The sequence below is a fragment of the Gorilla gorilla genome, chromosome 9, assembly GCF_029281585.2.
Source record: "Gorilla gorilla gorilla isolate KB3781 chromosome 9, NHGRI_mGorGor1-v2.1_pri, whole genome shotgun sequence".
Classification (NCBI taxonomy): Eukaryota; Metazoa; Chordata; class Mammalia; order Primates; family Hominidae; genus Gorilla; species Gorilla gorilla.
The window spans coordinates 121,583,562-121,650,096 of NC_073233.2; the positions used below are offsets into that span (position 1 = coordinate 121,583,562).

Consider the following 66,535-nt stretch of genomic DNA (forward strand, 5'->3'; position numbering starts at 1 on the left):
CTTCTTCTGGGACTCACATAAGCTATGTTGGTAACTTGATGATTTCCTGCAAGTCTAAGCTCTGAGTTGGCTATAATAAAGACAAGCATTGAGAATGGATCTTCTCCAGGGATCTGCCAGGCAGGTCAAATAGTGACCCTTTTCTGGGTATGAGGCTTTCTGAAGAGCTCCAGACTCATGCTGTTTTCTTCAGTGGCCACTAGGCTGCTGGTTTTCTTTTTTTTTTTTTTTTTTTTTTTTTTTTTTCTTTTTTTTTTTTTAATTATACTTTAAGTTTTAGGGTACATGTGCACATTGTGCAGGTTAGTTACATATGTATACATGTGCCATGCTGGTGGTATATCTCCCAATGCTATCCCTCCCCCCTCCCCCCACCCCACAACAGTCCCCAGAGTGTGATATTCCCCTTCCTGTGTCCATGTGATCTCATTGTTCAATTCCCACCTATGAGTGAGAATATGCGGTGTTTGGTTTTTTGTTCTTGCGATAGTTTACTGAGAATGATGGTTTCCAATTTCATCCATGTCCCTACAAAGGACATGAACTCATCATTTTTTATGGCTGCATAGTATTCCATGGTGTATATGTGCCACATTTTCTTAATCCAGTCTATCATTGTTGGACATTTGGGTTGGTTCCAAGTCTTTGCTATTGTGAATAATGCCGCAATAAACATACGTGTGCATGTGTCTTTATAGCTGCATGATTTATAGTCCTTTGGGTATATACCCAGTAATGGGATGGCTGGGTCAAATGGTATTTCTAGTTCTAGATCCCTGAGGAATCGCCACACTGACTTCCACAATGGTTGAACTAGTTTACAGTCCCACCAACAGTGTAAAAGTGTTCCTATTTCTCCACATCCTCTCCAGCACCTGTTGTTTCCTGACTTTTTAATGATTGCCATTCTAACTGGTGTGAGATGATATCTCATAGTGGTTTTGATTTGCATTTCTCTGATGGCCAGTGATGATGAGCATTTTTTCATGTGTTTTTTGGCTGCATAAATGTCTTCTTTTGAGAAGTGTCTGTTCATGTCCTTCGCCCACTTTTTGATGGGGTTGTTTGTTTTTTTCTTGTAAATTTGTTTGAGTTCATTGTAGATTCTGGATATTAGCCCTTTGTCAGATGAGTAGGTTGCGAAAATTTTCTCCCATGTTGTAGGTTGCCTGTTCACTCTGATGGTAGTTTCTTTTGCTGTGCAGAAGCTCTTTAGTTTAATTAGATCCCATTTGTCAATTTTGGCTTTTGTTGCCATTGCTTTTGGTGTTTTGGACATGAAGTCCTTGCCCACGCCTATGTCCTGAATGGTAATGCCTAGGTTTTCTTCTAGGGTTTTTATGGTTTTAGGTCTAAGGTTCCATCTTGAATTGATTTTTGTATAAGGTGTAAGGAAGGGATCCAGTTTCAGCTTTCTACATATGGCTAGCCAGTTTTCCCAGCACCATTTATTAAATAGGGAATCCTTTCCCCATTGCTTGTTTTTCTCAGGTTTGTCAAAGATCAGATAGTTGTAGGTATGCGGCGTTATTTCTGAGGGCTCTGTTCTGAAGGCTGCTGGTTTTCATAGCACAGTTCTGAGGCTAGCTGGTTTCCAAGATTACTGAGTAGCTCGTAAGAAGGATAGGATAAGTTTAAATGCTACAAAAATGTGCTATTCTTACTAACATTTAGTCATTTCTTAAATAAAACATTTTCAAATTATTGCAAGTTTTTGGTTAATTTCCAGAATTTTGAAAAATTAATTTTGACTATTTTTTTCCAGAGTTCCTGTTGCTTTTATGAAGGCAAAGATTTTAAGAGGTTCTCACCTGATCATTCCAGAGTGCTTTAAATTGTTTATGTAAACAGGGCCCTAAACCCTTAGTGGTGGCTCTATCTGAAAGAATGTCAGTGAGATAAAACTTAAGCCTTGGCAGCCAAAGTTATAAGGAAACAGAAATGATAAATAAGATGAGGAAGAGTAAGCGGAAGCTATAAAGTCAACAAAAATAGAGTACTGGGGAAGTATAAGGTATTTGTAGAGAACCAAGTTAGGAGCAGATACACAGAGCTGCTGATTCACTTAATGGTCAAACAATAGAAGAAAGACACACAAACAGATGGCTTTGTGGTGCAATGAATAGCACATTGGACTTCCAGTGATGAAAGAAAGACACGCAAATTTCTTCTGCTCCTCTTGCCCATTCTGCCACCTTGAAATCAGAACCATGTACTTGTTCTTGCTCTTCCTGAGATCTGTTCAGCTTCTTTGGGGATCTTTAAAATGAAATGAAGTACAGTTGACCTCCTTGAACAACACAGTTTGAACTTCACAAGTCCACTTATACACAGATATTTTTCAACCAAACAGGGATCGAAAATACAGTATTCATGAAATACAAAACCTGTGTATATTTCGGGCTGACTTCTCGTATACACGGGTCTCACAGAGTTGACTGTGGGACTTGAGTATGCACAAATTTTGGTATCCATGGGGCGTCCTGGAACCAATCCACCCATGTCTACCAAGGGATGACTGTAATTTGAGTGAGTGCCTATGCCTTCTAACCAAAAGAGACAAATAAAATAGCCAGACAGAGAAAGGGAAAGGGCATTCCAGGCACAGCCAAGTCATAAAACAGCCTGGAATTTATGAAAAGATGAAAACTTCAATCCAGAATAGAAGAAAAGGCTGAGAACTAAGAGAAAGGAAAACAGTCAATAAGACTAAAAATAGGTTGCTTAAGTGGTTTCTGTGAAGAAGGAACAAAGTACACAGCTTTATATCCTGCATTGCCAGAAATATGCCCAGGGTTTGGTTCCCTAAATTGGGTTAATACTCAGAGAATCCAGACTGAAAGGATCTTGTTTCTTTAAAGCAGAAATTCTCAAAGCGTGGTCCCCAGACGAGCAGCATCAGCACCACCTGGGAACTTGTGAACAATGAGATCACATGGACACAGGAAGGGGAATATCACACTCTGGGGACTGTGGTGGGGTGGGGGGAGGGGGGAGGAATAGCATTGGGAGATATACCTAATGCTAGATGACGAGTTAGTGGGTGCAGCGCACCAGCATGGCACATGTATACATATGTCACTAACCTGCACAATGTGCACATGTACCCTAAAACTTAAAGTATAATAAAAAATAAATAAATAAATAAAATTAAGGAGAAAGAGAAAAAAAAAAAAAAGAAATGCAAATTCATAGCCTGGCGAGATAGCTCATGCCTATAATCCCAGCACTATGGGAGGCCAAGGAGGGCGGATCACTTGAGGTCAGGAGTACGAGACCAGCCTGGCCAACATGGTGAAACCCCCGTCTCTACTAAAAATACAAAAATAAGCCAGAAATTGCTTGAACCCAGGAGGCAGAGGTTGCAGCAAACTGAGATTGTGCCACTGAACTCCAGCCTGGGTGACAGAGGGAGACTCCATCTCAAAAAAAAAAAAAAAAAGAAATGCAATTTCACAGGCCCCACTCCAGATCTACAGAATCAGAAACTTTGGTGGAGGGTCCCAGCAGTTGGTGTTTTGATGATCTCTCCAGGTGATTCTGATGTATGCTGAAGAACAACAGCTCTGTTAGCTGAGAAAGCCGGCCTTTGCTTGGACTTAGCAGGGAGAAGCCCAGGCACAATTAGGGGCAACATATGCACGGAGCTGGGCAAGGTGAGATTATTCACCCTCTATGGAGCCCACCTGCATGTGGCTAGTAGTGAAAAAGCCTCACTCTAGGTCGCGGAAGTCTCCTGCATCCCCACCACTGGCTAAGTGTAGAAGAGTGCGAAAGGAGACAAGAGGGGGAGCACTGTGTGTAGTGAAAGCAGAGACCTCTACTCACCCTAATGAGAGGAGGGATCCAGAATATCCTAGATCCAGACTGATATTCACATTATTGTAAGTTCAAACCTCCACTTGAGTTTTACAGCTGCTTGGAACTGAACTGTGCTGATTTAAACCTAAACTCAAAATTATAAATGCAGAACAAGTCCTCCTTCAGGATATGCCTCTTATTTTCTTAATTGGTTATTGGAATGTTCCATCTGCCTGTGTCTAAAGGGTTAGAGTGCCCTGGTCAATCCAGAGACTGTTCTACCTTGTGACAGGCCATATCTCACTCTTGGCTGATCAGGCAGGCCTCTGTAACAGCTGTTTCAGCACTGACTGAGTGGTTAAATATTAAAAGCTGAAGGAGTCCCCTTATACAAAGGCTAGAATGTAACAAAAGCCCACCAAGAGTTTTGCCTAGGCCTTTCCTGGGCCTTGAAGCATGACAAGATAATGAAAGAATTCTTAACAGGACCCGTTTAGGATTAAACAAATTTTTATTGGAGGTCTGAAGAGACTCTCCAGACCTCCACAAACAAGTTTATTGGAGGTCTGAAGGTTTGGAGGTCTGAACTCCCCAAACCTCCATGATTTAGCAGGAGACAAGATAAGGGTAATCACCCCAGCACTGGGATCCATGTAGAATAAGTAAATTTACTGAGGTTCCAGAGGAATGTCTTCAGGACTCAGACCTTAGTTATAGATTAGAAGAAGTTAATCACTTATATCTTTAGATGCCTGCACACTTACACATAGACATATAGCTTAGAAGGTATATAAGCTCTGGAAAACTTTGTAATTTTGAGTTGGTCTGGCGATTTTTTCCAGGTCTTCTCCCTGTACTCGGTTACAAAAATAACTCTCTTCTTTCCCAGTTCATCTGCATCTCCATATTGGGCTGCAAGAATAAGCAGCCTGACCCTCAGTTTGGTCTGGGAACAATGTCTCCTCCAACCTCAATGGCAGGCTGTTGTGCAAGACCCTTATTCTCTAGCCTTCAGCAGCTTCGAGTTCACATAGTTTATTGATCCTCAACAGTAGAATCAACAGGGCAGCTTAAAAGGAAATTTTAAGTCCAAGCCACATCCCAGAGCAGTTAAATCAGAGTTTGTAGAAGTGGTTCAATCATTGCTATTTTCAGAAAGCCACCAAGGTAATTCTAACATGCAGCCAGGGTTGAGAACTGCTGAGGATTAAAGTTTTTGTGTGAATCCCATCTTCCTTCTGTCTGGTCTCTAATGCTTAAGAAAGGAGGGTCCCCTATGATAATGAGACCTGGACTCTTGGATAAGGAAGTTCATGAGACTTAATTATTCCAAGGCTATGACATGGCAAAAGTGTCCAACAACTAATATGTATAATTAAAATTTATGATATATTTTGTGAGTCAATCGTTCAACAAATATCTATGGCATGCTTATTACATGTCAGACATTCAGGATATAATAAATAGACAAAAATTCCTGCCTTCATGAAACTTACATCCTAGTGGGGGAATAACAAATTAGTAAAATATATGCTATGTTAAATGGTGACAAGTACTATGGGAAAAAATAAAGCAGAGAATAGGACCAGGAATTGCCCAGGACTAGGGAGGGTTTGCTCTTTTTAGAATGGCAGAGACTTAAGTCAGAGAGAGGAAGTAGCCCTGCAGACATTTGAAGAAAGAACAATCCAGGCAGTGGAGGATTACCCTATGGTAGGAGTATGCCTACCATGTGCTAAGCTCCTTGCAGACATCATTGTATTTTATTCTCACACAACCCTTTAAGGGAGGTATTATCCCCATTTTCCAGTGTTCAGAAAGGATCAGCAGGCTGGGTGCAGTGGTTCACGCCTGTAATCCCAGCACTTTGGGAGGCCAAGGCAGGTGGATCACCTGAGGTCAGAAGTTCGAGACCAGCCTGGCCAAAAAGGTGAAACCCCATCTCTACTAAAACTACAAAAATTTGCCGGGCATGGTGGTGCATTCCTGTATTATCAGCTACTCAGGAGGCTGAAGTAGGAGAATTGCTTGAACCTGGGAGGCAGAGGTTGCAGTGAGCAGAGATCACACCACTGCACTCCAGCCTGAGTGACAGAGCAACAGGTGCTGGAGAGGATGTGGAGAAATAGGAACACTTTTACACTGTTGGTGGGACTGTAAACTAGTTCAACCATTGTGGAAGTCAGTGTGGCAATTCCTCACGGATCTAGAACTAGAAATACCATTTGACCCAGCCATCCCATTACTGGGTATATACCCAAAGGATTATAAATCATGCTGCTATAAAGACACATGCACACGTATGTTTATTGCGGCACTATTCACAATAGCAAAGACCTGGAACCAACCCAAATGTCCATCAATGATAGACTGGATTAAGAAAATGTGGCACATATACACCATAGAATACTATGCAGCCATAAAAAATGATGAGTTCATGTCCTTTGTAGGGACATGGATGAAGCTGGAAACCATCATTCTCAGCAAACTATCACAAGGACAAAAAACCAAACACCACATGTTGTCACTCACAGGTGGGAATTGAACAATGAGAACACATGGACACAGGAAGGGGAACATCACACTCTGGGGCCTGTTGTGGGGTCGGGGGAGGGGGGAGGGATAGCATTAGGAGATATACCTAACGTTAAATGACGAGTTAATGGGTGCAGCACACCAACATGGCACATGTATACATATGTAACAAACCTGCAAGTTGTACATATGTACCCTAAAACTTAAAGTATAATAATAAAAAAAAAAAACACCACAGAAGGGATCAGTAGCTCATCCAAGGGCAAAGTAAAAGTTGACGCTGAAATTCCAGGCCTGTGCAACCTCAAAGGTCCTGCTCTTAACCCCTACTCTACTGCCCCTGTCAGCATCACGTCTCACCCCTGCCACAGAGATGTCACAGGCAAGCAATGTCTGGGGAATGATGAGTGTCCCAAGCAGTAAGAGTGCTTGCGTGCCCCATAACCCACCTTGCCTCCCCACTACCACCAGTGCCAAAGCCTGGCTCCCATGCCAGGTGTTGATGCTGTCCCTCCACGCTTCTCTCCTCCTAAAGACCTCCAATACACATACACATACACACACACACACACACACACAAGCACATCTTTATCAAACAGGCCCAATCCTGTTTCCTGTTCTTTCTGCTTCTTTCACTGATCTGTTCCCCACGGGGCGATCTCAGATCAGATCACTCACTGTTTCAGAGCCGTCAAGCTGACATAACAGAATCCTAGTATCTCAGAGTTTCTGTTTGGTGGTTAAGACCATCCTTCAGGGGCTTCCTCGGCCCCTAGGTACCTCTCTCAGCCCTAAGAGTGGTGTTCTAGGGGCAAACACTCAGATTACTCTTTTACTCTGACCTGAAGTCATCTCAAGGCATTCTCTTCCTCATCAGTAACTACAGAGTTGTTTTGTTTTGTTCTCTTTTGTTTCTAATAAGAGTGGCCCAGAGTGTGAGTACCCTGTGAGAGCCCAATAAAAGAGGTAGTTGGGGGTATGAGCTTTGGATTGGTTGGTTTGCATTTGAAAGGCACACTTGCAAGTGAGTCCTTTCTATATCCAGGAATTGACTAAGCCCTAGGAGGGGTAGTCCCTCCAGAATCAGCCAGGCCCCAGATGTCAAAACATCAAAAAATACAGAAAATAAAAAGACATGATGAAGTCAGTGCTGATTTATTTATCCATCTCCTCCTGCCTGCAGCACAGTGCCTGGCCATAGCAGATGGTTCAGTGGTTGCTCACAGAAAAGACTAAGAAGAGCAGCACAGAAAAACCAGTTATGTCTCGGGAGACACACAAGGGTCGGAGTGGGAGGTGTTGATCACACTGTTTTCCATCCCTGACAGGCAGCAGACAACAAGATTGGAGGGACAGGTAGCAGGAAGGGGAGTTCTGATGTAGGATGAAGGAAGTACTTTGAGAGAGAGGCAATCTCAGTAGGACCCCACCACGAGCAGGCAAGTGGGACAGCTGGAGATCAGGAGGGCTCCAGATGTCACAAGGGCTCCTCCTTATACCACTGAGCCCAGGTGAGCCACAGTCCTTCCCAGGGTCTACACAGACATCACCTCCTGCATTTGCCATCACTATCCCCTCCCCAGTCTAACTCTTGAAAGTCCTGAAATGCCTGTGACTCTGGCTGGAGCTGCCGTCCTCATCCCAGGTAATGGACTCATCACCTGCCCTCCCCTCTTGCCTGGTGCCTGGGCAGCTTCCATTGTTCTCTGGAGCTTGGCTGGCTGCCAGGCCTTAAATCCAAAAGTTACTTTCTTTCCTATGGTGGCACAAAAGGAAGTTTTGCCCCTTAGATGGATTTTTTTTCACCATTCTTCCCCACAATGACCAGACTCTGAAAGGAATAGCAAATGACTTTTTCCTCTTGGCAGAGTAGTGAGATCTTGATCAGTCCAAGCCCAGAATGTTTGTGGATCAACATTCACTCAGCAAACCTCGATGAATCGTGATGTGGGACGAAGAGGGTAAACTCACAGCATTTAACAAGGGTTATTCTACAATCAAATGCATGCTTGACAGTGGCAAAGTGCTTCCGCACATTTGCTTTTATCTTAGATCCATCACAGCTCTGCAAAGAGGTGAGGGAGTATATTATTCCTATTTTATCCATGTTGGAAACTGAAACTCAGAAAGGTCAAATAACTCGCCCAAAGGTCACGGCAAGAACTAAGAGCTTCTAACTCCCCTATGGAATATTCTGGTCTCATCCCTGCTGGGAGACACTGCTTCTAGACTTCAGGGCAAAGAGGGGGAGCTTCTTGTCTTCTGTTCAGGAGGCAGGAATAGTAGAAGAGCACAGATTTTGGAGCCAGAAAATGTAGACTTGAATCCGTTCCTACCCCTCACCAGCTGTGTGACCTTAAGTGTGTTACTTAATATCTCTGAGGCTCCATCTCCTCTTACGCAGAGAAGAACAGGCTACCCCCTCACAGGGATTTTGTAAAGACTCAGTGAATCAACTCTAATAACACACCTGGCTTAGTGCATGACACAAAGTAGCTGTGCAAAAAGTGCTGGTTCTCTCTGTTCTTCTGTGCTGGGGCAACAGTTTAGCCACATGCAAAGGGGCCACATACTCATTCTCAGAGTCCTGAGCTGGACAGGAGCCCCAGGGGCTGACAGTTTGAGGTTTGTGGGCTATGACTAAGGGGTGTGAGATTTTCCAGCATGAGGCTCACACAAAACCCCTAATGTGAGGTTGGGGGTGAGTACAGCATGCTGGCGCCTGAGCAGAAACCCTCAAGAGACACTTGGAAATCATGACTTAAGAACACTTGGGTGTGCAGTGGCATCAGAGGGGTCAAGGGAAGCATGCTGAACTTCACAGTGGCTCTCCCACGCACTTGGGCACATTCTTTGGGCCTCCCTGATTTTCCTTAATAAGTCCTTTCTGTCTTCACTCTCCAAGAACTCATCAAATCCTTTCTTGATGCTATTTTCATTCTGTGGTTCGAACATCAGAGTAAGGAGTGCCATAAAATTGTCCCCAGCAGGAGATTTCTTTCGTGAATCCTGAAATAAATTTTGTCCAGCTTTAAGGAGTGGTGGCCACTCCGAGACTCAGCAAACATGTCAGCTTCGACCCTGACCGTGACTTGATTTTACAGCATGTTGCTCCTGCCAATCAGTGCGTCCCTGATGGACATGTCTTCATTTATTCAGTCAGCTTGGCTTAGTGTTCATTCTTGAGAAAATCCAGCCTGGTCCCTTAGGACCTTCCATTAATAGACTGGTTTTGTTGCAGTCGCTACCCCGACCCCGCTGTTTCCTCTCAGTTTAATTGCTTTGCCAATTCACTTTCACTCCAGCCTTCTCTTACACTTTTCAGCCTCCTGTCACAATGGAGGCTTAAATGGGCCAGCTTCTCTTTACTTGGAAGGACGAATGCCAGATAAGGGTGGGTTTGAGAAGGATTCAGGGGCCAGGACCACACCTTACCCAGAGCCTGAGCATTACCCTTGCTGTTCTGGTCTGTTCCATCCTTTTTGTACCTTAGATCCTGCAATTAAAAGAGAAAGCAGAGACTGCCTAGCTCACAGACCCCGAGGATAATTTACTGACTTCATGGCACCTGAGAGTGTCATGAATGCCTGGCTCAAGCCCAGCTCCAGAGAGTACATTTCAAAAAATGTCAAATAGATGTAAAGTACCCCCTCCCCACTAGTATTGCATATTGCATGATTTCACTGAAACCCCATCCTGAACATCGCCATAAGAACATCATCATAGAACCCACATTCTCTGACTAGCACTGGGGGAATGATTAGGGACAATTAAAGCACAAATGCGTGTTCATTCCCAATTAAAAGAGATTTGACTTCAAAGGTCCAATACGAATTCTTTCCTTAAAGAAGCACACTAGAGCATGGTAATTAGAGATTCGGGTTCTAGTGCCAAACTACTGGATTCAAATCCAAGCTCTGCCACTTGCTAGCTGTGTGACTTGGGCAAGATGTTTAACCTCTTCTGTGCCTCAATTTCCTCATTTGTAAAATAGAAATAATAATAGCAATCAACTTGTAGGGATGCTGTGAAGAATAAAAGTGTCGGTACATATAAAGCGCATAAAACAGCACCCAGCAGATAGCAAGTGCTCAGTAAAAGGAGCACTCGCCAGTCTCCTCTTGATGGACTTTTATACTGCATGGAGCTCCCTGGGAGTACACAGACAGGAGTTTCCAGATGGATGTGGGGTCTTTCAAAATCCTGACATCAGCAACATTTTGTGTGAGTTCCCCAATGTCCACAGTCATGGTTCAGACAATGACCAAGATTACGCACATTTCACACACTGTCTATAAGAAAGATGAGCCCAGTGTAGTCATCCCACCCCCGCTTTCCAATATTTTTGAGAGAAGCTCCTCAACTGCCACAGTAAAGAAGTCTTTATCAATGCAACCCCAACAGTCCAGCGTCAGCCATGGTGAAGGCCAATTGTGGTCTCCCAGTGAATGACGGACACAAATAAGTCACAAAATACCCTTCACTCTCAAGGTAGGAATAATTTCATATATCTTCAGTTCTCATATATGGCTAGGGGGGTTCTCAAACATTTTATTTAAATCTCATTTAAAATTTATTTTAACCATCTAAACAAACCATAATGACAATGTGGTATATACCCAATTTTCATACATAGAGGCCACCAGCCCATTAGCTTAGGATGCCAAATTAACTTATTTTTATGCAGGCCTCTGAATGAAGTTTTATCGTTTTAATTAAAAATTACCCCGAGACTAAAAGTCAAGCTGTGAAAAGGCTATTGCTGTTTGCAACTACTCAACTGTATAAATCGGGATTTCTTGGTGCTATGCAACCCAAACCAAAACCTAGAGAGAAACTGGTTGCCAAGACTGATACAACTCTGTAATTTGATGCATAGGCCCTGATTTCAATTTCCTGTGCTCATCAAAACAACATCATTCACATCGATACAGAGTAGGTATCACCAATTACAAAATATATGCATGCTCATAAAATACTGCTCTCATCTCTTATGTGTTTAAGGGTTCCAAATAAATATTTTATTATTGAAAGAAGTCTGAAATCCCACTATAATTGTTATAATGTATGCCAGTGTCCCTCAAAACCCTCCTCCACGCCTCTCCCAGAGCAATGCAATCTCTCCATTATACGCCTATGATTGTGACTCTCTCCTACTTGAAAACTTTCAGCGGCTCCTCCCATTCCCCATAAGACAAAGTGAGGACTCCTCGGCTTGGCAGACAAGGGCATAGCAATCTCATTCCCACACACTGTTCACTGGCATCTCTTGTTCCCTGGCATCAGTCCCTGCTCCAGCTGCACAGAACTACTTGGTATTTCCTAGGAAATGTCAGGTATTTTCATGCTATTCCCTTGGCCCCAAATGCCCTTATCTCTCTCCCGCTCCCAGCCACCTCCCCTCACTCCAACTCAGTTCTGAAATTCATCCGTCAGGACCCAACTCAAGCAGCATCTCCTTAAGCAGCCCATGGCTCATTGGTGCCCCTGTAGTGCCTTATGCCTGGCTCTATAGTGAAATCATCAGCGTGCATCTCCACGTTCCCCACCTGATTGAGAGCTTCTGCTGATGTAGTGATGTATTTGTCTTTATATTCTGGCACACACAGGTGTTTAATAACGTAGAAGGAAGAGAGGGAGGAGAAAGAGGGAAGAGGACAGAAGGGGAGGAAGTGACAGCCAAGCCTCTCATGCCATGCCTGCCCACCTCCCAGGATCACAGAAATAGCCCTTCCAGATTAAGCTGTGTTCCTGGACTACCTGCATGACTACTCTTTTCCCTGCTCTTTCAAGATAATAATACCTTTGATTCCATTTCAGCGTGGTGACACTGAATAACGTTTGTGAAGCAGCATTACTCCTATTACAGAGATGAGGTAACTGAGACCAGAGACATAAGGTGATGGGCCAGAATTCTGCCAAGGACCTGGTCTAATTCCTCTAAGGGCCCAGTTTACCATCACTGTGTGTTCAGTTCATATGCATGTGTGTGTAAGTATGCACACTTTAGTGGGGCACTGTGGTGGGAGGGACATGGCTTAGTCTTTTCTATTAAAGAGATGATTCAGCCAAAGCTACCATTTCGTGAATTAGAAGCAGCATTTTGCCTTGGGCTTTTTATTCTGTGCAAATAGGTTGGTATGGAAACCATGCTTCTGAGGTTGCAATCAAAACACCATTTACCTCTATTGGTGTTCTTAAAATGCTACATGCTGATAGTAGATGAGAAATTTTTACATTTACCACATCAATTCTTTCTTGTCAACAAGCATCTATCTATAAATGGTTGTAAAGTAATTGTAGCAAACTCTTTCAAAATATTCCATATTTGTGCTCTAACAGCAAACAATAAATATAGCTACCTTTCAGCATCTGTCTCCAACTAGATGGTAAGCTCCGTGAAGGTAGTGATATTTCATTCATCTCTGGGTGCTCAAGGATTAGATAGGGAATGGCACCAAGGAGACATTCAGTAAATGGGGTTTGATTGGATAAACAAGACAACTGGCAGATTTGCCAACACAGGTTAACCACAACCTTTTACACTGTCCTAGCCCTACACAACCTTCAAAGCCTTCTTGCTACTTTACTTGGTCTTCCCACCTTTTCCGCAAGTTAAACAGGCGACATATTATTAGTTCCACTATGCAAAGGAGAAAATAGAAACTCAGCAAAGTCCAGTGACTTAGCTGGGCTGGTCAACAAGCACCGGAATCCAGGTTAGAACCCAGACTTGCCAGTTCATGGGCCAACACCCTCCCCTCCTCCTCACGCAGCCTCCCGCCCTGCCCCACTCCACCGAATGCCTCCACACATTGAACAGCCAGTACCTGCTCAACAGGCTCCAGAACACCCGCAACTGACTCCCATACCTTCTCCGCTGTTTCATGAGCATCCTCTATGTGATTTAGTTTAATGCAGACCTCTCCAAAATGCATCTGGACTCACAGCCCAGCTCCTCTTCCACAGCTTTTCCTTGACCCTGCACATCCCTTTTTTCCTAATTAGCTTTGGCTTACGTTAGTTTTCACTGAAGTCTGCCCTGCGAGAGTTCTGGAGTACGGTGTATTTGTACACTAGAGGTTTTTTTTGGTGTTTATCGACGTTAATTTCTAGGAGGCTATGTGAGTGGGGATGATAATGAATCACTCTGGGTACTTTTCCACAGAGAATGAGCCCAGGGACCACCATGGGGGCTGGGCTGATGCGGACGTGGAGCTCCCTGAAATGTAATCAGGGGATGCTTTACAGTGCTTTAGGGAAGTGGGGACTCACAGGAGAGAGGTCTATTTCTGTCATCTTGCCTTTTTGTCTCACTCCAACGGTTAGGAGTAACCATCAATACCCATGGAGACCAGATGGGAGAAGCCCTTCCTGCTCCGGGCTGCTCACTTTAGAGTACCTGCCCCCTGCAGGGCCAAGACCAGAGTGAGGCAGGAGCCAGCCTGCCTTTGTATGACCCTGAGAGTGATGCCTCCTTCAATTTTGCACTGAGGCACGTCACCTGCCTTGCCCTAGTCCCAGCCCTGCTGTCCTGGCCCTTCTTTGACCAGACCCACGGTAAGGGGAGAATTTGCAATGTTGACGTCCTGTGCCTACCCAGACCTGCGTCTCTCTCTCTAGATCCTGAAATTCCCAAGATCCCTGAGCCCGCTTCCAGAGGCTGCACAGGTACCCCTGCTGAGCATACCCCTAAGCAGGATGGAGTGTCTGCACGGCTGTGCAGACAGCCCTTAGCTGAGGGCGTGGGAAGAAAAGGTGGCCAGAAGCCTACTCTCTTCATCAACCAAGCTCCAGGACAGAATCCAAAAATTCAAGGATTCAAAATTTGGATCTGACCTTCCATATTTTTATATGGTCTATTTTTTATGGTAGGAAGATAGAACATTTTTAGTTTAACAATGTGTTAGGGTGACGTATTACTCTGAACTATTTAGACATGTGGTATATGGGCCTCTATCCACACTCTTGTCTGGACCCCATAAATGTGAGCCTGGAGGAGTCTTGAGAGAGGATGACCTAAACTTCAGAAGACTCTGTGGAGAAATGACCCCTACACACACACCTACTACTATAGGTCTCTATTTCTTGTATAGGACCATTGCAATTAATTCTTTGCTGGATTTATGATCCTGCCTGCCAGGTAAAGTGTCCAGGTGGTATGTAAGCATGTGTATGAGGGGATAGGCTTAACATGGTCACTCACGAAGGATGAGCCATTTTTGCTGAGGATGAAGCATGGTCATTTGCAAGAGAATTTCCCTGACATTGTCCATTGAAGGAGGCAGCTAAACATGGTGGGGCCCTGCACATGGAAAGTGGCTAGAATCAGATCTGTCACTCTCACAATTAGGGGAGCAGCTCTGCAGAGTCTCACCTCAGCGTCCTTACACTTCCTCCCTTCAGTCAAGCACAGTGACACATCTATAATCCCAGCACATTGGGAGGCCGAGGCAAGCGGATCATTTTAGGTCAGAAGTTCGAGTCCCTCCCCTTCTCCGCTTCCTTCAGGCCCTTCAAGCTTCCCACAAAATCAACATACACGCGTGCACATGGATCCTGTGATCTCTCAGAGCATCCCAAGCCCCCCAGGCTTTCCACTCTCCTGCTACCTTCCACCACCAGTTTTGACCCATTAGGATTGACATCATGCAAATTGAGGCCCATCTTTTGGTGGCCCCAGGGACAGTACAATGTCACCAAAACATGGGCTGTACAGCCTTAGACACACATGCAGGGGTAACATACCTGCAAGGTCATCTTCAGCTGCAAGGTTCCAAGTCTCAGCCACCACCCAGGCCCACCCAGGCAGGCTAGGCCGTGATGAAAGTTATTTCTGGATTGCGCCCATTATCAGGAGCAGGAGTGACAGACGAGCTCAGCTGGAGCCCTTTCTTCTGGGATCCTCACTGGTAACACACCCTGTCAGGCCCACCACATGCCGCTGGGTTTGGAGATTCTTGGACCCCAGCTGCCTGCCGATGGTTCTGCTAGCCCAAAACTTTGTTCACTGTCCCACCTCATGTGGGAAAAGGCTGGTGGCTGGTGGGGACACTCTGGCCCCAGATGGTTGGGGAGGAGTTGGTCTAAATCCACTCCTCCCAGCCTCACCTTCACCCTCCACCGCCCACCTGGGTCCCTCCAGAAAACCTTGCAAGGTCTGACTTTCTGCCTGGGCCTCAGCAGTCCTCTCAACTGTTCCAGCCCCCTCCTTGATCCACTATACAAATACAGGCTCACTGCCAAGAAGTGGAACAATAAATCTTCCCTCATTCTTTTATTCATGTCCTCACCTCTGCAGGGAGTGCTGAGGAAAAACAAAACCCACAAAATCCCTGTGGGCTCTGGCAGTCTGGCAGTCTCTTCTTTGCTCCTCTCTGATGATCTTTGGAAGGCAGAGGCCAGGAGAAGCCCATCCAGCTCCCGTAGGGGCGGCAGGCCCTTCTCTTCCTCCTCCTGAGTGGGCTCAACCACTCGAAGCCAGCACCTGTAACATGCTGAGTCCGCACCGGGCTCTGGGAACCAGAAATCAGAGTGACCTGGGGAAACTGGGACATCGATATGCATGGCTTACCGGAGTAACACTGCACCTGACTCATCTTCCTAGCCTCCCGCAAATTGCCAGAGAAGTTCTGGGCCTGGGAGGGCCAGGCTGTTTGCGCAAAACATTAGGTAAGGTGAGGGAGGGCTGCCCTGGCTGCAGGCTCAGAAGCTACCACAGGGAAGTGGCAACCAGGGCAGCTGCAGGCCCTGAGGAAGGAGGGGCTCTCTCCTTAAGGGCCTCGAGGGCAAGGCAGCATCTGCTGGTGTCACAGCCTTTGCAAAACAGTTCAGACCTTGAGAATTCCCAGGACCTTCCTCCTCCAACTCTGTGCACCAGGGAGTGCTTCCATTAAGCTCAAACTGAGGAAGGATAGTAGGATTCAGGGGTGCACTGAATTTTGCAGAACTCCACTTATACAGAAGACATGCATTAGACTTAGGGTGAGCCACTGTCCTAGTTTGTTCAGGACTGAAAAGTTTCCCAGGACATAAGCTTTTCAGTGCTAAAACCAGGACAGTCCTGGGCCAACTTGAAAGATGGGTCACCCTAACAGAGGGGCTGTGGGAAAACCGATCCTCCCTCCCTGAGCCTGGCATGTGGCTGGGTCCAGAGCAGGGTTTGGATCCCAGATGTTTTCTAGCGGTTCTGCTAACCCACAATTTTCCTCACTATTCTAGGCATGAAGAAAGGCTGGAGGAAGGAGTGGGTCCTCATGGCCAGCTTAGGAGCTGTCAAGGAAAACAGAAAGAACGAAAGCGTTCACGGTCTTTGTGGTAGAGAGGAAATTCCTTTGGCTGCCTTTGTGGAGCTGGGGCCCATGAGGCTTCAGACAGAGCCTGGGGTATCAGAAAGTGAGCTGGAGAGCACCTAAAAAACTGCCAGATTGAGGGGCTCAACCTTTCCTTGAATCCTTGCCCAGGGTACAAATTCTAGGTACAGCAACATGGCGAAAGCTGCCTTCCAAGTCTTTTGCCCAGTTTCTATTGCTCCCATGGACCCAGAGGGCTCCCAGGGACGGCAGCCTTGCAGTGCTGTGAAGCTATAGCAAGCTGACTTCTGTAGATCTGTCCCAGGGAACAGGCTGCTCCTAAAGGTTATCCAAACTGGAAGTGGTGGGCAGACATCTCAAGAGGCAAAAGAAGTTTGAGTTAAAGCTGGTCTGACAAGGCAGATCCCATGGAGATCATCTTGCCCAGACTTCTAAGTTGACAGATGAGAGACCAAAATCCAAGGAGACTGAGTCACCTGCTCGAGCAGCACATTCCCACGTGGGACGTGATGGGACTCTGCATCTAGAACCATTGTTTCCTACTATCAGATGTCACAGCCAGAGGTTCCTTGGAAGGGAGAAAGCTCCGAGATGATGCCAGCCTTTTGCAAGTCTCTGCCTTCCTGGAGCCCACATGCTGTTCCGGGAGACGCTAAGTAGCAAGGACTCTGTGCCTCTGCAGCCACTATTTCTCTCTCCATTCTGTTTGATTCCCCAGCTTGGTTCCCTCCAGCACCACCTCCAGGTGAAAGCCTCCACAGATCCCCCTGGAGTGCTCCACCCTGGGGAGACTCCAAGCAGGCTGGCCTGCTTGGCCTCTCTCTTTCCCAGCCTTGAATGTATGAGAGAGACCAGCCTCAGCCCTCAGGAGTAGGAAGCTGCTGCCTACCTACTTCCTTACGAACCTGCCTAGAGGTGGAGGGATTTAACACACAGTTGAAAAAGTCATTAACAACACCTGGCTCTGATTAGTTTAGTAGGAAACAGTCCTGAGGGTGGGGCACACCCTGAGTGTTCACTGCAGCATGTCTGCTAGGGAGGTAGAGACGGGGCTCAGGCCCAGGATGCTGGACTGGAAAGTGGGGGCAGGTGAAGGTAGGTGTTCCTTTGAGTAGCTGTGGAGCAGCAAGAGGGTCCTGAGAGCATGGCCAGGAGACGGCAGAGGAGAGAGGAGAGAAGAAGCATCAGAGGGACTTGGGAAAACATCTGACAGCTACCAAACCAGCTCTAAGCATTTATAGCATTTCCAGTTTTGTCCTATTGTGGGTGAGCCAAGCACCTCCAAAAAGAAAATATAAGAAAGAGCCTGAGAAATGTTCCTGAGGAATGGCAGGGCCGCCCCTTGTTCCCAGAAACCCTTTTAGGAAAAGCACGACTCCACAGAAGGTGTCAGGAGGGGAGAACCTGAATCTGATGCTAGAGGGATGCTGAACCCTCTAGCATCCTTGAGACCCCACAAGCACACAGAAGAAGAGGGAAGGGATCTGCACCCATCATGGCAGCCAGGAATGACCCTCTTGGAACATCTCAGGAGGCTCGAAAGCTCTGCCCAAGCAGGTGGGATGCTGAATCCTACCGGAGGAAGGCAGAGGTTTCCCACATACAGAATTGCTCTGACTTCTGTAACAACAGGCTCTTGGAACTCCCTGAGCAATTACTACCTCCCCACTCAGCTCTATGCCTGGCTGGCTACTAGTAATTTATTGCAAATAAGTCTCATTTCTCCAATAAGACAGTCGGTTTTTCTACCTCTGAATTACCTACAGAGCTTAAGATAGCTGGGAACCCAGCTGGTCCTCATTAAGGCCCTTCTGAACCCGAATCTTCCCAACCTTCCAGGCCCCACCTCCACCCCTTCATTCCAAGAGCAGGCTCAGGGCAACAGAGCTGGCCAGGCCACTCACTTCCCTTCCCTTTCCAAAGAGCTGGACTGGCAGATGCTAACAAGGAAAGTGAGAGATTCTGCATCTGCAGATCTGACTGGTAGCCTGGCCAAAGAGAACAGGAACTTCTGTATAGGTAAGCAAGGAATCTTTATTAGCAAATTCTCTAACTAGGGTACCCTTTATAGCTCTCCTATAGGAGATATTCATTTGTAAATTTTAGTCAAGATCGTGAATCTCAGGGAGAACTGGAAATTTCTAAGAATATTGTTGAGAAGGGTCTTTGGCAGGAGCCTCTTAAATTCCTGGGTTTTGGTTTCTTCATCTTTAAAAAAGTAGGTGTGGGAGGCCGGGTGTGGTGGCTCACGGCTGTAATCCCAGCACTTTGGGAGACCAAGGCAGGTGGATCACTTGAGGCCAGGAGTTCGAGACCAGCCTGGCCAACATGGCGAAACCCCATCTCTACTAAAAAAAAAAAAAAAAAAAAAAGTACAAAAAAAATTAGCCAGGCTTGGTGGTGCACACCTGTAGTCCCAGCCACTCAGGAGGCTGAGGCATGAGAATCGCTTGAACCTGGGAGGCGGAAGTTGCAGTGAACCAAGATCATGCCACTGCACTCTAGCCTGGGTGACAGAGTAAGATTGTCTCAAAAAAAAAAAAAAAAAAAGGTAGGTGTGCCAAGGCATTACTATAAGCAGGTGACTTACACCAGGTGACCTGAGCAAGTACCTTCCAATTCTATTCTTCTGTGCAATACTGGACCATCTCATTCATTGATGTGCATGACAGTAATGTGGATTTAGAGTAAAAAGACCCACGGTTGACATCCTGGCTCTGGTGCTTACCAGCTGGGTGGTCGTGGGGGAGTCACTTAATCTCTCTGAATTAATTTTCTTATCTGGAAAATGAGGACAATAATAATAACATCTGCACCACATAGATTTGTGAGCTCCCACATATGGGCATGTTTTCTAAACTGTAAAACACTATTCAAATGTTACTGAGTATTGAAAGACCTTGATGGCTGTAATTTTTTTAAACTTCCCTTTAAATATGCAAATGATTATGATTGACATCAGAAACACAAAAAAGATCACAGCTGCTGGATTTGCTGTTAACTTGTCCCTGCCCAGGGGGATCCACTATCCCATCAGTGCCTCCTGAGGCAGGGACTTAAGGGAGCTGGGCAGTAAATGTTGATCTCAGGGTAGAGGCTGAAGGTCTGACCTCCAGGGACACAGGGCGAGGCTATTTTGCCATTCAGCAGAACTTCTCCCACGTTGCTTCTACAATTTGACAGCAGACTCCCAGCAACTACTTCCCTGGTTAATAAACTGGCAGTAAATTGAAACCTTCATTTTCTAGTGCACTTCATGTAAAGGGAGCAGACCCTCTAGAAAAGAGTAATCATTTGTACAACTCCTCAAAAAATATGCTGATAAACTCACAAAGTTCTGTTATTGCTAAACACTAGTTGCATTTCCTTGGGTAAGCACCATAAAAAATTCACTGCAGTTTTTAGAAACAAGATGCCAATTACATTTTAACTGCTAGAGAGGAGAGAGTTGGGGAGAGGCTTACCCAAGGAAATGCTAACTGGGCATAAAACTCAAAAAGAGAGGCCAAGTCAAAGCCCCAGTTCCAAAACAAGAGCTAAGAAGGAGAGATGGGTTGGGTCTAGGTGCGGTGGCTCACACCTGTAATACCAGCACTTTGGGAGGGCGAGGCAGGTGGATCACCTGAGCTCGGGAGTTCGAGACCAGCCTGGCCAATGTGGTGAAATCCCATCCGTACTAAAAATACAAAAAACTAACTAGGCATGGTGGTTGTAGTGCGCCTGTAATCCCTGCTGCTCGGGAGGCTGAGGCAGGAGAATTGCCTGAACCCGGGAGGCAGAGGTTGCAGTGAGCCAAGATGGCACCACTGCACTCCGGCCTGAGTGACAGAGCAAGACTTCGTCTCAAAAAAAAAAAAAAAAGGAGAGAGAAGGAGAGATGGGCCTTGCAGGGAAACCAGACCTTCCCAAGAGAGCATTGACTTAAGTGGTTCTCAGACTCAAGATCTCAGAGCACCTGGATGGCTAAGGCTTTTCATTGCAGATTATGACATGTAGATTTTTTTTTTTTTTTTTTGAGACGGAGTCTCGCGCTGTCACCCAGGCTGGAGTGCAGCTCGGCTCACTGCCAGCTCTGCCTCCCAGGTTCACGCCATTCTCCTGCCTCAGCCTCCCGAGTAGCTGGGACTACAAGGCGCCCGCCACCATGCCTGGCTAATTTTTTGTATTTTTAGTACAGATGGGGTTTCACTGTGTTAGCCAGGATGGTCTCAATCTCCTGACCTCGTGATCTGCCGGCCTCGGCCTCCCAAAGTGCTGGGATTACAGGGGTGAGCCACCGCGCCCGGCCAACATATAGATTTAACAAATTTAAAGAATTAAACAAACCCCATTTCTACAAAAGATACAAAGAAGAATTAGCTGTGTGTGGTGGCATGCACCTGTAGTCCCAGCTACCAGAGAGGTTGAGGTGGCAGGCACTGAGCCCACAACATCGAGGCTGCAGTGAGCAGAGATGGTACCACTGCACTCCAGCCTGGGCAAAACAAATAAGCACAAACCAAAATTTCTCAAGTAGATGAACAGGAGTCAGCACCAAAGCTTCAATATGTATAGAAGATAGAAGGAAAATTGTAATTCTACCCTGTAATATGTGTTTGTGTCTGTCTGTCTGTCTGTCTTTGTGCGAGTGAGAGAGAGGAGACAGAGAAAACTGGACCAAGACCATATATCACTTTAATAACAGAACTCCTTGGACCAGTTCACAGAACTGTCATTTAAAACCAATGTCCTAGACCAACTCCAACCTTCTTGTTTTCCAGTGTACCCACCCCACACAGGGCCAGCCACAGCCAGGTGAGAACAGGAAGGGGAGTGGAGAGGGAGAGTGGAGAGGGTCCTGACTCCCGTAGGCTTCATCTGGGCTGGCCCAGCCTTGACCCCATCTGCCCAGGAGCCTCTCAGCCATGGAGTCCTCTAGGGAGGCACTTAGCCCACCTAGAGCACAGGAAAAAGGCGGGACGGGGGGCACCTCCCAGCACCCTCCCAAAAGACTCACACAGGGGCAGGGAGGGGAGAGGGCAGGAGGGCAGGCTTCCTGCTGCTTCCAGCAGCCTCTTCATCTCCAGCTCCTACCTCTCTCCTCCCCCTCATCCCTCAGCAACCACAGCATGCCCAACCAAGTCCCAGCCTCTCTTCTGTCATTGAGTCTCTAGTGAGAAAGAGGACTCTGAAATCAGGGCGCAAGAGGAGAGACCTGTTGGCTGGGTGGCTGGCCGGTGGGTAGTGACTGTTCCTCGCACACAGTAGTAGGAGGTCCATGCGTTCTGCGTCGGAGGCTACTGCCTCTCCTCCATTAGTGGAGCTGCTGGAGGCCCCAGGAAGCATGAGGCAGTGGTGTGCAGTGAGACTGGAGGAAACAGCAGGACTCAGAGGAGGGAGTCCTAGACCAAAAGGGAAAGGAACTGATTCACAGCATGGCTCTATACTAGCCAAGCGACTTTTATTTTAGTAAATCACTTAACCATGCAGGGCCTTGATTTTCACTTCTATCAAATGGGGCTAAAAATATCTGCTGCTCAAGATTTTTTGTAAGATTTCTTTGAGAAGATCAATACATACATTCCCTGTAAACTCCGAATGTATTATCTACCAACCCCCACCCCTGCCCAACCTTAGAGGAAGATGCTTTTCATGATCATGCCCTAAATTTGTAAAACACTTTATGTAAATAATGTTTTTGTTTTGTTTTGTTTTCGAGACAGAGTCCTGCTCTGTCGCCCAGCCTGGAGTGCAGTGGCATGATCTCAGCTCACTGGAACCTCCACCTCCCAGGTTTAAGCGATCCTCCTGCCTCAACCTCCCAAGTAGCTGGGTGCGTGCCACCATGTCCAGCTCCAGCTAATTTTTGTATTTTTAGTATAGACGGGGTTTCACCACGTTGGCCAGGCTGATATCGAACTCCTGACCTCGTGATCCGCCCACCTTGGCCGCCCAAAGTGCTAGGATTACAGGCGTGAGCCACCCCACCCGACCAGTAATGTGTTTTTATACACATTATCTCACTTGGCCTTCCCATTGAACAGATGAAGGAGAGTGGCTTGCCCGGAGTCACACAATTTACGTAGGTGCAGAACCCGAACTGCTAAATGCTGAGCTCTCTCCACAGTGCAGGGAATGTGGCCACTAGTAACTGCCTTAGAGACCAGGGATGAATGATGGTAACAGATATACACATAAATAACACGATAGGCCGGGCACAGTGGTGCATGCCTGTAATCCCAGCACTTTGGGAGGCCAAGGCTGGTGGATCACCTGAGCTCAGGAGTTCAAGACCAGCCTGACCAACATGGTGAAACCCATCTCTACTAAATACAAAAAGTTAGCCAGGCATGGTGGCGCATGCCTGTAATCCCAGCTACTTGGGAGGCTGAGGCAGGAAAATCGCTTGAACCCGGGAGATAGAGGTTGCAGTGAGCTGAGATTGCACCATTGTGCTCCTGCCTGGGCAACAAGAGCAAAACTCCATCTCAAAAAAAAAACAAAAAACACTGCATATCACTCACTCTAAGCCTAGCACTGTGCTAGGCATTGTACGGGTCTTATTTAATAGCATATAACAATAGCATATAAGTAGCCATCATGGTTATTATCAGGAAATTAAGGTTTAACAAAGTTAGAAATTTGCCAAAGGTCGACACAGGAAATGGTAGATCTGGGATACAAACTCAGGCATACTCTTACCCAGTTCATCCTTAAATTGATAGAAATCCAATGGATTCAATGTTTAAGCTTCACTTCTTCCTCCACTCACTCTGGGGAATATGTCCTAGCCCCCTCCCCAGTCCCCAGCAGGGCCCGGGCCTAAGGGGTAAGGTTCCTTGCATTCGAGGGCAGGTCCTTTAGAAATCTCCCTGCCCTACTCCTGCCCCCACACTCACCTGAGCAGTGTCATGGATCCAGTCCAGAAACTCAGATACCTTGGCGTAGACACCTGGGTGATTGGGCTCTGCGCAGCCACGCCCCCAGCTGACCACCCCCACCAGGCGCCATGTGTCCCCATCTGGGCACACTAGGGGGCCCCCGCTATCTCCCTAAGGGATCCAGGCATGGAGACACAGAGAAACAGCCAGTTAGTTCTTCCTGATGGAGAGCACCAGACCACTATGGCAAGTGGAATCTCCTTACTGGGCCCTGCCTGCTTCTAGCTGAGATACCTGCTGGCCTCACCCCTCCTTAAACCCTTAGCATGAGCTCCAGACTTGCCTAGGTGCCCCTCCTTCTAGAGAGGCTGTCTCACAGCACCGACAAGCTCAGACCAGGGCAGGGGGCCAAGTCACAGCAGGCCCCCTGCCCTCCCACCCCCACCTCCACTCCCACCCTCACCCCAGCCACCACAGGCCACACCTGGCATGCATCAGCCCTTCCGTCCAGGTAGCCAGCACAAAGCATGCGGGGGGTGAGGGCTCCGCTGTACACGCAAGAGCTGTTGCAGAGCTGAGTGCTGAGCAGGGGCACCACCGTGTCCTGGAGCATATCCGAGCTGTAAGCTATGAGAGACACCGAGAAAAACTGCAGGGCACAAAGCAAGGCCCAGGCAGGCAGAGCAGCAAGAGGGGAGGTAATTCGAAGTCCCAGAGACAGGGAGACCCAAAGAGGCGAGCCCAGGGTGGGAGCTGTGGATGCTGAGCAAGGAAGCAGTAGGCTATCAGACTTGGGGGCTGGGAGTGGGAAGAGCAGGAGGACTCACACATACACCAAATGTGAGACCATGGCGCTCCTGGGACAAGGGGAGGGGGAGTAAAAGGGTCTGGGTTTAGGGAAAACTTGCAGTAGATGTTCTCCCCAGAAAGGCCCAAGCAGGGGAGACTGGAGCCCCTAGGCCTGGCCAAGGGTGATGCCAGGGAAAAACAGGGCTGGCACTGTCATGTGGCCGGGGGATGTGGCCTTGCCTCACCCTGGGGAAGAATGCCTCCCCCGCCCGCCCCTGCACCGAGGGCCCAAGGAGCTGACTCACTATGGCTAGGGTGGGTGTGGCCCCAGCCAGACACCCAGCACCGCGAGCCCTTCGGAAAATGCTGCTCCTTGGCCGGCAGGCACACAGCGCCCACAGTGTCTGTAGAGAGGCACATGGTCCTGATCCCCAGTGAGGCTTGGCTTCCCCCACTGCAGAGCCTGGGCGAAGGACCCAGGACTGGCAAGTCCTCCTCACCCCCCTTCTCAAACAGTCCTGGCTCCTGGGTTCCACCAGCCAGGCCTCCTAGATGGCTATGCAAGTGGGGCACTGTCCCATCTTTGGGGTCCCCTGTCACAGAGGACAGCATGCAAACTGCAGTGTGCATGGCGCCCTCTGTGGGTGGACAGGACCCATGCTGCCCCCTCCCCACACCTGGGGATGGAGTGGGGGTGAAAATTCTTTCAGGCCATGGGTACCCACTTCTAATGAGGACAGTGTTTCCAAAAACGTGACATATCCCATGGGTGCAGCCATGCATGATTTTAGGTAGTACATAGGCACACCACTGAGTAAAGCGTTCACTTGGGGAGAATGCCATGTCCTTTTCAATTCTCTTTCAGTCCCTCTAACCGCATCACAGAGAAAGACTTCATTTGGTGCTGGTCTGTGCCTTTCTTACTGCCTGCCATCCTCCCACCAAACAGGAGACAGCAAGCCCAGGTGCAACAACTTCTGCAGCGGACTCAGCTACCTAGAACTTCCACACTGATTTCTTTTCATGCTACATATTTTTGTGGTTAGTATCTATTTATTATAAGTAACATAGGTTCTCTAGTTAGGTAAGTAATATAGGTTCTCTAACTAGAGATACTAATTATTATCTATTTACTATACCTATTTTGTATATTTAAATAGTAAATACGCTATTTACTTACTATACTATATAGTAAATATACTATTTATTATAATTAAATAAGTATATTTAAAAGAGAAATACTACTACAGTAGATACCCATGTAGTATCTACTACTTAGATACTAATATAGTAGTATTTTTCTTTTAAATATACTTATTTCGGTCAACTAAGAAAGTTTTCTTTTCTTTTTTTTCTTTTTTTTTTGAGACGGAGTCTTGCTTTGTCACCCAGGCTGGAGTGCAGTGGCATGATCTCAGCTCACTGCAATCTCTGCCTCCCAGGTTCAAGTGATCCTCCTGCCTCAGCCTCCCGAGTAGCTGGGACTACAGGCATGAGCTACCACACCCAGCTCATTTTTGTATTTTTAGTAGAGACGGGGTTTCACCATGTTGGCCAGGCTGGACTTGAACTCCTGACCTCAAGTGATCTGCCCACCTCACCCTCCCAAAGTGCTGGGATTACAGGCGTGAGCCGCCACGCCCAGCCTTAGAAATATTATCTGTTGAACAATAGTTCACGTATGTGATACAATTTGTGAAATGTGTATGGCAATGACTGTTATTTGGGAAACTTAAGGCTACAGGTGATGACGGGAGGAAGGGGTGTTAAGTATATGTGAATGTATATGTGTGTGTACAGTGTGCATGTTTGTGTGTATGGTGTGTTTGCGCAAGTGTGTTCATGTGAGCACGTACGTGTGAGCATATGTGAATGCTCACGTGTGAGTCTATGTGCACGTAACTGTGTGAGTGCATGTGTGTGTGTTTGTAGGTGAATGCCCACATGCACATGTGTGTCGGGGAGAGTGGCTGCTGGTATAGCTCCAGCCTGGGCTCACTGGCAGGTGCAGCAGCAGGAGGAGCCCTGGCATCAGGCTTAGGAACTGTTTGCCACATGACCTTGAAGAGAGTTGCTTCCCTCCCTGCACTGCAGTGCTCTTGTCTGTATCTACCTGTTTCAACTATCTATCAGGGTTGTTACGAGGACTGAAAGAGAAGATATTTGAAAAAATGTATCTCATAAACTGTAACATGGCACCAAATGGCTAGGACCCGAGGCTAGCCTGGGGACAGGGGTGGAGCAGCCTATTGGTGGATGGGGCAGCTGCTTCGGACCTCAAGGCAAAGCCCACCTGCAGCCCAGCCATGAAAAGGATCTGAACCTCTTTTCCCAAAAGAGCCTGTACAAGAATTGATAACAATTTCAGAACCAGATGATGCCAAAATTCACTAGTCCCAAAATAAATAGAATGTTTTAAGGTTTACAGTGTTCAGAGGAAACTTCAGAAATCAGCTCACCACTCTCCCACCCAGCCCCCGCCCTCTCTCGCCATAGTCTCCAGCCTGCCCACCCTCAAGCCAGTGCCGCACCTGAGAAGTTGAGAGGGGTCCGGAGCCTCAGGAGGGCGACGTCGTAGTCATGATTCTGGGCACTGTAGAGGGGGTGTGGGATAATCCTCTCCACCACAGCCCCTTGGTGGGGCCTGACGGCACTGTGGCTGACCAGCCCCGCATGAACCCGCCAGCTGGACAGGCGGGCCAGCCTGAAACTGCACACAGGGGCCATGCTGAGTGGGGAAGGAAGGCGCAGAAGAGGTGTTCCTAAGCGAGGTAGCAGGTGGAGGAAGCTGGCCAGAGCAGCCATTGGTGGGGGGGCCATCAGCAGGCGGTGAGCTCCCAGGCCCCACAGACTATGCCTCTTAGTATCACCCCAGCAGCCGGCAAGACACTGGGCATGCAGTAGGTGCTTAATAAATGCAGCAGGACTGATGGATAGAGAAGACTATGGGTCACCTGCAACCACCACTCCCTCTTTCCTGCATAACTTCCCTCCAAGTTTTATAACAAACACACAGAGGGCCTTGTGTTGGAAAAACTTCCCCTGGTCCCGTCTCTCAACCTACTGTGTGTGATCATGGGAGAGGCACTTCTCCCTCCCAGCCTCGGTAAAATGGGGATTACACTCTCTGCCCTGTTCGGCACCAAGAGAAGATCAAAGAGCTCATTCACTCATCATTCATTCATTCCTCCAAGTCATATTTATTAAGCACCTACTATATTCCAGGGACTGTTCTAGACCCTGAGGACACAGCAGTGGATAAATCTACAAAGAGATTAGTGGTAAATAAGACTGAGAGTCCCTGCTCCTGCAGAGCTTCCCATCTAAAGGGGAAGAAACATATTAACCAAATAATTACATGGAAAATGATTGAACCAAAGGTAAGCCTGAAGAAACACAGGATACTGTGAATGTGAAAGTATTTTTAACACTTAAAAGCTGATGAGGCCAGGCACGGTGGCTCACGCCTGTTGTCTCAGCACTTTGGGAGGCTGAGGCAGGCAGATCATCTGAGGTCAGGAGTTCGAGACCAGCCTGGCCAACATGGCGAAACCCCATCTCTACTAAAAACACAAAAAATTAGCTGAACATAGTGGTGCCCAGCTGAGGCACAAGAATCGCTTGAACCCAGGAGGTGAAGGTTGCAGTGAGCCAAGATTGCGCCACTGCACTCCAGCCTGGGCAACAAAGTGAGACTCTGTCCCAAAAAAAAACAAAAAAACTGATGAATATAAAGAACAAATCTTCATATTATTACTGTTATTTGTGCAGATCTGTTCTTGATACTGAATGGGAGAACTTCACAAACACCAGCCTTACCCTTTTGGAGCAAAAAGCTGGAGATAGTGGACACGAACATTTGATACAGGACATACCAACAGCCGAACAGAAAGGGCAACTGAGGCTCTCTGTCCCCAGCAGCCACAGAGACTTGCCTGTGCATACAATGTGCAGCAGTCACCACCCAGCGTGGCGCTAGCACAGAGCCCCCACACGTGTGCCGGAAGCCCAGGGCCACGCTGGCCTGCCACGGCCAGCGCCCAGGAGCCACAGACTGCCCACCAACTATCCGGGAAGCCAGGGGCCTCGCTCCACACTCTGCCAACAGAGATGGGTGAGATAGAAAGAGAGAGAGAGGTGAGTGTCAGCATGGTCCTAACTCTCAGGGAGCGTGGCCCAGTGCCAAGCCCCAGAGAGCCAGTGTGGACAGCTCTCCTTTCTTATTCCTGGTCCTAAGTATGGGGGATGGGAAGGTAGAAGTGTTGATTTCACCCCTGCCTGCCCCATCCAGCTGTGGGCCCACTGAAAGCAGAAACTGTATCTGCACTAATGGAGCCCTAGTACCTAAGAGAATGCCTGTCCTGTAGTAAAGGTCGAAGTGTTGGTGTGTGGAAGGATGTGTGAATGGACAGATGAAGAGACGGGTAGATGAACGGGAAGACCAATGAAAGGAACTCCACAGATTGCTTCCCGTTTGGTACCTGATTCACCACCTACCCTTAGTTTCCTGAAGCTGCTAACAGGTCACTCAATAGCCAATAATAATTTCACCTCTGGGGCTTTCCAGAAGAAATATGGAGTTGGTGTCAGAGGCCAAGGAAGAGAGTGGCAGGTAGTGAAGGAAGGAGATCATCAGCCCAGATCTGTGGCTGGTGAGGGACATGATGGAGGCTTAGAAAGGGTTCGGCTGGGGCAGAACAGCAACTGCAAGAAGGGGCCTGGCAGGCAGATGGGCAGGTGGGCAAGACCCCTACCCCAGGCCCAGCAGTCTCACCGTAGGGCTCTTCCACACTTGAGGCAGGGGGAACACCCCTTCCTCTCACTGCCACCTCCCCTAGACCAAGATATGACTCACCAGAGCATCTGAGGGAAACAACTCGACCAGAAGTGCAGTTGTTCCTGCAAAACAGAGGTACCAACAAGAAGCTGGGCAGGGGCCACCCTGCAGCCACACACATCCAAGGACGTGAAGAATGGGGGAGGCTGGTGAGGGTGGTGGACAGTTCTTAAGGCTGTCATGTAGCCACAGCCTGAAGAATACCATCATTTCCTTCCTGCCCCCACCCAAACACTCAGACCCCTCCTCATCACTGGTCCCCAGGACAGGAGCACACCTCCTGCCTAGTCTCCCAGAGGGCAACAGAAGGACTTCATGGTCCTTGCAGATCAACTGGGACATACCGTGTTTACAGATGAGAAAGCCACACTGTTCCCACTAAGTGTCCTGAATGAATACACACTCAATGAATGAATGAAGGGATAGGTGAGTGTGTGCATGACTAGGGTTCTTCACCCCATGCTCCTTCCTAGGTGTGCTGTATTCTCCACCCTGGTCCCTCTGCCTGGGCCTTGCATATTCATATTCTTGCTCTCCTCTTTCCCCTCTTCTCTCTTAGCTCTTAGTTCCTTTTTTGACCAAAACTCTCTTCTCTTTCTTTACTCACCTCTTGCCCCTAGCATTCCAATGTCTAGACCCTCTTAGTTTCTCCTAGTTTCCCAAATCCACAGCCCTCCCGGCTCTCCTGGAGGAGTCAGCCCCACCCCTACTTCCATTTTCCCATTCAGGTATCCAAGACAAGAACCCTGTTAGAACCTTCCCAACTCCAGCCACATTCCTGAGCACAGGAGCTGGACAGGAGGGGCCTGAAGGAACAGTTCAAATTGGAAATGTGGTAATGGGGGTGCCCACCTTTCTATCCCAGGAGGCTGATAGGCAGATTGAGGAAGCCTAGGAAGGCACAAGGACCCTCTCCGCTTGTGCCCCAGTCATACCAAACCATCCCCAGGATCTGGGGAAGGGGCTGCTCCATTCCACAGCCCTCTTCTCTAGGAGACTCTCCAGACTACAAGCAACTCTTAGCCAGAGCAACTCAACCATCTCTTTCCTGAAATATCCGAATTATCCAAATAATGTGTGGCAGGATTCAGAGAGCACTTAGCTTGGAGACAGGAGCCTGGTTTCAAGGCTTGACTTGGTTGCTTATTACTTATGTGACCTTGGAGAAGACTCTTTAACCTTATTAAGCCTCAGTTTCCTAACCTGTAAAATGGCGATGAGTACCATTTCAAATCTTGTGACAATAATAACCAACCCTACATTTCTTGTGAAGGGCAAATAGCAGATGTGAAGTGGTGACAGACAGGGCTCATGTGAACTGAGTTTGTAATTTCTAACTAGGAAATGTTCCTCTTTGTCCTCCTATCTTAGGCCACCAGTGTCCTCACCACCGGGATCCCAGGAAAGGAGACTTTTGCTGGACTGACCACCAGGAAGTAAAGGACCCCACTCACCTAACAGCCTCAGTAGTCCTACCTGGGCTGCCACGCCTCCTCCAGGAAGCCTCCCAGTCTAGGAGAGAGCTGAGCAAACTCCTGGGAACTGTTGAGTTTGATGTCAGTGAGGTTTACTCCCTTGTGGTGAGTGAGTCTTGGTAGAAGAAGGGAATACAACAGGAGGAAATCATAACTGGAATATGTACGAGATATAATACTAGTATAGTGACCGCAAGACTGTGATAATGACTACTGCTGGGATTTATGCTTGTTAAAAAGCAGTAATACTCCAAACAGAGAAATGGGCTGGGGCACCATTGTGCCCAGAGGCCAGAAGATGGCCAAAAAGACCTCTTGACATTTCCTGAGCACATTGACCAGTGACAGGCAGATAGAGGTCTCCAACTCCCATCCCACACCAGCCAGGCCTCCCCCTTCACAGGACCCACATCTAACTCCTGTTACCTGAGATGCCCAAGGCTCCAGCAGATCTGCAGCCCCAGGGCGGGGCTCCAGCCCTCATGGCAGACCAGAAGCCAGCGTGGCCGATCCCTCACTTGCACTTCCAGCAAGAAGTCTTCGCTGTTTATTCTGAAAGATACTGAAATCACAGCATGAAAACCACATGGGAGAGGATGGTGATAGGATGGGACAGGAAGAGCTGGACCCAGGATTCTGTAGTACTTGAAGAGGCCTTAATGACAGCATCTGGGTCACCCAGTGCCAAGTTCCCTGCTCCCCGGGGAGTGAGACCAGTCCCAAGAGCAGTATCACCCCTTTTGGTAGAGCATTTCAGTTTTCTATTTTAACCATGTGTTTTTAACCGTGGTCTACCATTCATTGTCACAGCAGCCCGGTGCAATGAGTACTGCCATCCTCTCCATTCTGCAGAAGGAGAACTAAGGCATGGAGTTTAAGCAACTTCCCCAAGATCACAGTGTCAGGAAATGATGGATCCAGGACTTAAATCCAGGTCTTCTGATTTCAAATCTTGTGATAATAATAGTTACCAGTTGTTGAGTGTATGCTTTTTCCAGGCTATTATGGACTGACTCATGTCCCCGCCCCCAAACACACACACACAAATTCATATGTTAAAGCCCCAACCCTCAATGTGACTGTATTTGGAGACAGGGCCTTTAAGAAGGTGATTAAGGTTAAATGAGGTCACGAAGGTGACACCCTGATCCAATAGAGCCAGTGTCCTTATAAGAAGAGGAAGAGACACCAGAGAGCTCCCTCTCTCCTCAAGAGCAGAGGAAAGGCCCGGGGAGTACACAGGCAGAAGACAGCCATCTACAATCCAGGAAAAGAGCTCTCTCCTGAAACCAAATTCAACAGCACCTTGATCTTGGACTTCTAGCCACCAGAACGGTGAGAAAACAAATGTGGTTTAAACCACCCGGTCTGTGGTACTTAGTCACGGCAAACCAAACAGACTACTACACAAGTTCTGTGCTAATATCTTTTCTTAGATTAGTTTGTTTTATCCTTAAAAAATTTGTGCAGTAAATATTTGTATTTCCATTTTATGGAGAAGGAAACATAAGCAACAAGAAGTAATGTGCCCAAAGTCACACAGTCAAAGACAGACTCCAACCTTATTCTAATGAGGTTATTCTAAGCCCCAGCCTCTGGACAGCATTGTACCTTCTGATCCCCAACTCTTACCTGGAGGGGAGGGGACAATCAGGAGAGGGAGAGTGGGGATGAGGTGGGCTGATGTTCCCAGGTCCCTAGGTGGCCCTGCTGGTCACACACTGGCTCCCACACACACCTGATCCCTCCTCCCCCATGTCCCTGGCTCACTCTGCCCCAAATGGCAAGTTTCCATCCCTCCTGCCAGCCTGGTCTCTGGACCTTGCCCCAGCTAGAGATCAGGACAGTCCTCAGGCAGCACTGAAAGCCCCAGATCAGAGATCACCTCTGCAAGGTGACACCTTGTCACCGCCCTCACACTAGAGGAGGGAAACACATATGGTTGGCAGTGAACAGATGGCCCTTCAGTGTCGGTTCTCTTGCCCTCAGCTGTGACAGGTCCCTGCTGGGGAGGGAGGCCCGTAGCCTTAGGGGTGCAGCCCACCTGTTTTGGGAAGTGCAGGGAGCAGAGCTTCTTCAGCGCTGGCCTCTGAACAGCTCAAAGTTATCTCCTCATCCTGCAAGGTCCCGGAAATGGGCTGAGAGGCAGCAGGACACAGGTACAGCACTTTAGAGAAGAACAAAGAGAAAGGGTCTGATTTCCAAAGGAAGGTGTCAAGGTGCTGACCTCCTCATCAGCCACCTTGCTCTCAGGCAGCTCCCCAACCAACCTGCTGAGGAGGGGCATAGCGCTCCATCTCTCTCAGCCTCGGCCTCTATCTCTGCCTCTTTGACTCTCCTTTGTCTCTCTCTCTCTCTCTCTCTCTCTCTCTCTCTCTCTCTCTAGCTGTCTCTCAGTATGTCTCTGTCTCTATCTGTGTGTGTTCTGTCTGTGTCTCTCTCACTGGGAAAGATTTCCAGAAAAAAGTCTGACTAAGGCCTCCTTGGATCATACACTTTGTTCTTCTTTATGTAGAGCCTAGATCCCTCCTGCTGCAATTTCACCCTTTCTCCCCTTGTCTGCACAGAGTAGTTGAGGAAGACAGTTGTCCCATTTACCTTTAACACCTGCTCAGCACCTGCTTCTCCCTTCCAACCTCCCCCACACCAGAGAAAGGCCCCCCGCACTGACCTAGGAGCCATGAGCCAACACCTGCACCGGCCAGCAGCCCCAGGGCTCCCAGCACTGCACAGCCACGTCGCATGGAACGCCAGCACACCACCTGAGAAACTGTGGGAAAGGGCAGAGGGGTATCTGGGTCCCCTGCTCCTGCCAGCCTGCCTTACTTCACCCTAAGTCACCACCATGGGGCTAGGCACCCACAGAGCTCCAACAGGACACCTCCTCCTGCCCCATCAGCCCAGATTAGGGAGGGAGTGGGGGCAGGGGAGGATGGAGAGGGCCTGATCACCGAAGCCCACAAATCCCACTCAATCCCTAACGTGGGAAATGGGGAGCAGAAGCAGGTCTGGGGATAAAGAGTGAGACAGCCTCTCACCATCAATCATGTGGGGCTGACCCCAAGGAGGATCCGGGGAATGTAGGATGATTGCCCTCCACTGTCCCCACCCTGTCATTCCCCTATGGCCCAGTCTGGCCTACTGGGATGCTGCTGGTCTCCAGGCTCTGCTCTGAAGATCCCAGGTCCTGGGCCCTCCTCTGCATACTGGGCCTCCACAGGGGGTTGGTCATCCAGCATCAGGCTCTGGAGAAATAAGGGCCAGACACCCAGGATCCCCACATCAAGGACTGCTGAGAGAAGTCACAGCCCAGTCCAAGTCCCCATTCTTTAACCCCAGTCGTGATTCCATTGCCACTTGTAAACCTCTACTCATCTTGGAGACTCCCTGTATATTCCCACAAATACCTTGCCAGGCTCCCCTGTGCCCTCCTGGGGCCCTAACCCCACTGACCTTACTCTCACATGGCCAGTAGCAAACACTTGAATGCAGATTTGGCCCACTCCAAAGCCTGCACTCCTAGCCACTCCTTCATCTTTCATAAACATTGAAGGCATCTACTAAAGTCCCTCAACACCCTCCTTCAGCTTCAAGATCCCACCCTTCTTCATTCCCTCCTATCTCAGAGGAAGAAGTGCCCCTCCACCATGCACCCACCCATTCATTCATTCCATAGATATTTGGTCCAAGTGCACAGGTCACTATAGGGGACACTATAGGGAGTTCAGAATAAACCAACGTGGACCACTCCCCACTCTGACTGTGTCAAAGAACCTGCAGTCTGGTCCTGAAGATAAGTCATGTAAAGCACTATATGTTAAGTGACAGAAGGAAAGTTCAGCTAAACTACCTGATATGGTTTAGCTGTGTCCCCACCCAAAATCTCATCTTGAATTGTAATCCAAATTGTAATCCCCATGTGTTCGGGTAGGGACCTTGTGGGAGGTGATTAAATCATGGGGCTGGTTCCCAAATGTTGTTCTCTTGATAGTGAGTGAGTTCTCACGAGATCTGGTGGTTTTATATGGGGCTTTTTCCCTCTCCACTCTGCACTTCTCTCTCCTGACACCAGGTGAAGAAGGACATGTTTTCTTCCCCTTCTGCCATGATTGTAAGTTTCCTGAGGCCTCCCAGCCATGAGGAACTGTGAGTCAATTAAACCTCTTTGCTTTATAAATTACTCAGTCTCCAGTAATTCTTTATAGCAGTGTGAGAACAAACTAATACAGTAAATTGGTGCTGCTGTAAAGATACCTAAATATGTGGAAGTGACTTTGGAACTGGGTAACAGGTAGAGGTTGGAATAGTTTGGAGGGTTCAGAAGAAGACAGGAAGATGTGGGAAAGTTTAGAACTTCCTAGAGACTTGTTAAATGGTTTTGACCAAAATACTGATAGTGATATGGACAATGAAGTCCAGGCTGAGGTGGTCTCAGATGGAGATGAGGAACGTCTTGGAAACTGAAGGAAAGGTGACTCTTGCTATGCTTTAGCAAAAAACTAGAAGCATTTTGCCCCTGCCCTAGAGATCTGTGGAACTTTGGTGGTTTTTTTTGGGGGGGGGGGGTGTTTTGTTCAATTTTATTGAGGCATAATGCACATTCAAAATATTACATACATTTTAAGTTCTCAGATCAAAACTTTGACAAATGTGTACACCCACATGACCAACACAATCAAAATATAGGACATGAAGGTCACCCCAGAAATTTTCCTTCTGCCTTTCTGCAGTTAACTCCTCCCCAACTCACAGCCCTGGAAAATCACTGATCTGTTTCTCTCACTGTATATTAGAGTTCCCTTTTTTATAGTTTCATATAAATGAAATCATGTGACATATAGTCTTTCTTTTTAATTTTTTTATTTTACTTTAACTTCCAGGATACATGCACAGAACTTGCAGGTTTGTTACATAGGTATACATGTGCCATGGTGGTTTGCTGCACCCATCAACCCGTCATCTAGGTTTTAAGCCCCGTATGCATTAGGTATTTGTCCTAATGCTCTCCCTCCCCTTGTCCCCCACCCCCAGTCAGGCCCCGGGGTGTGTTGTTCCCCTCCCCATGTCCATGTATTCTCACTGTTCAACTCCCACTTATGAGTGAGAACATGTGGTGTTTTGTTTTCTGTTCCTTGTTAGTTTGCTGAGAATAATGGCTTCCAGCTTCATCCATGTCCCTGCAGAGGACATTATCTCATTCTTTTTTATGGCTGCATAGTATTCCATGGTGTATATGTGCCACATTTTCTTTATCCAGTCTATCATTGATGGGCATTTGAGTTGGTTCCAAGTCTTTGCTATTGTAAATAATGCTGCAATAAACATATGTGTGCATGTGTCTTTACGGTAAGATGATTTATAATCCTTTCAGTATATACACAGTAATGGGATTGCTGGGTCAAATGGTATTTCTGGTTCTAGATCACACTGTAGTGAGATCTGTGGCTCTTTGGACTTGAGAGAGATGATTTAGGGTATCTGGCAGAAGAAATTTCTAAGCAGCAAAGTGTTCAAGAGGAAACAGAGCATAAAAGTTTGGAAAACTTGTAGCCTGATGATGTGATAGAAAAGAAAACCCATTTTCTGAGGAGAAATTCAAGCCTGCTGCAGAAATTTGCATAAGTAATGAAGAGCTAAATGTTAATCACCAAGACAATGGGGAAAATATCTCCAGGGCATGTCAGAGACCCGCAGAGCAGTCCCTTCCATTACCAGACCAGAGGCCCAGGAGAGAAAAATGGTTTTGTGGGCCAGGCCAGGACCCCCTGTTCTGTGCAGCCTGGGACATGGTACTGTGTGTCCCAGCTGCATCAGCTCCAGCCATGGCTAAAAGGGGACAAGGTACAGCTCGGATCATTGCTTCAGAGGGTGCAAGCCCAAGCCTTGGCAGCCTCCTTGTGGTGTTGAGCCTGCGGGTGCACAGAAGTCAATAACTGAGGTTTGCAAACCTCCACCTAGACTTCAGAGGATGTATGGAAACACCTGGATGCCCTTGCAGATGTTTGCTACAGGGATGGAGCCCTCATGGAGATCCTCTGATAGGGCAGTATGGAAGGGAAATGTAGGGTTGGAGCCCCCACACAGAGTTCCCACTGGGGCACTGCCTAGTGGAGCTGTGAAAAGAAGGCCACCATCCTCCAGACCCCAGAATGATAGATCCACCAACAGCTTGCACTGTGAGCCTGGAAAAGCTGCAGCCCATGAAAGCAGCCAGAAGTGGGGCTGTGCCCTGCAAAGCCACAAGGGCAGAGCTGTCCAAGGCCATGGGAGCCCACCTCTTGCATCAGCGTGACCTGGATATAAGGCATGTAGTCAAAGGAGATCATTTTGGAACTTTAAGGTTTAACGACTGCCCTATTGGATTTCAGACTTGCATGGGGACTGTAACCTCTTTGTTTTGACCAATTTCTCCCATTTGGAATAGGTGTATTTACCCAATGCCTGTATCCCATTGTATCTAGGAAGTAACTAACTTGCTTTTGATTTTACAGGCTCATAGGCGGAAGAGACTTGCCTTGTCTCAAATGAGACTTTGGACTTGGACTTTTGGGTTAATGCTGGAACGAGTTAAGACTTTGGGGGACTGTTGGAAAGGCATGATTGTGTTTTGAAATGAGGACATGAGATTTGGAAGGGACCAGGATAGAATGATATGATTTGGCTCTCCCCTCACCCACAATCTCATTTTGAATTGTAATTTTGAATTGTAATTACCACACACTGGGGGAGGGACCTCATAGTAGGTGATTGGATCATGGGGGCAGTTCCCCTATGCTGTTCTCATGATAGTGAGTGAGTTCTCACAAGATCTGATGGTTTTATAAGGGGCTTTCCCCCTTTACTCTGCACTTCTTTCTCCTGCCAGCATGTGAAGAAGAGTGTGTTTGCTTCCCCTTCCACCATGATCGTAAGTTTCCTGAGGCTTCCCCAGCCATGCAGAACTATGAGTCAATTAAACCTCTTTCCTTTATAAATTACCCAGTCTCAGGCAGTTCTTCATAGCAGTGTGAGAACAGACTAACACACTACCATCATCATTCAAAAGAATAAGGGCTTACTTCTCATTGAGGTGATCACAGAAGGCTTCCTAGAAAAAGCAGCCTCTGAGACAGGCCCACAGGGATGAAGAGGGTTTGAGCTGATATAATGGGCACTGGGCAGTCCAGACAAAGAGGACTGAATCAGCAAAGGCACGGGGATAAGAAAGCATAGAGCAGAGTAAGTCATATGTGTGTCTGCAGCTCATGAGCCATGAAGAGGAGTAATGAAAATAAGATCTTAAAAAAAACACCAGACAGTTCAAAGCTAAGTCTGCAACCTACTATGTGAACTTGGACAACTCAGGCCATCTCTTCAAATTTCGATTTTCTCATTTGTAAAATAAGAGTAATAACTCCTGCTTTCCAAGGAATAATCTCCCTCCTCGAGTATCTTGTCTGTCTCTGTTATTCTCCATGCCATAAAGTCAGAGTAATCTTTCTAAAATGCAAATATGAGCATGTGAGCCCCATCTCTACCCCATGAGTCTTTGTGGCCTTCAGGATCAAACCAGAGCTCCATGGCATCGCTCACAAAGTCCTCCATGATCTCGCCTTGCCTCACCTCTCCATCCTCACTGCCAGCACTTGCTCCCTCCACAGCAAAATTTGGGGTCACACTGACATACGTGCCATACCTCAGTGCCTTCAGGCACTCTCACAACAGAGAGACTTTGCACCTGCTCTCCCCTTTCCCATGTAACTGACTCCAACTGACCCTTCGAGACTCAGCACAGATGTCACTTCTCCAGGAAGCTTCCTTCTATGCATACAGCACCTGTTGGGCCCTATATTGTGCTCATTTACTTCCTTCTCTCTCCTTTCTCACTGGTTTTTGCATCCCAGGGCTAAGCACAGAGCCTGGCACAAAGTGGGAATTCAGTTAAAGTACATTAAAGGAGGGAAGGAAAGAAGGGAGGGGGGAGGGAGAGACAGAGGGAGGTACAAATAAGATAACGTGAATTAAAATGACTTTAAAAATTGTAAAGCCCAATACAAATGTTAAGTATAATAATATTAATAAGAACTACACCTAAGCTGTGGATCCTTCCCCCCAGAATTTATAATCCAGTAGGGTAGATAAGAGCTCTCAAAACTGAAGCAACTCCCATTTCCCCTGCAGACTACTGTCTCCCCTGCATCTTTCCCTGTCAACACATAGGGTTGTACCCAATGAGGATAAAAGCCTGAAACGCTGACTCCAGGACAGTATTGGCTTAAATGTGATTTTCATGTGTCACATGAAATGTTCTTTTCACGCCAAAACCTCCCGAGTCATGCCTTCGTACTCCACTGAACTGTCTTCCTAACCCTCCGGCAGGAGGAAGGAAAGACTTTGTCAGACTCACCTAGGTCAGTCACCTCTAAATTGCCCCAAAAATCATTCCACTGGACCCAGAGCACCCATGCCAGTTCAGCTCACAGACAGGGCAGCAGCCCCAACATCTTGCCTATAGAAAGAGGTACCAGCCCCACCTCCCTATTCCCTACACCAGCCACAGCCCAGGACCTATAGGACTGGACCTCCCAAGAGCTGCAGGCCTTGCTTTTCCAGGAGAAACAGAGGTCATGGTTTGTATCAAACCACACACATTCTTTCTTGTGCCTAGAGATGAGACTCACAGGACACAGGCAATGAGGCTGCAGGACAGCAGGCTTGGGAGAGCCAGTCAAGCACCCATAAGATAGTAGAGAAGCAGCAACAGAAGGTAAGGTTTGGATTTCTTCTCTGGGGTTGTGTGATTGCTCTTGAGCTGATGTCCCTCTGAGTGGAGAGGCAGGCCTGATCTAGAGAGAATTCCAGGGCATGGCCAGTCTTTTTTTCTGCCTCAGTACCAAGGAAGCTTGGCTTTAAACCCAGCCTCTGAATAAACTGGCCTCACCTCAAGTACTGCTCCACCTCAAAATTCAACTGCCCAAGCTCATGTGCTAGCCTAGAAAAAAAATGGCCTTTAAAATTACAGGATTCCTTGCTCCTCTTTTTGAGTGGAAGTTCAACGTAATAACGATTTGTTGAGCACCACGTATGTGCAAAGCACTTGATAGATCTAAGAGGGACAAAAGAGGATAATAAAGGGCAGTCCCTGGGGAGGAAACAGGAAATTGGCCACACAGGGCCCCTGCTAGGATCCAGCCCCTGTACCAGAGCTGCCTCAGGAGGCTCTTTCCACCAGCCTAGAATCCCAAGGGCAGAGGAGGGAGAGAGAAAGAAAGAGAGAGAGGCCACAGCAGGGATGGCACAGAGGCGTAACCTTACCATAGGGGTCAGTGGCACTGTTGTAAAGCCTCAGGGTCTACTAGGCAATGTTCTGCTCCTGTTCTCAGGCCAGCATTGATTAAAGCTAGCCCAGCAAGCTTGGTTGGAAGATGAGGTCTCCCTGGTTCGCACATGGCCCCTCCCTGTATCCCTACTCCAACACTCACACAGACACGCGCCACAGAGACAATGAACTCTGCTGAGGACCCATGAATAGGCCCCTTGTTGCAGGAAAGGGGGACAAGGGCTGGGCTGGGCTAGGCAACCCCAGCCCCTCCCATCTGCTAACTGGAAACTCAGAAACAGAGGAAAAGGTTATGGGGAGGAGGGGAGGCCAACTACTGTTGCTTAGCAACAAGGTCCCTTGTGCCAAAAAGTGTGCCCCATGCATGCATGCTGGCAGAATTCTCCCTTCCTGCTGACAGAGCTGTATTGGAGAGACCAATATTAGCATTTGTTGAAATGTTTCTGAGCCCTCTGGATTTTATCTCGCCTCCATGTGGGTTGGCTTTTCTAGCAGTCTGGGGCTGTCACCATGTTGGAATTGTTGGGGTGATGATGGAAGATCTTTGTCACCTCTTGCCCAAGGGCCACATCTGTCACCCCAATGCCAGGGAAGTGGGGCCTCTACCCCTGTCTGCCCTGGGAGCCAGTTGCAGCAGGAGCCCTCAGTGCTATCTTGTTTCAAAGCACAAGGTGACCCAGGTGAGCCCACACGGGGCTAAACACACCTGGGAGCAGGCACATCTCTTTAGACAAGGAGGCAGAATAGGTCCTGGGGAAGGCAAACACAGGTGGGGCTTCCTTTCCTCCAATTGGCTGCTCAAAAACCCCTCAGATGGGACAGTTAAGAATATAGGCTTTAGAGTCAGGCCTTCATCCAACCTCAGTTCTCCCACTTCCCTTACTCAGCCTCACCTGTAAAATGAGGATAATAGTACCTACCTCATAGGGTTGATGTTAGAATTCATTGAGATATTGCCTATAAAGCCCATAGCCTGGTGTCTAGCACAGACTCTATTCAGCAAACAGTAGCTGCTATTATTATTGTTGTTGTTGTTGTTGTTGCTGAATGTCACCCACACAGGATTTAACTTTTTGCTCCCTATTTTCCTCATACACTGTATTAGTCAATTCTTGCACTGCTATAAATAAATACCTGAGACTGGATAATTTCAAGAGAAAAGAAGTTCTCACTGTTCCACAGGCTGTACAGGAAGCACAGTGACTTCTGCTTCTGGGGAGGCCTCAGGAAGCTTCCAATCATGGTGAAAGACAAAGGGGGAGCAAGGCCTCTAACATGGCAGGAGCAAGAGCAAGAGAGAGAAGGGGGAGGTGCCACACACTTTTAAACAACCAGATCTCATGAGAACTCTATCACGAGAATAGCACCAAGTGGATGATGAGTCATGAAGGTTTCTTGATCATGAAGGATCCACTCCCATGATCAAATCACCTCCCATCAGAGGCCACTTTTAACATTGAGGATTATAATTTGACATGAGATTTGGGTTGGGACACAGATCCAAACCATATCATACACTCAGTGTGTCAACTCTGAACTTACGGTCATCACACCAGAGCACACATAAGACAATGAAGAGATAGAGGTCAGCTGTGAATTATAGAAGGAGAAGGAGAGAAATGGTGGCTGGAACTCAGAAGTCCTTGGCTAGGCTCTGAGGTCTCCTAGGACAATACTCTTCAGACTACAAACCTGAATATCTACTGTGTGTCAGAAACTAGCCTGGGCATGGAGGATGAACAAGTCACAGACTGGGTGCTTACAGACTGGAAAAAGGGATAGAAACAGATGTAAGTAACTGTTATTATGAAAAGTGAAATAACAAAGACATAAACCCAGAGGTATAGGAGAATAGAGGAATAGCTGCCCTGAGGATACAAAGAAGAGGGCTTTGCAATGGAGGAGACATTTGAACTGAGTTTTGAGAAGAGACAAAGCAATCACAGAGAAGGGTAATTAAAATATATTGCACATAATGTCAATGAAAATGGTAGGAGTAAAATCCTCTGAAAATTCCCTCCCCACTAAAAGCAATGAGAAAAATGGCAAAAAATGGTGAGAATCTATTTTTTCAGAACTCTGGAAATTAATCAAAAGTTCATAGCAATCTGGGAAGTCTTCGTTCAAGAAAAAAAAATGACATAATTATAGAAAGAAGAGTGAGCCTTGTGGCATTTTAACTTGCTCCAATTCCATCCCCCTCACCCCAACTCTGCAGTAGCTTTGAAAACCAACAAACCACAATCATCATGGAAACCAGCAGCCTGGCAGCTACAAGAAGGGGTAGAACAGCCTTGGAGTTCCTTCAAAGCCTCATTCCCAGAGAGTTGTAATTATTTGACCTGTCTAGTGGTTCCCTGGAAGATACCATTTGCAAGACTGTCTTTATTTCACCTGTCTCAAAGCTTGCCTGGAGTGAACAGCTTTTTCCTTAAGGGTATTCATTGAAAACAACTAGAGACAATTGTTGGACTTTGTGGCTGCCTAAAACAATGGATAACAGTTGAGGCAAAAAAAAAAAAAAAAAAAAAAGGGCTAACCAAAAACCTTAAAAAGAAAATGTGGGGGAATAAAATATCTATAAAGGGCCTTGAAAGGCTCTGAAATATCCCAAGGAATATAGAAAGCCATATGTACACACAGGAGGGTGCACATGCCCAGGGCTGTGCACATGTGCAGGTAAAACTAAGGAAGGTCCTGAGCTCTCACCCTGGGCTAAGCTTAAGGCTCTGCACAAGCAGGAAGGCTAAGGCGGAGTTGTCAATGTCCTGTCTGAGAGTTGAAGGCATGTCCCAACATACAAACAGAGCCACTCTGCAAAAACAAGGTGACTTATTGGTCTCAAGCATCAAGGCACTCTCTGTCTAATTACTAGCTGAACACTAAGCAGAGATTTCAGTGGCCACACATGACAAAAAATACAGACTTTGCAGAATTAGCTCAGAAAAGTCACTAAACACACAAAGAAGCAACATCAACAACAACAAACCCTGAGGAAGGGAGAGAAAGTTATTTCCAAAGTTGCTGTATTATATTATGTTATTTAAAATGCAGTTTTCAATAAGAAATTATGAGGCACACAAAGAAACAAGAAAGTAAGGCACATACACAGGGGGAAAAAAATAATTGATAAAAACTGTCCCTGAAGCCCATATATTGAACTTATAAGATGAAAACTTTAAATCAGCTATTCTATATACATTCAAAGAAGTAAAGAAAACCATATCCAAAGAACTAGAAAAAGGTATGAGAATAATATCTTATCAGGTAATGAATATCAACAAGGAGATAGAAATTATATATTTTTTTAAAGAACCAAATATAAATTCTGGAGTTGAGTAGTATGATAGCTGAAATGAAAAATTTACTAGAGGGGCTAGTAACAGCAGATCTGAGCAGGCAGAAGAAAGAATCTGTGAATTAAAGATATGTAAATTGATATTATACAGTCTAAGGGATAGAAAGGAAAAAAGAATGGAGAAAAATGAACAAAGGTTCAGAGACATTTGAGATAACATCAAAAATATGTAGTGTGTGTGTGTGTGTGTGTGTGTGTGTGTGTGTGTTTATGTGTGTGTGTAATGAGAATCCAAGAAAGAGAAGAGAGAGGAAGCAGAAATAATATTTGAAAAAATAATGACCAAAAACTTTACAAATTTGATGAAAAATATTAATCTGCACATGCAAAAAAACTCAATAACCTCCAAATAGGATACATCAAAGAGATCCACATGTAAACACATCATAATCAAATTGTTTAAGGCCAAAGACAAGCAAGATTCTTGGAAGCAGCATGAGGAAAGCAACTTACCACATATGAAGGGATCCTCAATCAACAGTTTAACAGTTAAGAGTTGGCTTCTCATCAGAAACCATGGAAGCCAGAATGGCATATTCAATTCCTTAAAGAAAAAGATTGTCAACCAAAATTCTGTATCTAGCAAAACTGCCCTTCAAAAGTGAAATAGTAATTTAGATAATCTCAGATAGACAAAAACTAAGAGAATGCATTGCTAGCAATCCTGTCCTACAAGAAATACAGTCACGTGCCACATGACAGTCAACAATGTACCACATATTCAACAGTGGTCCCACAAGATTATAATGAAGCTTTTATACTGTATTTTTAATGTATCTTTTCTATGTTTAGATACATAAATACTTAGTATTGTGTTACAGTTGCCTTCAGTATTCAGTATGGTAATATGCTATCCAGGTTTGTAGCCTCAGAGCAGTAGACTATGCCACATAGCCTAGGTGTGTAGTAGGCTATACCATCTAGGTTTGTGTAAGTACACTCTATTTCACACAATGACAAAATCGCCTAACAACACAGTTCTCAGAATGTATTTCCTTCATTAAGTGATGCATGACTATACTAAAGGGAGTCCTTTAGGCTGAAATAAAAAGATATAAGACAGTAACTTGAATCCATATTAAGAAATAAAAAATGCTAGTAAAGGAAAGTATATAGGTAAACATAAAAGATGGTATAAATGCATTTTTTTGTTTGTAATTCTTTTTGTTCTCCCATTTGACTTTAAAGACAATTGCATAAAGCCATAATTATAAATCTGTATTGATGGGTATATGGTGCAAAAATATATAATTTGTATGACAATACAGCACAAAGTAAGAAAAGAATGGAAGTAATAAGAGCAAAGATTTTTATACTATTAAAATTAAATCGGTATTAATCTGAATAGATTGTTATAATTTAAAATGTTAATTGAAATTATCAGGCTACAAAGAAAATAACTTTTAAAATGTATATAGTAAAAGAAATGACAGAGGAGTTAAAATGGAACACTAGAAAATAACTGTTTAACACAAGGCAGAAATGAAACAAAAACATATAAGACATATAAAAAACAAATAGCAATATAATAGACATAAATCCTACCTTATCAGTAGTTACACTAAATGTAAATGGATGAAACTCTTCAATTAAAAGGTAGAAATTGGCAGAATGAATTTTTAAAGCCATGATCAAGCTATATGCTATATATAAGAGACATATTTTAGTTTTAAAGACAAAATACGTTGAAGGCAAAGGGTGGAAAAAGAGGTTCCATGTACACAGAAACCAAAAGAGAGCTGGAATAACTATAATAATATCAGACAAAATAGACTTTAAGACAAAAATCATTGTGAGAGACAAAGTAGGACATTTTATAATGATAAAAGAGTTAATCCTGCCAGGCACGTTGGCTCACACCTGTAATCCCAGCACTTTGGAGGGCTGAGGTGGGTGGATCACTTGAGGGCAGGAGTTCAAGACCAACCTGACCAATATGATGAAACCCCTTCTCTACTAAATATACAAAAAGTAGCCAGGTATGTGGCATGCGCCTGTTATCCCAGCTACTCAGGAGGCTGAGGTGGGAGAATCACTTGAGCCCAGGAGACAGAGTTTGCAGTGAGCTGAGATCACGCCACTATACTCCATGCTGGGTGACAGAGATAGACTCCATTTTGAAAAAAAAAAGTCATTTTCTGTGGGGCACTGCCCGGTGGCTCTGGCCCCGCGGGGACATTGGCCCAGCCTGCCGTTCCCTGAGCTCCGGTGGCCCGTTGCTGGAGGAGCTGTTCGCCCAGGGCGGGCCCTTGTGGACCTTCCTCAAGCTCCAGGTGGGGTCTGAGGCCCATTTGAAGGTCAGGAGGCCCGAGTTGGTGGCAGTGGTAAAACTGCTGAATGAGAAGGAGCAGGAGCTGCAGAAGACTGAGCACTTGCTGCACCATGAGAATGAAGATTTAAGGAAACTTGCAGAGAATGAAATAACTTTGTGTCAAAAAGAAATAACTCAGCTGAAGCATCAGAAGAAACAGATGAAAATGATTTGATCCTGGAAGTAACTGCAGGAGTTGGAGGTCAGGAGGCAATGTTGTTTACCTCAGAGATATTTGATATGTAGCAGCAATATGCTGCATTTAAAAGATGACATTTTGAAACCCTGGAATATTTTCCAAGTGAAATAGGGGGCCGTAGACATGCGTCTGCCAGCACTGGGGGTTCAGAAGCCTATAGGCACATGAAATTTGAAGGAGGTGTGCACAGAGTACAAAGAGTGCCAAAGACAGAAAAGCAAGGCCGCATCCATACTAGCACCATGACAGTAGCAATATTACCCCAGCCTACTGAGATTAATTAATTGAATTGATCCCTTTACCATTATGTAATGGCCTTCTTTGTCTCTTTTGATCTTTGTTGGTTTAAAGTCTGTTTTATCAGAGACTAGGATTGCAACCCCTGCTTTTTTTTTGCTTTCCATTTTCTTGGTAGATCTTCCTCCATTCGTTTATTTTGAGCCTATGTGTGTCTCTGCACGTGAGATGGGTCTCCTGAATACAGCGCACTGATAGGTCTTGACTATTTATCCAATTTGCCAGTCTGTGTCTTTTAATTGGGGCATTTAGCCCATTTACATTTAAGGTCAATATTGTTGTGTGTGAATTTGATCCTGTCATTATGATGTTAGCTGGTTATTTTGCCCGTTAGTTGATGCAGTTTCTTCCTAGCATTGATGGTCTTTACAACTTGGCATGTTTTTGCAGTGGCTGGTACCGGTTGTTCCTTTCCATGTTTATTGCTTCCTTCAGGAGCTTTTGTAAGGCAGGCCTGGTAGTGACAAAATCTCTCAGCATTTGCTTGTCTGTAAAGGATTTTATTTCTCCTTCACTTATGAAGCTTAGTTTGGCTGGATATGAAATTTCCAGGTTGAAAATTCTTTTCTTTAAGAATGTTGAATATTGGCCCCCACTCTCTTCTGGCTTGTAGAGTTTCTGTTGAGAGATCCGCTGTTAGTCTGATGGGTTTCCCTTTGTGGGTAACCTGACCTTTCTCTCTGGCTGCCCTTAACATTTTTTCCTTCATTTCAACCTTGGTGAATCTGACAATTACGCGTCTTGGGGTGCTCTTCTCGAGGAGTATCTTTGTGGTGTTCTCTGTATTTCCTAAATTTGAATGTTGGCCTGCCTTGCTAGGTTGTGGAAGTTCTCCTGGATGATATCCTGAAGAGTGTTTTCAACTTGGTTCCATTCTCCCCGTCACTTTCAGCTACACCAATCAGACGCGGATTTGGTCTTTTCACATAGTCCCATATTTCTTGGAGGATTTGTTCATTTCTTTTTACTCTTTTTTCTCTAAACTTCTCTTCTCATTTTATTTCATTAATTCGATCTTCAATAACTGATACCCTTTCTTCCACTTGATCGAATCGGCTATTGAAGTTGTGCATGCGTCACGTAGTTCTTGCGCCATGGTTTTCAGCTCCGTCAGGTCATTTAAGATCTTCTCTACACTGTTTATTCTAGTTAGCCATTCGTCTAATCTTTTTTCAAGGTTTTTAGCTTCCTTGCGATGGGTTAGAACATCCTCCTTTAGCTCACAGAAGTTTGTTATTACGGACCTTCTGAAGCCTATTTCTGTCAACTCGTCATTCTCCATCCAGCTTTGTTCTGTTGCTGGCGAGGAGGTGCAATCCTTTGGAGTGGAAGAGGTGCTCTGCTTTTTAGAATTTTCAGTTTTTCTGCTCTGGTTTCTCCCCATCTTTGTGGTTTTATCTACCTTTGGTCTTTGATGTTGGTGACCTACAGATGGGGTTTTGGTGTGGATGTCCTTTTTGTTGATGTTGATGCTATTCCTTTCTGTTTGTTAGTTTTCCTTCTAACAGTCAGGTCCCTCAGCTGCAGGTCTGTTGGAGTTTGCTGGAGGTCCACTCCAGACCCTGTTTGCCTGGGTATCACCAGCAGAGGCGGCAGAACAGCAAATATTGCTACCTGATCCTTCCTCTGAAAGCTTCATCCCAGAGGGGCACTCACCTGTGGGAGGTATCAGTCGGCCCCTACTGGGAGATGTCTCTCAGTTAGGCTACACACGGGTCAGGGACCCTCTTGAGGAGGCAGTCTGTCCTTTCTCAGAGCTCAAACACTGTGCTGGGAGAACCACTGCTGTCTTCAGAGCTGTCAGACAGGGATGTTTAAGTCTGCAGAAGTTTCTGCTGCCTTTTGTTCTGCTATGCCCTGCCACCAGAGGTGGAGTCTACAGAGGCAGCAGGCCTTGGTGAGCTGCGGTGGGCTCCCCCCAGTTCGAGCTTCCCCGGCCATTTTGTTTACCTACTCAAACCTCAGCAATGGCAGACGCCCCTCCCCCTGCCAGACTGCTGCCTCACAGGTCAATCTCAGACTGCTGCGCTTGCAGTGAGCAAGGCTCTGTGGGCGTGTGACCCACCGAGTCAGGCATGGGATATAATCTTCTGGTGTGCCGTTTGCTAAGATCATTGGAAAAGCGCAGAATTGGGCAGGACTGCCCCGTTTTTCCAGGTACAGTCTGTCACAGCTTCCCTTGGCTAGGAAAGGGAAATCCCCTGACCCCTTGTTCTTCCTGGGTAAGGTGATACCCCGCCCTGCTTCGGCTCCCCCTCCATGGGCTGCACCCACTGTCCAACCAGTCCCAATGAGATGAACCAGGTACCTCAGTTGGAAATGCAGAAATCACCCATCTTCTGCATCGATCATGCTGGGAGCTGCAGGCCAGAACTGTTCCTATTCAGCCATCTTGGAATGGAGAAAGAATATAGCAGCTTAGTTCTTGACCAGTTTGGTCCTCTGTCTGCCCCTTTCATCTAGATTCTCCCTCAAGAAGGCTGGTAGTGGCTTGGGTGCTTAGTGGGGAGATCTCATATCACTTTTACACAAGTCTTGGCAGCCAGCATCCTCCCTAACTCAGCCTCCAGCTCTGGCCATTCTCATCACCATCAGGCTGGCTGTGACTTAATCATTCTGGAGGAGGCTGTATTCAAAACTTTGGTTTCTAGTATAACATAAGTTATCCTAGAATAGGCCCTATTAAACCCCTTGGTTTCTAGGTTTCTAAGGATAATATAGCAATTTTTATGTAGATTCTAATTTCTATTAACCTGGGTAATGAAAATGGAAAGGGGTCACTAAAGACTCCAAAATAATGATTAAAACAAACTACAGCCAACTGTCAATTATCCAAAGATGAATTAAAACATGGAAAATATGATGGAAAATATGAATACATTGTAGTCCCTGCTCTCAAAGGAGTTTATAATCCAGTTGAGATGACAAACAAATACACCAACGGGAGTGACCTGAGAGGATAGGTGGTAAAAGTAGATAGTGTGGGCTCAAATAGAATCAGCAGCCCTGAGTTCCACAGTGTCATGCTGAGGTCATGGTTTACAGTGACTGTATTGAAACCCTAACCCTGGGAATAGTGCATGGTAGCATCTGCAGGCTGACAGTACCTAACCAGGCCCTGAAGGAGTGGCTCAGAAGTCAGGTTCTGCTGGAGGGACAGGGTTTGGAAAGGGCTGGCAGAGGAATGACAGAAGGTCACCAGGGAAAGGAAGGCTGAGACAGGCCTATTTCCAAATTTTCCAGGGCAAGCCCTAGCCAGTGAACCCTGAGTTTGCTCTGGACTTGGTTTTTCCTATTGAAGATACCCAAGAAAGCATCAGGCAACATGACTGATCTTTTCCCTCACCCAGGCCAATGGCTCTTAACCCTGCGTGGTTCACTGGAATCCCCTGGGAAGCTTGATACTAAAACAGTCATCCCTTGGCCCTATTTGAAACTCCCTGAAACATCACCCCTCTAAATGGGGGTCCTTGTGTCTGATTTTACCCTGGTGATTCTGGGGAAGCACCATCTCAGCTAAGCTTCTCAGTCTTCTTTAGGCCTAGTAGCAGCAGCAGGAATTGGAGGAGGGAAAGTTGTGTCACAAAAGAGTTATTTTTAAAATCATCAGTTACCCTGAGTATCTTTCCATGGTACATGGTGTGCCATTACCTTGGACAGACTTACATCATCTTTGTAAAAAGAGCTGTGTTCCTCCATCAGCTGCCACACAGCCAAAATTCTACTCAAAGAGATCCATTGTGTTGGAGTGAGGCATTGTGTCTCCAGTGTCTAGCACAGTCTGGTACATATTAAGCGTATAGGCCAGGATAGGCCAGGTTATGCTGTAGTAGGGAGCACCTCCCAGGTCACAGTGGCTTAAAACAACAAAGGTTTATTTCTTACCTATGTTTCAGGTTCACAGGGATCAAGCTGGGGACTTTTGTCCACATATCCTCAGTTAAAAACCCAAACAATAGAGTAGCCTCCATCTGGAATGTTACTGGTCACAGTGGCTGAAAGAAAGAGGGTTCTGGGGGACTTCACACTGGAAATGTAATGTTCTGGCCACTTTCAGTTCATTAGCCCAAGATGTCACATGCTTCTGCCCTACCACGAGGAGACCATGAAAATGCAATCCTACAATATGCAGCGAAGCACAGAGCCAGAAATACTTGGTGAACAGCACTAGTAACTACCACAATGGGTATTCAATAAATATTTGTAAAATAAAATAATGGATGAGCAGAAATCACCTTACAAGACAAGGTCATTAAGTCCACCTTTAACCCGCAATGCCTTTTTTTTTTTCCCTTGGGATAAGAAAGAGGTAAGTGAAAGCAGGACTAAATGATTGAGCACACAGCTCTCCACCTTCTCTGTCACCCTGGTTGGCACAGCCCTTAGGGACTCTGGCTGGCCCTCTTCTCTCTGTAAGAGTCCCACTTCTGGAAAAAGGTAGCTCAGTTGCCCTGAGCCTCTGTAAGTCATGTTTGAGCAGCATGAGAGATGGCTCTGGTGTTGCATGACAGTGGAATACTCAGAATTGTAGGGCGATCAGGAGCTGCTGAAACCAGCTCTGCTCTCCTTCAAGAGCAGATTTGAGATTAACCAGAGCTGGTTTCTTTCTGCCTGACTACCCAATTCAATGCTATCCCTATCAAGCTACCATTGACTTTCTCCACAGAATTAGAAAAAACTACTTTAAATTTCATATGGAACCAAAAAAGAGCCCACATAGCCAAGACAATCCTAAGCAAAAAGAACAAAGCTGGAGGCATCACACTACTTGATTTCAAACAATACTACAAAGCTACAGTAACCAAAACAGCATGTTACTGGTACAAAAACAGATATACAAACTGATGGAACAGAACAGAGGCCTCAGAAATAACACCACACATCTACAACCATCTGATCTTTGACAAACCTGACAAAAACAAGCAATGGGGAAAGGATTCCCTACTTAAAATGGTGTTGGGAAAACTGGCTAGCCATATGCAAAAAACTGAAACTGGACCCCTTCCTTACACATTTACACAAAAATTAACTCAAGCTGGACTAAAGACTTAAATGTAAAATCCAAAACCATAAAAAAATTAGAAGAAAACCTAGGCAATACCATTCAGGACATAAGCATGGGCAAAGACTTCATGACTAAAATGCCAAAAGCAAGGGCAACAAAAGCCAAAATTGACAAATGGGATCTAATTCAATGAAAGAGCTTCTGCACAGCAAAAGAAGCTACCATCAGAGTGAACAGGCAACCTACAAAATGGGAGAAAATTTTTGCAATCTACCCATCTGACAAAGGGCTAATATCCAGAATCTACAAGGAACTCAAACAAATCTACAAGAAAAAAACAAACACACCCATCAAAAAGTGGGCGAAGGATATGAACAGACACTTCTCAAAAGAAGACATCTATGCAGCCAACAAACATGAAAAAATGCTCATCATTACTGGTCATTAGAGAAATGCAAATCAAAACCACAATGAGATACCATCTCACACCACTTAGAATGGCGATCATTAAAAAGTCAGGAAACAACAGATGCTGGAGAGGATGTGGAGAAATAGGAACGCTTTTACACTGTTATTGGGAGTGTAAATTATTTCAACCATTGTGGAAGACAGTGTGGCGATTCCTCAAGGATCTAGAACCAGAAATACCATTAGACCCAGCAATCCCATTACTGGGTATATACCCAAAGGATGATAAATTGTTCTACTATAAAGACACATGCACACATATGTTCATTGCAGCACTATTCACAATAGCAAAGACTTGGAACCAACCGAAATGCCTATCAATGATAGACTGGATAAAGAAAATGTGGCACATATACACCATGGAATACTGTGCAGCCATAAAAATGGGTGAGCTCATGTCCTTTGCAGGGACATGGATGCAGCTGGAAACCATCATTCTCAGCAAACTAACACAGGAACAGAAAACCAAACACCACATATTCTCACTCATAAGTGGGAGCTGAACAATGAGAACACATGGACACAGGGAGGGGAACATCACACACTGGGGCCTGTCGGGGGTTGGGGGGCTAGAGGAGGGATAGCATTCGGAGAAATACCTAATGGGTATTGGGTTGATGGGTGCAGCAAACCACCATGGCACATGTATACCTATGTAACAAACATCCACATTCTGCACAGGTATCCCAGAATTTAAAGTATAATTTTTTTAAAAACGTTTCTTTTCTCTTTCTCACTGCTACGCCCTTCCATTCTAGATGATCTATTCTGGTTTGCCCTAGCCATTTCTCTGGTTTGGACAGAATAACCACTCTAGGATAAGGCAGGAGCCCAGATGCAGAATTGAAGGACTTACTCACTAGCAAGTGGAGTGCCAGCATTTGAATTGTCTAAGAGTGAGGCCTTCTTAAATTGTGTGCCCTAGAGCGCCCTATCTGAAACTTCCCAAAGCATAACTCCTCTGAATGGGGGCCTTGGGGTCTGTATTGTCACCCTGATGATGCTGATGTAGCTTCACTCTAGTCCTGGCCCTGCTCCCCTGCCTCCTCCCACTGATGACTCCCTGTCCCACCAGGCCCATCTGTGGATGAGCTTTGAAATTCTTGCTTCCTCTCCTCCTTCAGTCACTGTTTTGATATTTTCAAAAACATCAAGGCTTTTTCTCAACTGTCCTTCAGATGGACCCTGCCACCTTTAAACAGGTCACCATGTCTTTCTCTTCCACCCAAGTAGAAATACCCAAGTTCTAGTTCATACAGAAATATCAGACTTGCAAAATTTGTTGACAGAGACCATTGAATCCACCACTTCTCCTATCAGAGAAAACTGAGGCCACAAAAGGTGAATATGCCACAGAAATGTGGAGGCAATTTAAGTCCAGGTCTCCTGACTCCTAGTCCAGGATCTTTTCCTGTTTTCATCCCACATGCCACGCAAGTCATGTATTCACTGAATAGACAGGCTTGAAGAGAAGAAATTCCACCTGTGGACCACAGCTCTGGCCAGTGCCTATGGAGTTCCATCCTGCTCATGATCTTCTCTTCCTATCTGTCAGTGGACAACAACTTCAGCCCTTGTCTGTGGATTCAAGGTTGCCCATGACCTTCCCCATCCTGATTCCCTGCACTTTCTGACTTGCTTAGACAGCCCCCATAATCACATGAACCTCTTGTAATATCTCTCTCTCTCTCTCTCTCTGGAAATGTTGGAGGTTGGTGCTCCAGGTGGTAGTGATGAGAGAGCATGGATCTGGGGAGATGAAAAATTGAGAATCTGAAAGCTTTGTACATTGCCCTTGGTCCCATGCTATTTCCCCATTTGTCTTCATCTCTATCAATAATGTGTCCCTCATTATCATCTAGTCTCTACCCGTAGTAAGGTCCTCCTGCATCCACAATATCCCAGTCCCCTCAAACAAGTCCCCAGCCCCTTCAAGTTCAGTTTGTGTCATCCCGTTTGGGTTAGTTTAGGCCACCAGACACTCTGCTGTCATCCCACAGCCTGATGGGGCCCAACCATACACTCTTTCCATCCTACCTTCTGGAGAGTGGTTTTCTCAATGAAGAAATGAATAATTCAGAAGTCTAAGAAAAGCTTTAAGGAATGAAAAATTAGGAAAATATTCGATCCAGTTAACTTATTCCAGATCCAGACCATTGACTGCATATTTATAGACAGTGAACAAACCCCGAGTGACGTTGCCATTTTATCAAAAAAATGGATTAAAGTATATTTAAAATGAAAAGAAAAATTGTGTGGTCTCATATAGTAGTGAGCTGCCTTGATTAGCATATCACATTCTTTTTTTTTTAATAGTTTTGGGAGCAAGTGGTTTTGGTTGCATGGATAAGTTCTTTAGTGGGGATTTCTGAGATTTTGATGCACCCATCACCTACCCTCAAGGAGCTTATAGTCTAACTCAATCAAGCCAACAATTCTAGTGCAGTCTCTGATGGCAGAAGAACAAGGTGTCCTTAGCATGGCATGAAAGGTTCTTTCTAGGTACCCAGCATACCTTTTGTCCTCATCTTTAGCCCCCTCCATAAGCCAGCCACTTGTTGTTCCTAGAATATCCCCAAAATAAGCCACAGCCCCTTTGCTCATGCTGTTCCCTATTTCTGAAATACCCTTCTGTATTAGTTGTTCTCACATTGCTATAAAGAACTACTTGAGACTGGGTAATTTATAAAGAAAAGAAGTTTAATTGACTCACAGTTCTGTAGGCTGTACAGGCAGAATGGCTGGGAAGGCCTCAGGAAACTTACAATCATTGTGGAAAGTGAAGGAGAAGCAGGCACATCTTACATGGCCAGAGAAGGAGGAAGAGAGAGTAAAGGATGAGGTGCTAAACACTTTTAAACAACCAGATCTCTTGAGAACTTTTATCTCGAGGCAGCACTAGGGGGATGGTGCTAAACCATTAGAAACGACCCCCATAATCCAATCACCTTCCACCAGGACTTACCTCCAACACTGGGGATTATAATTCAACATGAGATTTGGGTGGGGACACAGAGCCAAACAATATCACATTCCTTCTTTAGTTATTTTACTCCAGCAGTCAATATATATTTATTGAGAATATTCTATGTGCCAGGCACTGTCCAACACTGAAGACACAATGGTGAGCAGAGACATTCATGAAACAAAGGACCACATAAATGCAAGTTTATGACTTTGATAAAGTGCTATGAAAGACCAGTACAAGGTGCTAAAGAGAGTACATACCAGAAGTCTGACTGAGTCTAAAGACTCAAGAAAGACTTCCTCAAGGAAGGCAGATTCAGCTGGAATTTGGGAGAGGACAGTGAGCTCCAGACAAAGGCAAAGGCAAATTTTCTGTGTCAGGAGAGAATGTGGTGCCTCCAAGAGACTGGAAGCAGCAGAGCTGGACAGCAAAGAGAAGATGGTGGAACAGAGGCTGGGGCAATGAATGGGACAGGACAAGCAGGGCCTTTAGTGCCGCAGTAAAGATCAGTCTTTGCCCTCAGAAGAATGGAAACCATTTTTAATAAGCCACCTAAAGACAAAATCAGCTCACCACCATCCTTTAAGACCCAGGTTAAATGTCCCTCTCCCTTCCCCAGTGCCCAAGGCAACCCTCGCACTGTATAGCCCCCTCTGGAAAAGCATGCACCATGTCATGGTACATGGTGAGGGTTAACTGTGTTTGGCTCAGTCAGTGGTAAGTTCTCAAGAGCAGACATCCTGTCCTCTTTATCTTTGTAGCCTCAACTGCACACAGTGCCCAGAATATGGCAAGCGTTCCATAAAGTTTCGTTGAATCAATCAACTGACATGTGCAGATGCTGGTCTGTTTTCAATTTCCTCCCCTCTCTCTTCCTGCACATTCAGAAAAGTTCCATCCCCAACCCCTCACCCCACTGCCTACAATCTCCCTGCCTCCCTTCTCTCCCCAACACCACCCATCCCCCATGTGGCTACCAGGTTTCCTTCCTAAACAGGTCAGAGCAGGCCACTCTACTCCTTACATAAGTCTTCACTGATTTCGCCATTGCTGGCAGGATCAAATTCAAATTCTTCAGGCTAATTATCCGATGCATTCATGACCCAATCCCAAACTTATCTTCTTGGCCTCATGTTTCATTGCACTCTTTCTTCCCTGTACTCTATGTTCCAACTGCAAAAAAGCTCTAGAATATTCCTCAAGTCAAATACCCACTCCCACCTCCATGCCTTTGCTTAGGCTGTGCTCTCAGTCTAGAATGCCCTTCCCTCATGCTTCCCTAATTAGAAAATTACTGGTACCTCAAGACACAGCTCAAACACCAACCCATCCCAAAACCTCTCCTCTCATTCCCCAAATCCAGAATTCATGGCTTCTGTTTGTATAGGTATATTTATTCCTAGCACCTTTCCTAGGTGTGTAAATGGCACATCATAGTTCTCAAATTAAACAAAAACAAAAAAAAAGCCCCATTCTGTCCCTGTGCTGCAGTCTCCCTGCACCAGCCACCATGGCAGCAACAAAGAGTGGGAGAAATGGGAAAGCAGCTTTCTCCTCCCACGCTGGAGCGTGCATTCCCAGGAAGAAAGGGAACACAAGGCTTCCCTTGTTACAATATACAGACAAAAAAATGACCCAAGTTGTATTCTAGGAAATTATCTCTAAGCCTACAAAGAACCATCCATTGTTTCTAGACTATTTTTCTAGCTCAGAGATAAAATATGAAGTTTATAATTTACATACTATAAATTAAAATGCCCCCCCAAATTGCTCATTTTGTAAAGCAGATTTTTACTTTGTTTAAAAACCAGTTACTCTGGGAGCCTTTCAAGTTTATATGTAAAGACTTAAGCTTATAAAATACTCAGCTGACTATGGACTATGGCAACAAATCCCCACAGTCAGTGGTGTCAATATCAAATACACAAGACATTTTTCATCTGCTTTAATTAAGACACAAAGGAGCAGCAAAAATATATTAATCATGCAGTTGATTAAAAATAACTTCCTAAACATCTGCTCTTGGTAAATAATAGCTATCAAATACTTTAAATCAATGTTTAATGACTGGCATAAGTGTAAACCCTTTGTGACTCACAAAAAATAAGTCACTCCATGTGCAATCTTCTTAGATACCCCCTTTTCACCCACTGGTCTTTTCTTTATTCTCCAAGACTGGCTTTCATCAATCATTCCAAGTCTTCTATACCTGTTTGCATACAGCGCAGGCTGGACCTCGGACAAAGTGCTCTGCACTCCTGGAATTCACAGTCTGACTCAGACACATACATGCAGAGCATACAGACATCAAAGTGATCCCACTCGTATGGTAAATACAATACAAGCAAAATCAGTTTTCTTTGTTTTTCCATCAGCTTGTGCTAGGGGCAGTTCCATTGAGGTTTACTCTGTCTTCACGACCATCCTGAGAGGTAAGTAAGCCAGGGATGCCTATGTCCATTTGATTAGTGACCACACTGAGGGCAGGGAGGCTAAATGGTTTGTCCAAGCTGACACTGGTCAGTAAGTGACAGACCAAAAATGAAATCTAGTTCTTCTGAATGCACACCTAGAACTCTCTCCCCTCCTGTGGGAAGAACAGTGGTAGATTGATAAGGTCAATGCTCCCGGGACTGAGAGGTGAGTCAAGGACTAGGTTTTAGAAGAAGGAGGCAGGGAGAGATTGAAGGAACTCTACCAGCTTGGCTGGCTGGGATGGAAGCAGCTGACAAACCTAGTGTACGGGCCATGGTTTGTAGTGAAGGAAATTTTCAGGACACTTTTAAATTATGGGAAAGCTGAGTTGATACATGGCAAGATGAGGAAAGAGGGGAATGAAGCTGCAGGGCCTTGACTTTTAATCTATTTTCCACTTAATCTCAAAAGACACATCCAGGACAGAAAATCCTAAATGCGCCTTCAGCATCCCTCTGTTTTCCTGCCAGAACAGGAGCAAAGTTCCTAGGGCCTGGGGCGGCATCAGCAATCCCTGGAATCAACAATGAACTCTGCCAGTCCCGTCTCTGTTCTCTGCCCGTCTGTGAATCACAGTTACAAGGCAGCTGTCACAGTAACTTGGCTAATTAAATTAGAGCCCACTGAATGCTTTATTGACCTGACATTCATTCCAGTGAGCAGGCCCACTTTGAAGGTGACTAAATTCAAGGCTGTTAGTTCACAGATTAAACAACATGGACAAAAACAATAAGGGGCCATCAGAAAAGTCTCTTCAATGTAAACACAGTGTCTAAAGCACAGCTGCCAGAGTGTGTGACCTATAGGAGATTTACTTGGTATTACGGGTTGAATTGTGCCCCTCAAAATTCATATGTCAGCGTTCTCAATCCAGTATCTCAGAGTGTGACCTTATTTGGAGGTAGGGACTTTACAGAGGTAAACAAGTTTAAAAAAAAGGTCATGAGGATGGGCCCAAATCCAACGTGACCAGTATTCTCAGAACAACGGGAAATCTGGACAGAGAAACACAGACAGGGGGAAGGCCACGTGAACAGACACACAGAGAAGATGAACATCTACCAGCCAAAAATGAGAGGTCTGGAGCAGAGCCTTCCCTTTGAGCCCTCACAAGGAACCCATCCTTCAGAGACCTTGTTTTGAACTTGTAGCCTCCAGAACTGTAAGACAATACATTTCTGTTGTTTATGCCACCCACTTTATGGTATTTTGTTACAGCAGCCTAGCAAAGCAACATCTGGAGATGTATAAGAGGCAGAAAGAGCCCTGGATAAAAAGGACTTTTTGTGAGAACAATGAAAAGAGCATTAGTTCTAGAAGCAAACAAACCTGGGTTGAGACCCTGACCTTGCTATTACCCACAGTGTCCTCAGCCAAGACACCTAACCTGTCTGTGCCTTGATTTCTCCTCTGTAAAATAGGGATGATAACATTTTCCTCACAGGGGTGTTAGAATAAAACGTGAAAACCTACAGTCTTTGGCTTATGTAGATCCAGGTCCCATAAGGCCCCTCACAACCAGTTATAGTCACCACTGTAAATTCTGACCACCTACCAAATACTGACAATAATGAACATGAGTCACTTTTGTAAAATAACTACAAAACGCACGCTGGCCTGAGGCTGCCATGCCCTCTAGGGGATTCTGTACATGTTATGATGAACGCTACCATTCTCAGTTCTTTCTGCTCCACTTAATTTATCACTTGCTCTGTCTCTCTGACTGGAGACCTCAGTTTTATGCTTAGAAGTCCCTCTCCACCATTTCTCCTGCCAAACTTGGGCCAGGAAGGGATGGTCCATTCAGCAGCCCTCAGGGCCTGCCTCTCACTACCTCACTCTCATGCTCACTCTTGTAGACAGCCATATAGACTTTGAGACAAAAACTGCACTTCTGTCTTTTTGCACTGCCTGGTTTTTAAAAAAAAAAGGTTGTTACTTAAGCTCTCCTGTTTGCACTCAAAAATGGTAATAATCCTAATAAAACCAAATGGAAAATACCTCCCATGACAATAAAGCTCTATTTTGTCCACAATTGTGGGGAAATTGGCTATTTTGGTTAACTGCCCACTCCACTTAGAAGTTACCCTATCGGAACTGAAGCCTAACTTTTAAAGAATTAGAATGTAAATCAAATACACCGAATGCCAAGAGGCTGGGATGGCTGGGTCTTTACTTGGTTCTTTAATGGTCTTGCAGAAATTGATGGTGTTTTGGGGACACTGTCAGGGCCTCAGTTATTGCTGAAGTGTTCTAATAACAAAAACTGGAGGTGATGTGTGCCTCCTGGTGGTATGAATTCTTTAAAACACAGGTTTTTAAATAGATATGCAAATATAAATATCCGTATAGCCAAGGGAAGCTCTCCTGGAACCCAAAATCAAATCCTTCTCATGTTGGAGCTCTTGTGGGTTACTTTCAAGGATGCCCCAGCTCACACCACAAAGGGACCCCCATTCTTTTCTCTTTATTCGGGCTGCATTGCCACACATTGTATGGAGTGACCTCAAATCAGCCCATATTTATTAAGCTTCTCTTCCCAGCTCCACAACAAGAGAAGCATTAGACGCTATTCCTGCCTTCCAAGGAGCTCCAATTTAGTTGGAGAACTGCCTATGTTATTAAATTCTGCATTGTGTGCGCTAAGCTTTAAGTGCTGAACAGAGTTGACTTTTATGATCCCTACCCTGTGCTGCGTGTTTTACGTAGATTACCTCACTTAATCAGCTCATATTCTGAGTCATATTATTATCCTCACTTTACAAATGAAGATTCTGAGTCTTGACAGAGAATATGTAACTGGCCAAAGGTCACAGAGCTAAGTAAATGTCAACTTAGGTATGAAACCCCAGTCAGCACGACCCCATAGCCCGCTTCACCCCCCTAACACTGCCTCTTTCACCTGTCTGCTTATCTAAGCCCTGTAGAGCAGGTAGCCACAGCAAAAATCCTACAAAGGATCAGAACAAGCTCCTTTGTGCCTTTTTTCCCCTTCCTTTTTTGATCCCCACATATTCCGCCCACAGCTCCTAACAATCTCTCCCAAGATTAGATTTTTAAAAAACAGAGAACTAAGAATAAGGGCTTCTCGGGGGCCCTTTTCTTATACTCTGAAGCAAACTTCATCGCAAATTTAAAAAGAAGGTGTTTGCTATCTTTGCTTCATTGGAAAAATAACATTTTCTCTCAATGAGACCATAACTTTATCTTTATTTAAAAAAAAAACGCTGTCATATAGGTCTGCTTCTCCTCCTAAATAAACTATTCTTTCCTTCTTACTCCTTTGCTGGCAGAAATTAGTTTAAAAAAAAAAGCCAAATAAAAACTAAGAATCTATTGAGTTCTCAGGGATCCCAAGTTAATTTCTCACAAGTTGATAAAGTGAACATTAAACAACCAGGCACTTGGGGTGATTAGAAACAAACAAAATAAAGAATCAGAACTAATACTTCCATATGCATGTACTGCGGCACCACCCAGCCAGCTAGAAGAGGTGGCTGATATTTTTCTTAAATTAACCAAAAATTGACATAGAGGATTTCAGTTCTCCACAGTTAGCTAGAGGCCCCACTCTGCTAAAAATCAGAATGTCCAATGTGATTTTTAATTGCCTTGCTAATAACCACCTTTCAGAAAATCGAAGGAGAGGGAATTTTTTATCCAAAATATCAGTTAGCAAAATATTGCAAATTTCACAATAGGTGAGGAAGACATGATGTGGCATAGGCATAGGCCCTGGCTTTAGAAAACCATGTTTCAAAAAACACAGAAAAATGCCAAGAATAATCTCATGGTCATAGAAAAACATCGTACTATGGATGAAAAGGGGAGTGAGGAGGGAGGTTTTCAAATGGAAAATATGACCATAAAATAAAATATGATGATACAATAAAAAGCAGAAGTGCAGCTGCAGGTGGAAACCAGCAATAAATTCTATAACATTCTATGACAATATAAACAAGACAACAAACAGTCCCTTCGTAAGCAAAACTATAAGAATAGCCTGAACGTGGAAAATTAATAACAGGAAAATCAAAGGCCAGAAAAGCATTATTTCAAGGAATTTGGGGTGGGAGAAGGGAGTATGGTCAGTGAAAGAAGAGGAACAAGAAAGAGATTATGCCTGAAGTTGATGACTTGATGTTAAAAAAAAAAAAAAGGGAGATGCCAGAGGCCTGGTAGAGTGGCTCACTGCCTGTTATCCCAGCACTTTGGGAGGCTGAGGTGGGAAGATTGCTTGAAGCCAGGACTTCAAGACCAGCTGGGCAACAAAGCAAGACCCCAGCTCCACCAAAAAAAAAAAAAAAGTTTTAAATTAAATAAAAAAGTTTTAATGATAGAAAGCTGAAGGGCTCAAGCAGTATTTTCCTTTTATATTCTCTATCGAGAATGACCTTCAACTTGAAAAGGCTAGAACAAATGTAGTTGAGAGGAAAATGAAGCCTAACATAAATGAAAAGATAGGAAAAGAAGCTGGGCACGGTGGCTCACGCCTGTAATCCCAGCACTTTGGGAGGCCGAGACGAGCAGATCACGAGGTCAGGAGTTAGAGACCAGCCTGACCAACATGGTGAAACCCTGTCGCTACTAAAAATACAAAACTGAGCTGGGCATGGTGGTGCATGCCTGTAATCCCAGCTACTCAGAAGGCTGAAGGAGGAGAATTGCTTGAACCCAGCAGGCAGAGGTTGCAGTGACCTGAGATCGTGCCACTGCACTCTATCCTGGGGGACAGAGCGAGACTCTGTCTCAAAATAAATAAATAAATAAAATGGGAAAAGAGAACCTAGGTTTTCAGTGACTTCACAATACCAGACCCAGAGAAATTATATCCTATGGGACTTACAAATAAAAGAAACTGCAAATGCAATAACAAAACCATGTTACATAGTCCTTGAGATGAGCAAATACTCTAATTTTCAAAAAGGGGGCAAAAGATCTACTGTGACTTCAGACCAATGCAACTGAAGCCAATTTTACAAACGATCTTAGAACAGATTGCTACATAAATAGTTGGTAAGCAAAAGTTCTAATTTTTTTAGTTTTAAGCAATAATGTACATACAGATATGGCAAACTAGACTGTGTTTGGGAACAGAGCTTAGTATTGAAATTAAATGAAATTTATAATAGTGAATGACACACTTAATGTTATACATAATTTTTATCATCCTGCATGGTAATCAAGCATAAATGGAACCCTTCATGCAAATAGAAACGATTCATATTCTTTTAAAGCATCATTTCTAAAGCAGGGAGTGGGGAATGGGAAACAGAAGCCAGCCAGTGGCTGCTCCACTACCGACAATTCCACTCAGACAGATCTTAGGAAAGGGGTAGCTCTGCCTTAAACCAAGCCAGTCCCAGACTCCAGCCGCCATCAAGTCCTAGGACTCAGTAGGTGAAGCTGGGTAACCATGCCTTCTGGGATTCTCTGTGAAAGTAACCCCAGATAAAGTGGTTCTAAGAGTACAAGGGATATACTCTCTGATCAAACAATCAGTAAGAGGAAAGCCTCCCATGCAGATTTTGAACACCCAGAAGCTATGGGATTGGGTTAGGTGTAGCAAGTGGCTGAGGCAGAGGAAAGGAGCAGACAAAGGGGAAGTGGAGGCATGAGTCAGCTGTCAGCTGCTTTGGGGGTGTCTGTTATTTAATACTGAATGTTCAGGGAATGGGAGTGGAGTGGAGATACTAGGATGAGCCTGAGTGGAGAAGTGCGGTTGGGGGCAAGAGGAGGAAGGAAGACAGCTCCTGGGAGCAGAGGCAAGGGGGAATGACAAGAGCTGAAAGCTGAAAGAAGGATGCCACAAGAGAAAACTGCACAGGAAACAACATTCAGACTATGGAATGAGTCCTGAGTTTCAAATACACTGCCTGGCCTTTGCTTCAACAATCTGCTGTGTTTGTGGGTTCAGGGGAAGGGAGGTAGGATAAGCACGATGAAGCATGACTGGCCACGTGATAATAATTGTTGAAGCTGAGTAATGGGTACACGGGTTCACCATACTATTCTACTTTTATGTTTCCATTTTTTAGTGTGTTTTTTTTTTCCTAAGCTACCAAGGGTTTACCATTTAACTCGGAGTTTAAAAACAAAACAAAACAAAACATAAATTCTTACACTGGTCTGTAAGGCCTGACACAATCTTGCTCCTCTCTTCCTCTTACTGCTCTAGCATCCTTGCTGCCTACCTGCTCCCTCACTCTCTGCTATTCCCTGAGCTCACCAGACATGCTCCTCTTACCCCAGGCTTTGCAAGAATTGGTCTCTCTCCCTAGTATTGTCTCCACCCAGACATCCACACAGCTTACTCACCTTCTTAAGGAGATGCACTCTGCCCCGCCTATGGAGAACTGCAGCTCGCCCCTTTGCTCCACCTTCTCTGGAACTCCTAATCCTCATCACCGTATGCTTACTTTTTCCTAGCACTTATCATCTTCAAATGTATATATATATATACACACACATATATATATACACATATATATATTTCACGTTTATCTTTCATCACTGGAATTTAAATTACCAGAGGGACAGGAAATTTTTGTTTTGAGGCTTTGTTTTGTTTTTTTTGGTTGTAGTTCAGTGACTAGAATGCCTGGCACTCAATAAATGTAAGTCGAATGAATGCAGAAAGTTTAAGAACAACTTAGAAGCCTGTGGCAAGGGAGGGTGTAGGTGTCTTTGGCCTTGTCTTCTTCAATAGCTAGAGTAGCTAAGACCCAACTACTCCCACCCTACTCTCGTGAGCTAAACAAAAAAACTAGGGCACCCAATTTCTGAAGAGGAGTGAAAAACTTATACATAGCTCATCAGAATTATTGCCCTCCTCCCCAGCTTCTAGGCAGAGATTTCATAACTTGATTTTGAGACATCTAAGGCTATTTCCAGCTATAGCTTGTGATATCACAAAATTCTTAACCAAGCTCTTCATGATAAAGTGAGGAATTTCTGTCTCAACTATTAAATAATTGGAAAATTTCTCAAAACCAGAACTTTGTAGTTTTTTGGAAATTTTAGGCTTTGGCAAAATGCCTATTTTTAAGAGAAACTTATCACATAACAAATGTTTAAAATTGGTTTTGTGATTAGGGAGAATGTGGGCATCAAAACCCAATTTAGAACTACCTGGTGCCAAGACTTTTTGTACATGAGACAGTTTCCAATAGGCTTATCCCTCCCTGCATTGATAGCTATGTCCCATGGCTAAGAAGTTACTCCTACACATCTCCACAAACCAGCTATGGAGTTGAACAAATTACTTCCTTGAGCTGGTTTTCTTATGATCACAAAAATATCGTGTGTGTGTGTGTGTGTGCACGCACACATCCTCACATATTTGTGTGTACCATTCTACTTTCAGAAGACGGACAAAATCTTGGGAAATCAGATAAACAATAAAATAAAACCCACCCCCAAAAAGCTGGGAATCATTGCCTTAAGTGATAGCGTAAGTATTTGCAAGCATGAGAAAGGGATTAACCAAAACTCCTTTAACAGTGTTATTAATGAAAGAAAATACTGTTTGATCTATTCACAAGTGATTGCTGAGCAATGTGCTGCAGCATATAGTACAGATGTTGTTCAGAGTATGGATGACCTTTCCGGAGCTGACCAAGGTCAGAATATAAGCTCAGGGTAAAACGGTCAGGTTTCTCTGGCTTGCATTTCCACAGATCAGGTCTAGATGCCTTGTGAGGCTCCCAGGCTGAGGTAAGAGTGCCATCTGGAGGATCTCCATTTCAGAGAGAAATGCATTTGCAAAACTGACCATAAAACAGGTCACCAAGTCGGGATCCACATAGAAACAGGAACCATTATCAAATAATTGCATGGATTTACACTGTTTGCACACTTGCCTTTTTAATAAAAACTTTCCTTTGGGAAACCTTTCTTGAATTTCATCTCTCAAAGTCATTTATATAGTTCTTGTTGCTCTTTAGGAAGGAGGTTTCTTCTACTTGGCCCACAGATCCACTGAGTCAAGCCTCTTACAGTTCCCCTTCTCCCATAATCTACACACTTTTCCTAAAAAAAGAAAGTTTGATTCCCAGGTGGGACAGGTACCCTCAAGATCCCAGGGAACTCTCAGGTTCCCCATCAGAACAGGTATCCTCAAGGGTCATGTAACAGTTGCCATGCCAACTTCCACATGCTCAATTAGATGATTCATCTCTAACCAGAATGAACATGTACTTAACCATCAGCTATCAATTGCCTTGACCAGGGAAGAGGATAGGGTCTGCCTACTCCATGTGCCATAATACATTACTTTTAATGGCAAAAATTGCAATTACTTTTGCACCAACCTAGTATAAACTATTCATTAGGTGAAACAGTCCCGAGGGACTGCATCTGCATAGGCTAAGAAGAGCTGCAATGCAGTTTTCTGTGTTACTGTGAGGAAGGAGTGAAAAGCATGCTTTTCAGTTACCAGAGATCCTACCTCCAAATTGCTGTACCTGTCAGAAATAGCTTCTATGAAGAAAAGAAACCTGCTGTTCTGCGTAATAGCCCTGTGATGCATTTATTTCAGTTCTACCCTTAGTTCCCCATTCTCTCAATTGCTGAGAAAAGTAATGCTACCTGAAATTACATGAATTTTCAAAAATGGGTATTTTCCTCACCTGTGAAAATGGGCCCTTCCTTCTCTCTTAGAAAGCCAACTTCTTTGTTCCTCAAAAAAACAAAGCTGATTCAGACAATTCTTTTCTGCGTTCTCATAATAGGACATGCAGAATATAGATAAATAGCTTCTTGTTAACCACAGCTGAATTCTTTCACAAAAAGAAAACCAGTCTTCTTTCTTAATAGTTCTTGTATGACCCTTAAACAGGAAAAAGACTAGGCAACCAGAATGACATGATTAAAGGGGCCGAGCCAGAACTAAGAAAAAGGTTAAGGGCAGGAGGAAGAACAGTTTGTTCCATGTCTGCAAGGAATTGGAGGACCGTCTGCCTGCAAGGCTGAGGACTAAGGAAGCACACCCACTGGATTAGCAATTTTTTTTTTTTTTTTTTGGAGACAGGGTCTTATTCCGTTGCCCAGGCTGGAGTGCAGTGGTGCAATCTCCGCTCACTGCAACCTCCACCTCCCGGGTTCAAGCAATTCCTCTGCCTGAGCCTCCCGAGTAGCTGGGACTACAGGTGCCCACCACCATGCCTGGCTAATTTTTGTATTTTCACTAGAGATGGGGTTTCACTATGTTGGCCAGGTTTGTATTAGCAACTTTCTTCGGACAGCACCTACCTCAAAAGGACCTAAAGGTCATACCCCTTATCCTCTTTTCAGAATAAGAAATTGTATTTCAGTATGAAGAGATACAATCCAGAGTCCCAGACAGGTTCAGAATAACCTTAACATAATATATTCCTCCAATGGCTGCAAGGAGTTAAAAACACAAAAAACTGAGTTGAAGGATTACCTATGTCCACCAAATAAAGGATTAGGCTATAAAGACCAGAGTCAGCATGTCATGGCACATACATTCCAAAGGAACACTGGCAATTTAAGACCTTTGCC

At 45.4% G+C, this 66,535-nt stretch overlaps 1 protein-coding gene and 1 pseudogene across 4 annotated transcripts; one reads left to right on the plus strand and one right to left on the minus strand.

The window, feature by feature from the left end:
* Positions 1-21,301: 21,301 nt before the first annotated feature.
* Positions 21,302-56,523, minus strand: TMPRSS5 (transmembrane serine protease 5). 4 transcript variants are annotated; one of them, XM_055356240.2, is made up of 13 exons: positions 48,403-56,523; positions 33,753-33,855; positions 33,282-33,380; positions 32,655-32,777; positions 31,037-31,172; positions 30,612-30,725; positions 29,154-29,197; positions 28,234-28,396; positions 26,830-27,008; positions 24,604-24,702; positions 23,994-24,136; positions 23,528-23,680; positions 21,302-22,030 (listed from the first exon to the last, which is right to left on the minus strand). In XM_055356240.2, the coding sequence occupies exons 2-13, from the start codon at positions 33,847-33,849 to the stop codon at positions 22,016-22,018; spliced, it is 1,365 nt and encodes a 454-aa protein (XP_055212215.2). In that variant the 5' UTR covers positions 33,850-33,855; positions 48,403-56,523; the 3' UTR covers positions 21,302-22,015. The 4 variants fall into 4 exon arrangements, with proteins under 4 accessions (XP_055212215.2, XP_030872312.3, XP_055212217.2 ...); XM_031016452.3 differs by lacking the exon at positions 48,403-56,523 and adding an exon at positions 39,905-40,076; XM_055356242.2 differs by lacking the exons at positions 23,528-23,680; positions 48,403-56,523 and adding an exon at positions 39,905-40,076.
* Positions 41,917-46,081, plus strand: LOC101130077 (peptide chain release factor 1-like, mitochondrial; annotated as a pseudogene).
* Positions 56,524-66,535: the final 10,012 nt, after the last annotated feature.

Excerpts from the sequence above, each read along its gene's own strand:
- TMPRSS5 (XM_031016452.3), bottom strand. Across the intron at positions 31,173-32,654 it reads CCCTGCACTTCCCAAAACAG|TATCTTTCAGAATAAACAGC; the intron begins GTGGGCTGCACC and ends CTGTGATTTCAG. Across the intron at positions 27,009-28,233 it reads GCTGCACATTGTATGCACAG|TTTCAGGCTGGCCCGCCTGT; the intron begins GCAAGTCTCTGT and ends CCCTGTGTGCAG.